This window comes from Bos mutus, chromosome 25 (genome assembly GCF_027580195.1).
Source record: "Bos mutus isolate GX-2022 chromosome 25, NWIPB_WYAK_1.1, whole genome shotgun sequence".
In the NCBI taxonomy this organism is placed as follows: Eukaryota; Metazoa; Chordata; class Mammalia; order Artiodactyla; family Bovidae; genus Bos; species Bos mutus.
Window position 1 is genome coordinate 4,798,705 of NC_091641.1, and position 67,511 is coordinate 4,866,215.

At 59.1% G+C, this 67,511-nt stretch overlaps 3 protein-coding genes across 16 annotated transcripts in view; 2 read left to right on the forward strand and 1 right to left on the reverse strand.

The window, feature by feature from the left end:
• Positions 1–221: 221 nt before the first annotated feature.
• On the reverse strand, positions 222–10,886 carry BRAT1 (BRCA1 associated ATM activator 1). 4 transcript variants are annotated; one of them, XM_070362428.1, is made up of 15 exons: positions 10,644–10,886; positions 9,863–10,045; positions 9,635–9,777; positions 8,201–8,355; positions 6,248–6,395; positions 5,420–5,792; positions 5,018–5,134; positions 4,719–4,810; positions 3,873–3,991; positions 3,611–3,797; positions 3,330–3,403; positions 2,692–2,794; positions 2,474–2,572; positions 2,150–2,325; positions 225–1,843 (listed from the first exon to the last, which is right to left on the reverse strand). In XM_070362428.1, exons 3-15 carry the CDS (start codon positions 9,759–9,761, stop codon positions 1,172–1,174), a joined length of 2,442 nt encoding a protein of 813 aa, XP_070218529.1. In that variant the 5' UTR covers positions 9,762–9,777; positions 9,863–10,045; positions 10,644–10,886; the 3' UTR covers positions 225–1,171. The 4 variants fall into 4 exon arrangements, with proteins under 4 accessions (XP_070218530.1, XP_070218529.1, XP_070218527.1 ...); XM_070362426.1 differs by having other exon boundaries at positions 229–1,846; XM_070362427.1 differs by lacking the exon at positions 10,644–10,886 and adding an exon at positions 10,298–10,633 and having other exon boundaries at positions 229–1,846.
• A 1,518-nt stretch (positions 10,887–12,404) lies between these two features.
• On the forward strand, positions 12,405–52,739 carry IQCE (IQ motif containing E). 10 transcript variants are annotated; one of them, XR_011462668.1, is made up of 24 exons: positions 12,407–12,633; positions 19,841–19,888; positions 20,747–20,792; positions 24,641–24,769; positions 25,296–25,430; positions 26,542–26,612; positions 28,755–28,868; positions 28,967–29,017; positions 31,488–31,558; positions 32,787–32,859; positions 33,100–33,149; positions 35,024–35,187; positions 36,789–36,844; positions 37,966–38,144; positions 39,770–39,874; positions 40,969–41,059; positions 41,876–42,049; positions 43,298–43,321; positions 44,374–44,484; positions 45,107–45,228; positions 45,816–45,916; positions 46,743–46,829; positions 48,073–49,183; positions 49,953–50,071. XR_011462668.1 is itself a non-coding variant. In XM_070362857.1 (23 exons), the coding sequence occupies exons 1-23, from the start codon at positions 12,598–12,600 to the stop codon at positions 50,078–50,080; spliced, it is 2,166 nt and encodes a 721-aa protein (XP_070218958.1). In that variant the 5' UTR covers positions 12,407–12,597; the 3' UTR covers positions 50,081–52,739. The 10 variants fall into 10 exon arrangements, 9 of the variants coding, with proteins under 9 accessions (XP_070218964.1, XP_070218960.1, XP_070218961.1 ...); XM_070362857.1 differs by lacking the exon at positions 48,073–49,183 and having other exon boundaries at positions 49,953–52,739; XM_070362859.1 differs by lacking the exons at positions 25,296–25,430; positions 48,073–49,183 and having other exon boundaries at positions 12,406–12,633; positions 49,953–52,739.
• A 13,035-nt stretch (positions 52,740–65,774) lies between these two features.
• The window catches only part of TTYH3 (tweety family member 3), a 25,501-nt gene continuing 23,764 nt past the window's right edge, over positions 65,775–67,511 (forward strand). Inside the window, exon 1 of one of the 2 annotated variants that reach the window (XM_070363090.1) lies at positions 65,775–66,118. In XM_070363090.1, the coding sequence (XP_070219191.1) occupies positions 65,996–66,118 (123 nt within the window). In that variant the 5' untranslated portion in view covers positions 65,775–65,995. The remainder of the gene's footprint in view (positions 66,119–67,511) is intronic. The other variant, XM_070363089.1, reaches the window with a different exon arrangement.

Genomic DNA, 67,511 nt, shown 5'->3' on the forward strand with positions numbered 1-67,511 from the left:
GAGATTTCTTGACTGTGCAGTGTGCTTTAGAACACTGAGGCTCACCTCCGGGAGGCAGACAGTAAAATCCCCATTTCACAGATGAGGAAGCAGGTTCACCCAGGCCCACACGGCCGAGAGGTGGCAGAGCTGGACTGGAGTACCTTCTGCCCAGTCCCGAGGACCAGCCTGGAGCTAGACTCGGCTGATGTCACAAGCAACTCCGTCGCCTGTGAGTGCTGAACTGCTACAAGGTTGGGGGGTTTGGAGACTGAAAATCTGGCTTGGTTGGGCCTGGGGTCACTTAGCCTCAGGGCCCAGAGGCCAAGGCCACACTCTCCAGCCTGAGCTGTTGGCTCTCTGACCCTGGGTGTCCCTGGGGCATGGCGGGATCTAAGCAGAGGAACCCCCACCCTAGGCCAAGGAAGCACGTGCCCCCGTGCAGAGGGCCCTCCCCAGCTGTGTCTCTGAGCCCCAGGGGCCTGGACTACCCCTGGGCCGGCTCAGAGTCGTGTGACCCACCGGCACGGTCACAAGACATTTATTTTGAGTAGAAAATGAGCCATTTCTTCAACAATACATCAAAATGGGGACTCCTTGACCTTGCTGGGCTCGCCTGGTCCTGGATCCCCTGGAGGGTCCCCTGGGCACCCATCCAGACCAGAGCCGCTGGGAGGGTAGAGCCCAAGGAAGGGCCGTGGGGCCGCAGCAAGGTCCCGGGGTGGGCAGGGCCCGAGGGAGGGCCGTGGGGCCACAGCAGGGTCCTGGGGAGGGCAGGGCCCGAGGGAGGGCCGTGGGGCCGCAGTAGGGTCCCGGGGAGGGCCGTGGGGCCGCAGCAAGGTCCCAGGGCGGGCAGGGCCCGAGGGAGGGCCGTGGGGCCACAGTAGGGTCCCGGGGAGGGCCGTGGGGCCGCAGCAGGGTTCCGGGGCGGGCAGGGCCCGAGGGAGGGCCGTGGGGCCGCAGTAGGGTCCCGGGGAGGGCCGTGGGGCCGCAGCAAGGTCCCAGGGCGGGCAGGGCCCGAGGGAGGGCCGTGGGGCCACAGTAGGGTCCCGGGGAGGGCCGTGGGGCCGCAGCAGGGTTCCGGGGCGGGCAGGGCCTAAGGGAGGGCCGTGGGGCCACAGCAGGGGCCCGGGGAGGGCAGGGCCCGAGGGAGGGCCGTGGGGAGGGTCCTGGGGAGGCGCTGCTCGGCTGGTCAGTAGCAGTCGGCCTCGTTATCTCCCAGGACGCCCACAGTGGCCAGCATGTCCTGCAGGAGGGACTGGGGGCTCCTCTCCACGTGGTCACTGCTCTCAGCCAGGGTGTCCTGTAGGGCCTCCAGGTCCATGGACCTCAGTACGGCCAGGACGGCCTCGGGCGCCAGCTCCCCCAGGGGCTGACCCTGTTCACCGGCCTGCCACCTCCGTAGGGCGGCCTCCACGGACGTCACGTCGGGACCATCCCCCACCTCCTGCGAGTTGCTGGGGGGAGTGGCCTTGGCCCTCAGGAAGAGGAGGAGGTCACAGGACTTCTGGGCCACGGGGCGGTCACAGTCAAACAAGGACCGGAAGGCGAACTCGAAGAGCTGGACCCGGCAGAGCGCCTGCAGGGCCTGGGCCAGTGCGCCGGGTGGGGCTGCCGCGGAGGGGCCGCAGGGGCCCAGCAGCTGCTCCAGGAACGCCAGTGCCAGCTCCAGGCCCTGGACGCGCACCTCCCAGTCCAGGTCCCCGCTCGCCGCCTGCAGCACTCGGGCCACAAACCGCTCCGGGTCCTCGGCCACGTCTGCGTAGCCGTCCCGCAGCCACTCTGTGAAGACCCGCATGACGGCCCGCCGGGGGAACCCCTCCGAGTCCGTGGTCAGGACAAGCAGAAGCTCCTCGAGTGGGGTCTTCTGGAAGACAGAGTGCGAGGAGGGTGGGGGGGCCGGGCACGGGGGCGGCAAGGCGGACCCCCGAGGGACCCCGGGTGAGCGATGCGGCTCGGCCTGCTCTGCCTCCTTCAGGCCACGTGCCCCTGGGCCCCCCACTTGCTCATCTGTCAAATGGGGGTGACCATGTCCAAGTGACAGGGGTGTAGGAGGCCGAGCGGGAGACTCGCAGGCCCTACCCACACCCGTGGCAGACCCGCTTCACCCTGGCTATCAGGATGCTGGCCAGGGTGGGGCCATGGGGCCGCGGGGCCCACCGTGTCCTACCTGCGGGGTGGCTGCGTGCTCAGGGCTGGAGGGGGCGGCGAGCAGCCCCCAGCTGGACAGCTGCCCCACGGCGGCCACTGCGCTTGCACGGACGTAACTCTCGGGGTCTTGCAGGAGCTGCCTGGTGAGCTCGGGCACCTCCGAGGCCAGCAGCGCCTGTCTGAAGCCGGCCTGCCCTGAGGGTCCAAGAGCCACAAGCAGTGGTGACCAAGCGCTGAGTCCACGGCCCCGCCTCACTCCCCCAAAGGCAGCCAAGGGGGCCCCAAGTTCCCACGACCGGGGGGCAGTGCCAAGGCCAGGCCAGCCCCTGAAGCCTGTGCTCACCTCCCCGGTGTCTGGTCATCTGGGTCAGGAACTCGAGGCCCGAGTCCCTCACCTCCCAGCAGGGGCTGCACAGGCGCTTCCGCAGCACGGAGAGCAGCTCTAGGATGGAGGGACGGCTCGGGGGGCGCCGACGGGCCCTGCCCGCAGCCTCCCCCACCCGCCCCGGCCCACCACCCCGCCCTGCACATCCCTCGGCTCCCCGGGGCGGCGAGGGTCACCTCCGAGGACCAGCTGGGCGTAGGGCTCCAGGTCACAGCAGCCGGGAGGTGCGGCTGAGCTCAGGAGCCAGCGGAGTGTGGCCTGGAAGGCCTTCTTCAGAACCTGGTGCAGCAGGGCAGGCAGGGGTGAGCCGGCCCCCGCCCCACCCAGCGCCCTCCGCGCCCGCCCGGCCCTGGGCTGTGCGATGGGGATGGCGTGCAGGGTGAGAGGGGACCTGGGCCCAGCTTCTGTGAGGCAGGAGCCTCTGAAGGAGGCAGACGGGCATCAACATGAGATGGAGAAGAGGAGGGCGGCTCTCCTCGGGACCCCTGGTTCCGGGGTCAGGCGGGCCCACCAGGGCCTTTTCCTGAAGGCCTGCCATCTAACCACCCCCACGTCGCCGCCTGCTCAGCGCATGAACCTCTGACCCTCCACCTCACAGCATAACAGCTCTGGGGCTGTGGGAACAGGGAGGCTCGCAGGGAACCTCAGGGAGCTTGGTCCCCGCGCGTTAGGCCCACCTGTCTCTCAAAGAGAACTCCTGGGAAGACTGGGCCCTCTCCCTGCTTCCCGTGGCCCCTCCCTCAATCTCCACCAGCCCCAGGCCCGGCCGAGCCCCAAGCAGCTGCCTGCCCACCCACGCCCGCCCCGCCCGTACCGTGGGGCTGGAGTCGGGGCTCACGAGGTACTCCAGCAGGATGGCAAACACCTGTGTCACCAACTCCTGGGGGCCTGAGACGAACGTGGATGGATGAAGTGCCCAGCCTGCCGCCCTGGGGCCTCCCCCGCCCAGAGGTGTCAGCCCAAGGAGAACAGGGGCACAGACCCCCTCAGGCAGCTGAATCCCGGCCCCTCCTGGGAGGAGACAGGAGAGGACAGCGGTCCCGGGACGCCACTGAGCAATGCCTGAGCTGTGCAAGAGAACGCATTCTCACTTACCCAATCCCTGAGACAGGACCCCCAGGAAATCCAGGGCAGCTCGCTGGACGCGGACGCAGCCCCCCAGCATCGCGCACAGGCGGCCACCCGCCTCGGAGCTGGGGGCTGCTGAGCCATTGCAGAGTCGGAGTATCGCCACCACAGCTGCAAGCAGGGGCGCCTGGGGCCAGGGCGAGGGGCGCTGGGGCTGGGGTGGGGCGGGAGCGTCAGTGCCAGCCACAAGTCCCGCTGCCAGGGCAGACGCGGGCCGGGCCACACCTACCAGGGGCTGCAGCAGCTCCAGGTGGGCCAGGGCGCTGCACAGGAGACCCACGCACGCCGACTTGGAGGGCGGGAGCGTGTCCATGGCCATCAGGTCGCCTGCGGCCCCCTCCAGCAAGCCTGGGGACAACCGGACATGGCTCCCAATGAGTGGGCGCCTCCCGTGAGGCTGCCGGTCACTGAGTCCCACCACAGACTGGGCGGGCGGCTCCGAGCAGTGGCCATGCCGGGTGACATGTGGTCTGAACCTGTCTGCAGGGCTCTAGAGTGGAGTCCCACTCTCCCGGCAGCCTGTGCAGGGGCTGGCTTCTGCTGGTCAGAAGGCCCCTCTCTCCCTCGACGTGGGGCTACTGGGCACAGTGGGCTCCCTGTGTCTAACCCCCAAACCACCATGCAACTGAAGCAAGACAAGCTGCGGCAGAGGAGACCCACTTTCCCATCACAGAACAGACAGTCTGGGAGGACGAGTGCCAGGCCCAGGCACCCGATGTGGGTCAGGAACGCTCCACGCGGCCAAGGCCCCAGGAACCACCACCGACTGCAGGGTTGGCGGCTCCGGGGCCACCCTCGATGGTGCCACAGGGTGGGGAGGGGGACGCTGCCCTACCAACTCCTAATGACACACAAGCCAGGCACCGCCGAAACGGCAGCCCACAGCCCTGCCAGCTTCACTCCTGGGTGGGGAGGCACTGCCGAAATGGCAGCCCACAGCCCTGCCAGCTTCACTCCTGGGTGGGGAGGCAAGCCAGGTACCTGATGCCCACCGGCCTGCCCCAGCCCCAAGGACACGCTCAGGACCCCAGGGTTCTGCCTTCCTGCACCCGCCCACCCTTCCCCGACAGCCTACCTGGCATTCCGGGGGCCTGAGCAGTGGCTTCCAGGACAAAGGCCAAGGGCTGGAGGAGGACGCCGAAGGCCTGGATCCTCAGCGCCTGGGGACTGAAGACAGGACAGGGTGAGGCCGTCTGACCCGGGCACCCTGGCTGCCCCTCTAACACCCCCAGTGAGTCTGGGGCAAGGGGTCAGAGCCGGGGACCGGGAGACAGCGACCCCGTAGCCTCCTGACTGCACTCAACCAGGGGCAGGGGTCCTGGGAGGTCCCTGACCTCACTGCCTGCCCCGCAAAACGTGAACCCTGGCCCTTACCAGTCCTGCAGTTTCAGGATCCCCGCAGCCAGAGGCCCCGCCTGCGTGGGGCTCAGGTGGCTTAGGGTCTGTGCTGCCGTCTCCCACAGGCCAGGGTCAGAGCTCAGCATGGAAGAGCTGCAGGGGAGGCCCCAGAAGCCAGCGTCACTCCTCTGTCCAGCCCACACCACGCCCAGTGGGCAGCTGTGCCCCGTGGTGCTGGGCGTGCCCGGCCCAAGACCGGAAGTCGTTCCCAGTGTGCGGGCTTTCAGACCCCCTGAGGGGTTCCCCTGACTCGGGGCAGCCTTCTTGAGGAGCCAATGAGCTGCGGCCCTGGGTGTGATGGCCACCTTGAGACCTCAAAGGAAACGAGCAGCACCACCCCCCCTACCCCCTGCCAGCAGCTGCGCCCGGGGGCCTGACCGGGCCACGCTGAGGAGGAGATCCACGAGCGCGTGCGGGGCCGGCACGGGGTCCTTCTCGAGCAGGCGGGCCACGAGGGGGCTCAGCTGCACCCAAAGGCCCTGCGTCCAGAGGCCATGGCAGTGCCCGAACGCAGTGGTCAGGACGTGCAGGGCCTGCATGACCCGCGGGGTGGCCTTGGAGCGCAGGCAGTCTTCGAGGTGACACACGATCTTCCGGGCACAGGCCGGCCAGTCCCAGGCCTGCAGGGAGATGCGCCCCTCAGCGGGTCCGCACAGGGCCAAGTCCAGGACACGCACCAGGAGCTGCCCGGCGGCGGAGGCCACAAACAGGCTGGGATCTCCCTGCAGGGAGAAGATGGTGTCAACAGCACCTGGGGGCGGACAACGGGGCGAGGGGGGAGAGACAGGGTTCAGCTGGGACAGTGCCATGGGGCAGCAGGGACTCTGGAGACACTGAGGGGCTTCAGAGCCTGAATCCCGCCCATTGGGGAGGCAGGGTGGGAGGCCCAGCCTCCCCCGGCTCGAAGGCTGGAACCAGCTGGGGGTTCCCGGGGCAGGGGCTTGAGAACCCTCGCCACTTTGGAGCCTTCTAACCAGTCTCAAAGCCACCCCAGCTGCTGAGTCTGACCTACAAACCAGAGCACACCACACAGCCTAGAGGGGCCCCTACACTTGGTCACCCCGAGTCACATCCTCTCAACAGCCCTGTGACACCATGGCCACTCTCCCATTCAGAAGAACCCAGCGTGGCCCAGCGTGGCCCTGGGGCTCACACAGTGCGGGGACGGGGAGGGCAGAGGCGCGGGGGGGTGGGCGGGGCACTCACCCGAGTCGGCAAGGAAGCGCAAGGCACTGGGGTGCTGCGCCAGGGAGTGCAGGCCCTGGATCCAGCCGCTGCGCACGGAGGGGGCCGCCCAGGCCGCTGCCCCGAGGGGGCCCGGCTCCCCGAAGAGCCCAGGCAGCAGCTCCCCCTGCTGGAAGTGGAGGACGAAGGAGCCGAGTGAGTCCGGCTCGGCCTTCCAGGGAGAGAACTTGGGAGGGAGGGCTGGGCGTCACACTCAGGCCCTGAACTGGTCACAGTCTGCTCCGGAAGCCCCTCCCACAACAAACACCGGCCAAAACGCCAAATGACCCCTCTGACCATGACATTCTGTGCCCGAAGACCCCCGCAGGTCTCCACAGCCCACTGGGCTCTGCACTTGGCACACGGGGCACGTGCCCTCCTCCGGATGTCCCCCACCCCAGACTCCCCAGCACACCCTGTGTGCCAGGCCTGCCCTGCACATACACCTGCTCAAAGCCCTTCCGACCCAGCTGCGAGCCCGCTGCCCTGAAGCTGCCCCCTGCCCCCCGCCCGCAGCAGGCAGTGCCCGACTCCCCACTCAGTGCCCATCCACGCACAGGTGTCCACCTGCAGCACAAAAGCATGCCTCCCTGACCCCCTGCCACGTGCCCGAGGTTCCTGTTCCCCACAGGGCCCAGTACAGTAAGTGGGAAACAGGGCCTGCCTCTTTCCCCCAGAGCCCCTCCCTGGGGCCACGACTTGCTCAGAGCCTTGTCTATCTTGACAATAAAATGCTGGCCCCCAGCCTCAAGGGACAGGGTGCCTCTAGTCATCTCAGACTCTGGGTGAGAGATTCCCGGGCCGAGGAGACGCTCTTTCAGTCACTGGAGGATGAGTCTGACCCCACAATGGCCTTACGGGCCGCCGCTGCTGGTTGTAGCCCACAGGGAGGCCCTCTGTGGGACCACCTGTCATCTAAATGGCCCCTCCAAAGTTACAGCCCTCCTGGGGGCAGTCTGTAGCCAGTGGGAGGGCACCAAGCCTCAGCTCCCAGCCTCGTGTCGTCTGTCTGCATGCCCCCTTCCCAGATGGGGCTCGTGCTGAGCATCTCACTAACAAGCAGCCCTGGGGTTCTGTGAAAGGGAAGCTGAAAAGGGAACTGGAGCCCAAGCCAATGCCAGGGGCCCAGGGCACAGGGCAGGCTCCCTCTGCAAAGCAGGGCACAAACCTGCCGTGTCCCTTGTCCCCGTGTGCAGGGGCCAGCCACCAGACAGAAGGGCAGCCTGTGGCCTGCTAAGCCTCCACAGCCACGGTTGGCTGTAGGAAGGAAAAAGAGGAGATGGAGAAGAAGAGACGGGAACCGGGGAGCACCCAGGAAGTCAGAGAAGCTGGGAAAACCCACGTGATTGGGACTGAGGATCTGTTTCCAGAGAAGCAGATGGTGTGACAGACCACGCCAGCAGCCCGACTTTTCAGGGTCCGCTGTGAACCCTGCCGGTCCTGTGGGGTTCCTCTACTGAGCCTTCGTTGTCTCCTCACCCGGAGACAGAGGCAATAGCTCCTGACCTGTGAACTGGCCAGGGCTCTCAGGATAACCCGAAGATGATTCTGGAAACGCTGAGGTATGTACGGAAGGATGATCAGATGTGAAGTCATTTCCTATAACAGGCTTCAGTGTAGAACACCCTGGAAAGTCTGCCCCACAGTTAGCTGGGGTGGGCAGGGCCTCGGGAGCTTGCACTGCTGATCTGAGGGGCACCCACGAAGGGTGCAGAGGCCCAAGCCCAGCTCTGTCTGATTCCAAAAAGTTCACCCTTCACTCCAATCCATTCCTCCATTTTTCAAAGGAGGACTATACCCAGGAATAAAAACCCTGTGGAACACATCAAGGCACGGGGGCGAAGCGAGTTTCAGAGACTCGGGGGTCACGACAGCCCCCACTGCTGTGCACCTGCACGGGAAGGCGGGTCATGCAAGTGGGAGGCCCAGGCTCACCTGGAGGTACTGGAAGCAGTTCTCCTGGGCTGCAAATATCCCTGCGAGGCGAAGCGCAAAGGACAGGATTCTGGAACTCAGGTCCTGGGGTTTCAGCACATGGAACAGCAGCTCTACCAGGCAGGGGTGATCCTGCAGTAACAGGAGACTGGAGCCTGGGGACAGGCCCAGCCGGGACGCACGTTACCAGGGCACCATGCATGCCTCCAAAAGGGATCGTTCTTCTGGCAACTCCCAGACCTCCTCTCTCAGGCTGTTAGACTCAGCAGTCCAACCGGGAGGAAGTATTTGCAACAACTGCTTCAAAGGACTCATTACTCTAATTCAGCAACACCTCGACAACAGGCAAGGGACTTGGACAGGAAATACAAATGGCCAGCAAACCTGAAAAGAAGTTCTGGCCTGCTGATTATAAAAAAAGACACAAACAAGAGCAGCAGACAGTCTTCGCCTCTCTAGTGGGTAATCCTCTCTTAAACGGAGAGTGCTACAGCAAGACACACAGGCAACGGGCATTCTTCTCCAGACACGGCGCCTGAAACGCCTACACCCCACAGCAGCACTGCTCACAACAGCCGAGACGTGGAAGCAACCTGAATGTCCGTCAACAGGGGAAGGGATAAAGAAGGTGTGGTTCCATCGCATACATACAATGGAATGCTGCTCAGTCATATAAAGAGTGAAACAATGCCATTGCAGCAACATGGATGGACCTAGAGACTGCTGTCCGCAACATGGATGGACCTAGAGACTGCTGTCCTAAGTGAAGTCAGTCAGACAAGTATCGCTGATATCACTTACATGTGGCATCTAAAAAAATGACACAAATTAACTTGTCTGCAAAAGAGAAACAGATTCATAGACAAAGAAAACAAGCTTATGGTTCCCAAAGGGGAAGGTGGGGGGATAAATTAGGAGTTTGAGACTGGCAGATACAAACGACTACATTTAAAATAAACAACAGGGCCTACTGTATAGCACTGGGAATTATATTCAACATCTTGTAATAAACTATAATGGAAAACACTCTCAAAAAGAGTGTGCATGTGTGTGTGCACGCACCCATTGCTGTTATTTAGTCACTAAGTTGTTTCTGACTTTGTGACCCCATGGACTGTAGCCCACCAGGCTCCTCTGTCCACGGGCTTCTCCAGGCAAGAATACTGGAGTGGGTTGTCATTTCCTTCTCCAAGGGATCTTTCTGACCCAGGGTTGAACCCGAGTCTCCTGCATTGGCAGGTGGGCCTTACTGAGCCACCAGGAAAGCCTATATACCCTAACCCTAACCCTAATTTGTGGGTAAGGAAATATGAAAAGCCAGGGAGACTCTCTAAGATGTACAGGAACGACCCCAGACAGACGGCCTCTTCCTACCACAGGGGAGCCCTGCACCCTCCAGCCTTCGGGGAGAGTCGGCAGACGCCTTCACCCTACCTGCTTCAGTGACTGCTTTAAACCAGTCCAGCAGCTTCTCCAAACAAGCGTCATCTGCCACCGGCTGCCTGGGGTCTGCCAGGACATCACAGAGAGCCGGGAGGAGCCGGGCACACTCTGGGTCCATGATGGGGCTGGGGTTCCTGCAGAGGAGATGTCAGGCAGGGCCAGACCCCACCCGCCTAGTCACAGGGAGCCCCCAGCCCCACCAGGCCCCAGGACTTTCACCTCAGGCCAGGTGATGACTCTTCAGAGGAAAACTCCTAGCTGCCAGGACTGCAGTGAAGCCTCGGCTGGGGTAGGATTGGAGGTTGTCAAGAGCAAACTGGAGCCCTCGAGTCTGGCAGTGGAGACGGGAGTCTGGGGTAAACCATGCGGCCTCAGGAGCTCAAAGGCAGCCAACTCTGGACTCTGGTGGGAGGAAACGAGCTTGAAATTGATCTAGGCTGCAGGCCTGTCAGAGCCAGGGGCGCATGCGCGTTCTGGGGCCAGCCACGTGTAGGAGGCTGGTCAGTCAGAGCTGTAAGGGTCTCAGTCCAGCTGGGAGGTGTGTGTTTTTCTGTCTGTCCCTCCCAGGGTCAGTGTGAAAGCCCCGCAGCCAGCAGCGTGTGGAGGGGAAGGCGCTCTGCCCACTGCCGGTTCCTCCGGGGACTGCAAGAGCACCTGCGAGTCTGGCCTGGGAGGGGGCCCGGGAACCCGTCGGTCCTGTGGTTAGGGAGGGTTCTCGCCGGAGGATGGCGTGGCCAGTGACTCTGTCTGCCGGGGTCAAGAGCAAGCCTGGGACGTCCATCTGTCCATCCCTGGCCAGGCTAAGTTCTTGAGGAAGGCGCCATCCCCGTGGACCCCACGGAGGACGCCAGGCCGGCGGCTGCGGTGGTGCTGGGGCCCAGTCCAGGGGCGCGCACGTGGGCCCCAGGCGGTTCTACGGCCCGAGAGGCCCTGGCCCCTAACCTCGACCCCGCCGGGCCCTCCACAGCGACCGCGACCCCTCCCCGGGTGCGCGCCTCACCCGCTTCGCTTCCCTCAGCCGCCGCAGGCCCCGCCTCGGGCCGCGCGACCCGCCGGGACTGGCGGAGGCGAGGACGGGGAGGACGCCCCTGGAGGCCACTCTGAGAGCCCCGAAGGCCCAGGCTCAGGGAACGGGCTAAGGAGGAGCGGGACAAGCCTCCGCCAAGCCCGTTGCCTGGATCCGTCACCCGACCAGGGCGCCCAGAGGTGTGTGCACCGGAACCCAGCAGGCTTTGCGCCTGGAAGGCGTGGCCTTCGGCGGAAGGGGCGCGGCCTCACCGGCCAAAGGCCCGCCTGTCTGAGCGGGCCAGCAAAGCAAAATGCTAGCCGCACGGCAGGCACACCTTCCTCCACTTACAGAAGGGTTTCATCCTAAGTTCAGAATGCATTTACTGTCCCTGCCCACACCACCTGCACGGTGTGCGGACTCCATCCGTGTCACACTGTGCGCACTTTGGAACCCGCAGCTGCTCTAAGCACTTTTGGTTCAGTTCAGTTCAGTTCCGTCGCTCAGTCGTGTCCGACTCTTTGCGACCCCATGGACTGCCCCACGCCAGGCCTCCCTGTCCATCACCAACTCCCGGAGCTTACTCAAACTCATGTCCATGGAGTCGGTGATGCCATCCAACCAACTCCTCCTCTGTCGTCCCCTTCTCCTCCCGCCTTCAATCTTTCCCAGCATCAGGGTCTTTTCCAATGAGTCAGTTCTTTGCATCAGGTGGCCAAAGTATTGGAGTTTCAGTATCAGTCCCCCCAATGAACACCTAGAACTGATTTCCTTTAGGATGGACTGATTGGATCTCCTTGCAGTCCAAGGGATTCTCAAGAGTCTTCTCCAGCACCACAGTTTAAAAGCATCAATTCTTTGGCGCTATGGTCTTCACAGCAGCTCTTTCTTTCCCAGAGGACACAAGCACAGAGAAGTCACCCGCCAGGCACCAAATACCTACTGATTAATCAGTTGTTGTGTGCCAGACACTGTTCCAAGGGACAGCAGTACAGTCGGAAGCAAAACAAAGCCCTGCCCCGGAGAGCTTACATTCTAGACAAGGGGAGTTCTTGTAGATAATAAAGATTGGGCTGGAAAAATACAGCAGGGCAGAGGAACGGAGTAAATGCCCTTGGAAGCCTGTAGGAAGAGAAAGGGCAGATTATGCTTGCTAATAGTTTAAATGAACCTTGCAGTCCAACAGGCCCAAAGATCATGATACACACTGAATACAATGAGTGTAAACTCTATTTTTTTTTCTTGTCTTGTGACTGCATTATAACCGTTGAGCGTAAGATCTTTTTTTTTTTTTTTATTACATCAGAGAATAGGCTACCCACTCCAATATTCTTGGGCTTCCCTTGTGGCTTAGCTGGTAATGAATCCTCCTGCAATGCCGGAGACCTGGGTTCGATCCCTGGGTTGGGAAGATCCCCTGGAGAAGGGAAAGGCTACCGATTCCATTATTCTGGCCTGGAGAACTCCCTGGACTATAGTCCATGGGGTTGCAAAAAGTCAGACAGGACTGAGCGACTTTCTTTTTTTTTTTTTTTTTTTTTACATCATAACCCTTGAGCCTAAGATCCGAGATTAGGAAGATGGTTTTCTCAATGCCAGGCGTTCAGAGCTAGCAGGCTGTGGACACGGCCCAGGCTTCCTGTCCCTTTCAGCGTTAACCTACTAAGTATTTGTTAATGACAGCTCTGGGGACTAGCGCGCTGTTTCAGCTCCGCCCCACACTCTGGGCGCGCAGCCGGTCGGCCCGAGGGTGTCCCCGGGCACACCTATAGTTGGCCGGGCTCGCCACATCCGGGGCTCGGCGGGCTGGCGCGGTTGCCATGGAAGCGGGGTCGCGGCGGGCGCGCGGGCCCGCGGAGAGGCTGCGGGCGGCCCGGTGGCCTGCGGAGCCCCAGAACCCGACGGCCGCGCCCGCCGCGCCCGGGGGCAATCGGGCAGTGCCGCCGCCATGTCGCAGGGCACCGCTGAGCCGGCCTCCGAGACGGTAAGCGCGGAGGGCGGGGGCGGGGGCGGGGGGCGCCCTCAATGCCTCCCACGCCGGGGCGCGGGCCCGAGGGAAGGGGCGCAGGCCGGCGACCGCCGGTGACCGTAGCCATTATTGTTACCGCATAAGAGCGGACCTGCGGCCGCCGCCCCTCGCCCAGCCTCCAGCCGCCTCTAGTTCCCCACTCGTCCTTGCCCTGGCCGCCGCTTCCAGGAAGCCTTCCCGGACCCTGCGCCCTCGCCGCTTGGCGCCTGCGAAGCCGGGCCTGAGCGGAGCCTGCGATCGCGGCCCGCCGGGGTGACGGAGCTCACTGCGTAAGTGCCCGCCCACCGGTGATTCCAGGGCTGGGGGCCTCGGACGGGGCGACGGACACGAGCCGTGCCGGGTGTGAGGGAGGAACCCCAGGCGCCGATCAGGGCATGTTTTCCGGAGGAGGTGCCGCCCGCCCAGTGTCGCTCCCCCGGGTCAGAGCGGGCGTGTTCTCAACTCTTCCTTCACCCAGTGTTTCTGGGGCGTCAGCCATCAGCTGTAGATACCACTGTGGGTGAATAAACTGCATTCCGGTGGCGGGGTGACGGGACTTGGGGTGGGGGTGAGGGAAAACAAGGCAAAAAAAAAAAAAAAACCCAAAGCGGATCGTGTCCATCAAGTCAGAAAGTGCCCTGCAGAAAATAAAACAGCCCATGTAAGAGAGGCGGGGTGGTGGGCTGCTTTAGATTGGGTGCCAGGAGCAGCCCCTGAGAAGCTGGAGTGTCCTGATGTCCCCGATGAAAAGGAGGCAGCGGGGTGAAGATCTGAGACACCGGAGCCAGCAGGTGCAGAGGTCCTGAGGTGGGAAAGTGCAGGGTTCCAGGGCGCGGAAGAGAGCTTGCTGGGATCTCATTGGGCGACCTGTGTGGATGGAAGGGAGCCGTGGGCCTTGCAGGCAGTTCCGGGTCTGAATTCACTCCTGCCACAATGGGAAGGCTTTGGAGGGCTCCAGACAGAGGGAGCTTGACTCACGGTTGCTTCCTTCACTGGGAGGAGATGGCAGAACCCGCAGGGCTGCCCGGCGCTTTCCCCAAGTGGGGGCTCAGGGCTCCTGCCCCTTGTTCCCCAAGGCACCAAGTCCTGCCTCACCTGGAAGGCCGGCCGCCCGCGCTGGTCTCAGTTACTGCTACTTCACCTTTAAAAGTAGCTCCTCACACTGTGACTGTAAAGGTCATTCACACCCAGAAAAGAAAGTCAATGACCTGTAATCTAACTGCCTGCAGAAAACCAGTTAGTGTTTAGTATATTTCTTTCTGATATTTTTTTCAACATTTTTTCTTCCCATATGGCTTTTAAAACTTGGGATCCTGTTTATATTGTTTTGTAATTCTTGCCGTTTAATTTACTGCTAGCATCTTCCCATACCTACGTTTTCAAAAACATGTTTTAAAAGCTAAGTTTGTGTATACGTATAACTGAATCACTCTGTTGCACCCCTGTAACTGACGCAGCGTTGTAAATCAGCTGTACTTCAGTTTAAGAGAGAGAGAAATGCATCAAACAGATAAAGACAAATGCTGTATGATCTCACTTCCATATGGAATCTCAAAAAGCTGAATTCTAAACAGCAAGGACTGACTGTGTAGCACAGGCTACATTTAATATCTTATAACCTATAATGGAAAAGAATCTGGAAAAAAGTATGTATATAACTAAATCACTTTACTGTACACCTGAAGCTAATATAGTAAATCAACTGTACTTCACTTTAAAAAATTTTTAAACTCTTAATTTGGGGGACTTCCATGGTGGGTCCAGTGGCTAAGGCTCTTCGCTCCCAATGCAGGGGGTCTGGGTTCGACCCCTGGTCAGGAAACTAGGGTCCAAGTGCCAGGACTAAGAGTTCACATGCCACAGCTAAAGATCCCACATGTCACCACTAAAAAGATTCCGCATGCCCTGCGTGCTGCAACTAAGACCCAACATAGCCAAAGAACAAAAGAAAAGTTTTTTAAATAAATAAAATGAAAAAATAAAACTCTAACTTGTGAATTCCCCGGAGGTCCAGCGACTAGGACCCTTGAGCCTCCACTGCAGGGGACATGGGTTTGATCCCTGGTCAGGAAGCTAGGGTCCCATGTGACCTGCAGCACAGCCAAAATAAATAAATACATGTGTAAAGTCTTCACAAGTATAATTCATGCAAAAATGGAAAGATAATATTTTTTAAAATAACCTAATCAGTTCAGTCACTCAGTCGTGTCCGACTCTTTGCGACCCATGGACTGCAGCGTGCCAGGCCTCCCTGTCCATCACCAACTCCCGGAGCTACTCAAACTCATGTCCGTTAAGTCGGTGATGCCATCCAGCCATCTCATCCTCTGACATTCCCTTCTCCTCCCGGCTTCAATCTTTCCCAGCATCAGGGTCTTTTCAGATGAGTCAGTTCTTCGAATCAGGTGGCCAAAGGATTGCAGTTTCAGCTTTAGCATCAGTCCTTCCAATGAATATTTAGGACTGATTTCCTTTAGGATGGACTGGTTGGATCTCCTTGCAGGCCAAGGGACTCTCAAGAGTCTTCTCCAACACCACAGTTCAAAAGAGTCAATTCTTTGGCAGTCAGCCTTCTTTATAGTCCAACTCTCACATCCATACACGAAGACTGGAAAAACCGTAGCTTTGACTAGATGGACCCTTGTCAGCCAAGTAATGTCTCCGCTTTTTAATATGCTGTCTAGGTTGGTCAAAACTTTTCTTCCAAAGAGCAAGCATCTTTTAATTTCATGGCGATGGTCACCATCTGCAGTGCTTTGGGAGCCCCCCAAAAATAAAGTCTCTCACTGTTTACATTGTTTCCCCATCTATTTGCCATGAATTGATGGGACCAGATGCCATGGTCTTAGTTTTCCGAATGTTGAGTTTTAAGCCAACTTTTTCACTCTCCTCTTTCATTTTCATCAAGAGGTTCTAACCTGATAGGACACTCTTGTTTTAACTCTCCATTCCCTTACTTTTGGACTTCCCTGTTGGCTCAGACAGTTAAAAATCTGCCTATAATACAGGAGACCTGGGTTCCATCCCTTGGTTGGGAAGATCCCCAGAAGGGAATAGCAACCCACTCCAGTTTTCTTGCCTGAAGACTCTCCTGGACAGAGGAGCCTGGTGGGCTACAGTCCATGGGGTCGCAAAGAGTCAGGCACGACTGAGTAACTAACACTTCTTGCTTTTCCTCCATTGTTTTCACCTTGTGCTATTGGTAACCACGCTGCTCTAACGGTTCTTACGCACAGAAGCGTTTGTCAAGCCCCTGACACACGCTGGCTCTGAGACCACCCGGGTGCCCGCGTGCCGTGGTCCACAGGAGCGCAGTCCCGTGGGAGGGGCCAGCGCCAGCGCCCTGCGAGGAGGCTGGCAGCCGTTGGCCCTGGCTGACTGGCGGTTTCCCTGCTGAGCCGACATCTGTTCTCAACCAGACGAGACCCTCGAGGGCAGGCACTGGGAGCAGAGCCGCCTCTGGACTTGCTCGTGCACCTCACGGGGCACGTACGGTGCTGGGGTCCCCGGTGAAGGGCTTCCAGGTTCCAGAACAGGGTAGGAGCATCTGTAGAGCATTTCCTGCTCCCGAGGTTCTCCGTCACCTGCTCCAAGGCCCCCCGCTCCCGCCCCATGCCAGACCTCTTGCTTGCATCCACTGGGCTGTCCCGCCTCACCGTCCTCCCCAGCCCCACCACAGCCCTCCTCTGAACTTACAGAGGTGGCTGCCCTGAAGCCTGCGCACGCCGAGCCTGCAGCGGGGCCCTTCAGACGGAGCTTCCATCGCCTGCTGTCTCCCTGTACGACTGTAATGTCGGTCGCACTTTTCCTGTTCCTCTGTTATCTCAGTCTTTTTGTTGAAAACTTGACCTTTAGTTAATATATTACCGCAGCTCACCCCCCGCCCCCCCCCCGCAACATTTAGATAATACATTACAGCTTATCCCACGCCTCCTCCCCCCAGTTTGTTTATTTGGGGAGGGACTTGGCTGATATTTCTCTGAAGTTGTCGTCCCCACACTGTGCAGCCTGTTTCCCTGCTCAGACTTTTAAAAAATCCTTTAGCCCAACTACCTTGGGGTTACCCTTGGGGCAGCAGAGGCCACTTGTTGGTCAGAGGTTGTTTCACCCCCTGGGTCAGTCAGATTTCTGCCGTTACTCATTGCGTGTGCGTGCCCCTGCGTGTGCGTGTGTGTGCAGGCGGCTGTCGCCATTCAGGGGTTTACAGCTTTGCCCACGCGCAGCCAGGAACCCGTGCGTGGTTCTCCCCTCCATCTCTCCTGAGGGCAGCCTTGGACGTGCCGTGGTCCTCCAGCCCTCCTGGGATATCTGTCTTCATACTCCTTTTTTATTATTTTGGCCGCGCTTCGGGCACGCAGCACATGGGATCTTAGTTCCCCGACCAGGGGTCGAACCCGTGTCCCCTGCGGTGAAAGCGCCCCGTCTTCAGCCCTGGACTGCCAGGGAAGCTCCCGTCAGTGGTTTTTAAGCCTGGCTCCCTGAGGTCTGCTCTCGGGCCAGGGGGGTCCCCCATTCTGCCAGGGTTTGGTTACCACCGGGGCTCACACCCTCTGGTTGGCCTGGGTGCCGGGCGGGGGCGGTTTCCATGTCTGCCCAGAGGCTGCACTCCACTCCTTGCCCCCAGCCTCCCTGACCCTCAGGCTTGACTGCCGCCCCAGGAGGGCGCTTCTGGGCTCTTCGACTAGCAGCTGCTCTTCAGTGAGCTTTCTGCAGCCGTGACCCCGGAGCTGGGGGCCCCAGCTCGCTCCCCACTTTGTCTTCATTGGCAAAGGAGCCAGGCAGGTGGAACTGTGCCATCAGTCCCCCGGGCACAGCTGCCGTCCTGCCTCTTCTGGAGAAGGGCCCCTGGTCCCCGGCACAGCAGGGCAGGGGTGTCTCCCCTGAGCGGTGCTCCTTCTGGATCGGCCCCTCCCTGCATGGAGCTCCCACCCCAAAGACGTGGGGGTCTTAGCCTGCAGTGTCTGGGGAGGAGCTCACACCCTAAGCACCCAGCCCTGGGGTCTCGACTACACCCGCCCGCCTGCAGGACTGCACTCGGGTCACTTCAGTCCTTGGGGAGCCAAGGGGCCCCTGACTTAGTAGATTTTCTGGAATGAAAGATGCATTGATTATCTTCACTAACCGATGAAGATTGATTGCTTTGTGGGCTCTTCTGTTAGATGGTTGTTGGTTGAGGGGCGGGCCTTCCGGGCTCCTCACCCGACCGTCCTGGGAGATGACCCCTCTGTGAAGGCATCCCTGCCTCCCCCCCATTCACTGAGAATCAAAACCCTGTATGTTCCAGCATCTCATTCTGGACAGTATGTCTCTTCCCCCAGTGTCTTAGTTAATGTCGATTTAATGCTTAAAATCCCGACGGGAGAACGTGTCCTTGTCACCGAGGAAGCTGAGACGCGGAGGGGTCCGTGGCGCGACCAGCCTCGCACAGCTGACGCGGGGCCACGTTGCTGCCCCAGGCCTTTTGGGAACCCCCACACTGCCCGCCAGCCACCGCCCCAGAGTCCCCCGCACGAGGTTTGCGTGCACGCGCCTGTAGGAATCCGCGCAGGCTCCGGTCCTGCTTGCAGAGGAAGAACTGACCTTGACCCTTACGTGCTCTTTTGTTTCTCGGATACTGTGCGTGGCCTGTGCTGAAGGGATGGGTCTAGGGCTGCTCGGTGAGCTCAGGTGCTGACAGTGTTCCACTTGTTTAGTTCCTTCGGCGGGACGGGGAGGAGCAGACTCGGGGGCTGACTGGGGGGACGCGATGGAGTGCGTGAGCCCACCTGGTTTTGTTCACCCCCCAGGCCACCTCCTTCCTTTGTTGAAATTTCAGGTCCTTGAAAAGTCATCACGGTTTTATTCAGAACAGAGTTGTGACAAGTGTTGACACGAGAAAGTGTTGCCGCTTTCCCGTGGGACTGTCCACAGCTCCCCTTGCTGGCTGGCGGGCCTGTGCTGTGACGCTGGGGCTGAGACGGCCTTCACCTCGCCGCCCTGGTCCCCCCGCTTGAGCTTTCCACGTCATTCTCGTGCAGTTTGTTAAATGAAGACTTTCCTCTGTAACTGTCACTTGCTACTTTAAAAAATTTTTGTATTGGAGTATGGTTCCCATACCTCGTTGTGTTACTTTCTTCTGTGCAGTAAAGTGAGTCAGCCACACCTGTTCACACGTCCCCTCTTCTTTGGATTTCCTTCCCATTAGGTCACCACGGTACCCCGAGTAGAATTCCCTGTGCTCTGCAGTATACTTGTCGTTTGCCGTTTGTACCTCAGAATCCACCTGCCAGTGCAGGAGACACGGGTTCGATCCCTGGGTCGGGAAGCTCCCCTGGAGAAGGAAATGGCAACCCACTCCAGTATCCTTGCCTGGAGAATCTCATGGACAGGGGAGCCTGGCGGGCTACAGTCCTTGGGGTTGCAAGGAGTTGGACACGACTGAGAGACTAAACAACAATATAGTCTCTTAACGATAATAGTCTAGGGAAAGGATTTGAAAAGTCGTTCTGCTTTCTCTCTTTTTAGGATGTAAGCCTAAGTACATTAACACAGACACGTCACCCACTTGAGCAAGCTCCCTTATCTCCTGGACATGCTAGCACTGAGGATAGTACAGATTTTACTGTGCTCCGTGCGCCAGATCGCTGGAACCAGAGGCAGGAACCTCTGTACACGAAGATAAGGCGTGCGCTGGTGGTGCGGGGTGGCCCTGATCACTCTCACCGGGGTGCAGTCGTGAGTTCCTTGTGCTCTGATGCAACGATGGAATGCTTTTATCAAGAACCGTTCACTGGGGGAGGGATAAACTGGGAGTGCAAGATTAGCAGACCCTACTATAAGACAGAGAAAAAATGGAGGCTTCCCATATGGCGCGGGGATCTCTATTCAGTGTCTTGCAATAACCTATACTGGAAAAGGATCTTTTAAAGCAACTGTACTTCAAGTCGTCTGTCGATTCTGTGGAGACACTCTTGCTGGACTGACAGGGCTGGAGCCGCCCCACCAGCAGAGTTTGGCTTCGTGTCTGCACCGTCCCTTCGGATGCGGTGGACCGAACCAGCCGCCACCAACTCCGAGTGTTCTGTCCCCTCCTGCTGGATGCGGGGCTCTCCCCCGCAGCTCAGCCCAGCTGTTTCCACCTTGTGAGTGTGGCCGTGGCACCGAGTGGTGCCCGACGGTTTCACTGTTGCGTCTCTTCCTCCAGGGGGATGACAGTCTGTCTGCGATCACCTTTGACTCTGACTCTGACACGGTGAGTGCAGTCGGAGGGCTGGTGTTCCGTTTACCCGCCGACTCCCGCGGGTCTCCCCACAGACGCTGCATTCAGGGCCAGATCACAGGTTCCAGATGCCCTCGGCCAGATCTGTACAGCTGAGACGATAACTTTAGGACTTCGACAGAAGTCAGTGTGAGCAGAGCGCATTTGAGGCTGACCACAAGCTCCTTGCCAGCAGTCTGGCTTTGGCCTGCACGCCCCCAGCCCCTGAGCCCTGTGTGGAGGGGAGAGAGCAGAGCAGGGAGGTGTGAGAAAGAGCCCAGCGCGTTCCTGCCCCCGCAGCTCTGAGGACTCCAGGGTCCGTGGTCTGAGGAGCAGGGCCTCTGCAGAGTTTCCTCCTCAACACTCAGGACACGGCCAAGATGCTCCCGGGAATGAGAGGGATCCATGGATCTGAACCAGTCTCCCGGGATCTCAGTGTCCTGAGCGAGATTTCCCGTTTGGAGTGAAGCGGAGGGTGGAGGCGTGGAAGGGGCCCCGGGGGCGAGCCTGGGTGGTGCCCAGCTCCGCGTGTGGCCCAGGCTGTCGGGGGTGTCCTCCAGATGGGCCAGCGCTGCCCCGCGCCCCCATCTCACGTCTCACCTGTGGGCGTCCCCCCACCTCCATCTCTGGGGCCTGCTGGCCACACTCTGTGTCGGGGGCGCCTCCCCTGGGCTGCCCACTCCTGTGTCAGGGGTGCCTCCCTGCCCTCCGCTCGCACTCTGCTTGGTCTCTTGGTGTTGGCCGCTTAATCCACCACCCACCCGCCTCCCCCCATTCTGAGCACTCCTATGCTGCGTGGCTGGGGCCGTACTGGCTGCCTGAGAAGGCTCAACCATCTCTTCTTTCTTTCAGAAAGCAAAAAAGAAAAGTTTCCACAAACCTCCACCCACATCCCTGAGTAAGTATGACCAGCTTGGCTCGGAAGAGGTTCTCAGAAGGCCTCCTGCCCGGGTGTCCTGGTAGGAGGCTCAGCTGCGTCTGTCTTCTCTGAATATGCAGGACCACTGATGCACGTCCTTCTGCCCCTTGGCTCCGTCTCGTGCTGGGGCTCACTCCCAGGTCTTCGCCCTCTGCAGGCGTCCCTGTGGGCGGAGGCCCCGTGGGGCAGAGGTCCTGAGCCCTCCCTGCACCAGTGAGCCCCCAGCCCCAGGGCACAGCAATGGCCTCTTGTGTTCTCCTTCTTGAGCTGCCAGAGTGAGGGAAACACAGGATTTGTTCTTGAGACACAAAGAGTTCATCTGGGCGATATACTGAATTTTATGCTTCCCAAGCTCTTTGTGACCAATCAGATCCTATGTCAGCTTTCTTTTGCTGCCGAAAAGCCTGTGGCTTTGCCTGGCTTTATTACATACTCACGTGTGTGTATTTACATTTCTTATATACATATATACAGTCAAACATACTGTCTTATGTATGACACAGTCAGAGAATACAGATGAACTTTCATATGAGCCCAAGAAAAACATACATAGAAAGATAAATTCCTGCAAAGAAAAGAAAGCACGTTTTGTAGTACAAATAAGTATAAGCGTTAGAAAGGAACCACCTAGCGAACTTAACTGCAACGCAGAGGCAGACACGGACGTCGAGAACAGACATGGAAACCACGGAGGGTAACGGGGGTGGGATGAGCCGGCAGGTGGGCCCGACGTATACGCACCAGCAAGAACCGACCGCACAGCACAGGCAGCTCCGCTCAGCGCTCTGTGGTGGCCTATTTGGGAAGGAAATCCAAAAAAGAGTAGATATACGTGCATGTGGGCTTCCCGGGTGGCGCTAGTGGTAAAGAACCTGCCTGCCAACGCAGGAGACGCAAGAGACGGCGGGTTCTACCCCTGGGTCGGGAAGACCCCCTGGAGGAGAGCGTGGAAACCCACTGCAGTGTTCTCGCCTGGAGAATCCCACGGACAGAGGAGCCTGGCGGGCTGCAGCCCCGAGTCGCAGGGAGCCGGGCACGGCCGAGTGACCTGGCGCTAGTGCAGCGGCTGCGCTTTGCTGCGCGGCAGAGACGCCGCGGCACGGTGAAGCGGCTCTACTCCAGCAGAAGTTAATTTAAAAACATCTAGCCGTGTGGACTTTGAATATTCTGGCCTCCTCCTGTGGAGCAAATCGGGAATTGATGCAAAGTGAGCGTGTGGGCTTTGGTGTGTTAGGCTTCTCTTGCAGACTGTTCTGTTTGGACCCTTTTGTCCAGAAGGCGTCACCAAGGTGAGTGTGAGGCCTCTTCCGCTACCCTTACTTACTGGGAGCCAAGCACTTCACGTGCTGAAAGTACTAGTAATCTAATTGTTTTATCTTGGCTTCTGTAAATGTCAGAGGTGTGTTTTGCGTAATTTAGGGTGGCCAGAGCCCCCAAAGCATCAAAACCACCAAGTAGGTGCTTTCCCCCAGCCCCCGGGCCCTCCCCGAGCCACACCGGACGCCTGTCCAGGCACCAGGGCTGATCCCAGGCCCCCTGCTCACTGCAGGATGCACTGTGTCCCCTCCCCCACACCCCCCCCATCCCAAGCTCCTCAGTTCAGTTCAGTTCAGTCGCTCAGTCGTGTCCGACTCTTTGCGACCCTGTGAACTGCAGCACATCAGGCCTCCCTGTCCATCACCAACTTCCAGAGTCCACCCAAACCCATGTCCATTGAGTCGGTGATACCATCCAACTATCTCATCCTCTGTCGTCCCCTTCTCCTCCGGCCCCCAATCCCTCCCAGCATCAGGGTCTTTTCCAATGAGGCAGCTCTTCGCCTCAGGTGGCCAAAGTATTGGAGTTTCAGCTTCAACATCAGTCCTTCCAGTGAACACCCACAACTGATCTCCTTTAGGATGGACTGGCTGGATCTCCTTGCAGTCCAAGGGACTCTAGAGTCTTCTCCAAAACCACAGTTGAAAAGCATCAATTCTTCAGCGCTCAGCTTTCTTTATAATCCAACTCTCACATCCATACATAACTACTGGAAAAAGCATAGCCTTGACTAGACGGACCTTTGTTGACAAAGTAATGTCTCTGCTTTTTAATATGCTGTCTAAATTGGTCATAACTTTCCTTCCAAGGAGCAAGTGTCTTTTAATTTCATGGCTGCAATCAACATCTTCAGTGATTTTGGAGCCCAGAAAAATAAAGTCTGACACTGTTTCCACTGTTTCCCCATCTATTTACCATGAAGTGATGGGACCAGATGCCATGATCTTAGTTTTCTGAATGTTGAACTTCAGGGCAACTTTTTCACTCTCCTCTTTCACTTTCATCAAGAGGCTTTTTTGTTCCTCTTCACTTTCTGCCATAAGGGTGGTGTCATCTGCATGTCTGAGGTTATTGATATTTCTCCCGGCAATCTTGATTCCAGCTTGTGCTTCCTCCAGCCCAGCGTTTCTCATGATGTACTCTGTATATAAGTTAAATAAGCAGGGTGACAATATGTAGCCTTGATGGACTCCTTTTCCTATTTGGAACCAGTCTGTTATTCCATGTCCAGTTCTAACTCCTAACATTCCCTTAATAGGTGTACCCCTGTCTGATTTCCGAGCCACAACAGCAGGAACCCAGGCTGTCCCGTTCACTTCATAAATGTGTCTCTACTGCCCAGTACTGGCCATCTGACACAAAGAGCCGACTCATGGGCAAAGACCAGATGCTGGGAAAGGTTGAGGGCAGGAGGAGAAGGGGGCGGCGGAAGATGAGATGGTTAGATGGCATCACTGACTCAGTGCCCGTGAATTTGAGCAAACTCCAGGAGAGAGTGGAAGACAGGGAAGCCTGGCGGGCTACAGTCCATGGGGTCTCAAAGAGTCGGACACGACTTAGCGACTGAACAACTGCCCACTCTGGGTCTCCAGGGTTTGTAGTCCCCGTGTGCTGAGGCTTCCGGTCCTCCCCGTGCTCCGAGGTGGCGAGGCTTCTGGCCCCTCCGTGTTCATTGTTCCGCAGCGTCAGCCACCAGCAGGAACCACCAGCTGAGTCCCTCTGCTTTGCAGCTTTATCCATGGGCGTGCATATTGTGGAATTCTCACTATTTATTGATAAACCCTGTACATTTAGGAGGGAAATGTCGTTTGTGGGTTTTTTTTCCTGATCACTAATATACCTTCATAAATATGCACTTAAATGCATGTTTAAAGTTTGGAAGACCTTCCAAATACCCTGGGAGTGAGCACAGTGGTCCTGGGTGAGTGGAAACGCCTCAGGGCCCAATGTGTCTTTACTCCCACATCCTAAATGATAAAGGGGAATTTTCCATAAATTCCATAAGCCATGGAAAAATCTTAGAAATTTTAATAACTAAATGCATTAGATTTAGAATCTCAGGACCTTCTACAGATATAAATTGCTTTGGTATTTAAGAAATATAAGCATGTTTTATGAACAACTTGGTTTTGCATAAATTTGCACAATTTCTATATTTTATGTGAAGCAGCAAAATTCCAGATTAAAATATAATTTTAAAACCCTTCCTTTGTTTTGGTGACAAAATAAAAAAATGCCCTGGGGGAGAAAATGGGAAATTAACTACTGTAATATTGGTACAACTTCAGGCTCATATTTTAAAATCAATTCCAGTTACTTCTTTATAATAAAATTTAAAAAGCAAATGTGAGTATATAAACATAACCGTATTTTTCCGTATTTTTTTATTTTTGCCGGAATGTGCTCATCTGGGGCGGTTGTGTTTCCCTGTACCGTCTTTGTCTTTCTGAAGCACAGATGTTGGGGGGCACAGTGTTCTGCACCTCTAAAACCATGTGTTGCCTTTCTAGAGTCACCTTATCACTCTAAACCGAGGAAGGTGGCCTCCTGGAGATCTCTGAGGACCGCGGCGAGCATGCCTCTCGGGGGCCGGATGTCCTTAACGCCCCAGAAGCTGTGTCTGGGAAGCTCCAAGCAAGGTACCCACGCGCCCCTCGGAAGTAGAGCCCTCCTTAAAAAGAAGGAAAGAAATAGACCCTCCTGCTCACGAGCAGCGCCCGGTCCCAGGTGCTGACGACACAGAGCTTTGAATGCGCCTTGTCTGAAAGACTCCATTTCTGACCTTGTCAAGGACGTGGCGCCTTGAGGCGCACACTCCGAGTGTGTGCGACCTCTGACGTTTGCTCTTGTGGGTCTCGGCCTGTCTGAGTGGGGCTGGCTGTGGTGGGTCACAGACGCTCCTCCCAACAGCTTTGGGAGTCTTGTGAGCCGGTTGAGGTCATGCCGGCAACTTGGAAGGGGATGTGCTAGGCACATGCGCAGCCTGGAAGTGGGCAGGCACCACAGGGAGGGCTTTGCTGATCTTGGGGCCGGTGGCTGAACATTGCTCATACACCACGGGTCCCGTGAGCTTCCTTCAACCCCCCGAGCCCGGTTACGAGAGGCAGCGCCGTCCGTTGTGTCTGCTCGTACCTGTCGCGTTAAAACCGTGCACGTTCAAACCAGGCAGTCTGACCCCAGCCCTGACTTCAGACCTCACCTTGGACTGTGCCTGGACCCACTCCCCCAGCAGCGCCCCCGACTTTGTGACCGAAGCCTTGAGAATGAAGAGGTCAAACCTCAGGCGTTCTGCCAGCCATGGTGAGCTCGCCGCGGTGACACGGCCACGAGGCCGGGCGGGGGACTTGGGGGTGCTCTGCAGAGTGAGGGGCGGGCCCCCCACAGGCGGCCGCCGAGTGTCCTGAAGGTCCCTGCTGCCTCCTGGAGGGTGGCTTTCCTGCTGTGGAGGGAGACGTCATCCCTGGCTTCAGTGGTGTCTGCCTCCCTGGAGTCGTCATGAAACGGGTTGTGCAAACGATCTTAGAAATGAAAGCTGCGAGGATGATAGACAGCCCAAATCTCACAAAGCAGGGCCGGCTGGTGTCGTGCTGCTGTCTTCCTGTCCGGCCCGAGTCCGCACGCCTGCTCCCCAGCGTCCACTGCCCTTTCGTCGGCGCCGTGGGAAGCCCCGAGAAGCCTTGTCCCGGTGGCCGGGCTGGTCGCCTTGCGGCGCTGCTGGCCGGCATTGCTGTTTCAGGCTTACGTGCTTTAGAGTCCTGTCCCCATTAGGTACCGCGCTGAAGCAGAGTGCCCCGGGCACTGTGCCGACGGTGGGCGCAGGGCCGGCTGCTGGCACCTGCATGATGATGCCATTGCGTTTGTTTTTGACTGTTTGTTTGCGGCTTCAAGTCTAAAGACACGGCTTTTCTTTGTGACTCCCTCCTTTAATCCTTTTGTAGATGAACACATGGGCTTCCCTGGTGGCTCAGTGGTAGAGAATCTGCCTGCCAGTGCGGGAGACCCAGGTTCAATCAGGAAGATCCCTTGGAGAAGGGAATGACTACCCACTCCAGTATTCTTACTTGGAGAATCCCATGGACAGAGGATCCTGGTGGGCTACAGTCCTCGGGATTGCAAAAGAGTTGGACACGACTTAGTGACTTAACAACAACAGCTCCCCTTTAATCCTCTGAGTGTAATTAAGTCCTGTGTTCACATCTTTTAGTTTTCTTTTGCTTCTTCTTTCCAAATCAATACCTGTTTGGGTTTTCTTACTTCTGGGGAAAGACCATAATCAGGTTAAAAATGTTGAAATGCATTTGTTCTTTTTTTATTGTTTTTTTTAAAGATAATTTTATTAACCTCCAGGTTTCCCTTAAGGTATAGTCCAGCGTTCCTTCTTCTTTTCAGAGGGCTGTGTGTCTCCCCGCAGGTTACGTTCCGGGGAACCCCGTCTACAGAGAGAAGGAGGACATGTATGACGAGATCATTGAGCTGAAGAAGGTAGAGTTCCCGCCCGTCCTCTGCGACTGTTAAGCGGGGAGGGCCCCGGTCACGTGGATGGGGGGCCACACCTGTGCCGGGGTGTGTCCCGTGGGAAGAGCAGGGGTTGCAGGGTGACACCGAGTTTAAGCCCTGGCCGGGCGCCTGAGCAGCTGGGAGACGCTGGCTCCTGGGGGGCCACCCGCCAGCAGCGAGGGAGCCTGGACTGCGGTCAGCCAGCAAGCTCTGGGTCTCCCTGGGGGGACAGCCCCAGGGGGACAAGGTTATTTCCCTTTGCGCCCCGAGCCCTGGCGTTAGGATGAGTCTTTCTTTGGCTGTTACTGTGATCAGTAACTTCCCGTTTGCATTATTCTTCGGCACTCATGGCATTTCACAGCTCTCAGTGGCTCTGTCTCGATGCTCCCGTGAGAGAGGTGATGGCCTTGAGGCTCGTAGTGTATCCAGGGTTTACCTCTAAAAGACCCAGGATGTGCAAGGTCGCCTACCTCCTGGGGCCGCGGCTCCATTTGCATAACCCGTGCTGCCGCCCCCAGAGCGCAAACCGCCCCAAGGTGAGCGGCCTCACCCTTGTCCCCGTCTCGCCCCCCTACGCCGCGCCCGGCTCTTGGTGCCGCCCGGAGACTCGGGGGGCCCTGCCCGTCCGTGACACGGGTCTGTTCATAGGCTGCGCTCCGCCCCCCGCCAGTAGAGCTGGGACCCGTCTGGCATGAGGTCAAGCAGGGTGCTGGCAGCCGGCGTGCCCAGAGCACACGAGAGCCCGGAAGCCACCTTGGGCGAGGGTCCCCGTACACGACAGCCCTCCTGTGGGAGCTGCAGGGTCCTCACCCGGGGAGGTGACTAAGAGCCCTGCGTCCTCGGGGTGGCGACACTCAGGGGGAGCCTTCTTGGGGCTGGAAGCGGGTCTCTGAGTGGGATCACTGCCTTATTCCAAGTACACGGGCCTCCTCCTCCCTTCCGAGGGGAGGGTTTATCTTCAGCACTCTGCTGCCCCGGGGGCAGGGGCACAGGGTGGTTTTTCTCTGGCAAGTGACGTCTCAGTGTGCTGTTGAAAATGGGGAGGGTCATAAGTGCAGCTTCATGGGGTTTTGTGAGGGTTCAACGCAGTAATCCATGAGAGGGCTTTAGTGCAGTGTTCTTAGCTATGCTGAGCAGGGTAGGTATTCCTGGGAGCAGAATTCCCGTTATCGGATTTCTTGTCTTTCCCAGTGAATGGGCGTTAACTGATTAATTCACGAAACGGGCCCTGAGGGCCAAGCATCTCTCCCGCCGGCTGCAGCCGCTGGCCGGCTTTCCCGACTGCCCGCAGTGGGTGGACGCCCGACTGTCTCTCCAGTGGCCAGGCCAGGTCTGTTCTGATGCTCAGACTCTGCTGAGCACTGTGAGTCCCTTGACAGGACGTCTCCAAGATGATTGGCTAATTCGGGTCCAGGCTGTGCTGGAAGCCGGTCAGCTCCAGTGCTGGCTGACCCCGTGGGCATTTCTGGACGAGGCTCACACGCGCTGACTTAACCTGACACTTTCCCAGCCGTGGGGTTCCCCGGACCAGGAGAAAGTTTCCTTAAGTGAGGCTGTTAGAAGTCCCCTCCCGTGAGCATTTCCTCAAAGGACCACACGTGTCTGGTGTAATAGGAAGGACATCATTTCAAAATACAGGATAGTTGTAAACAGTGAATAAACTTAGTTTTATGAAAAATCGACAGTCTTCCTTCTAAATTCACCGCAGATGGGTGGGAAATTCACCCACAGATAAACGTGTGGGGACCGGCGCTCTGACCCGCTGAGCCTTAGTTGAGGATGAGTCTTGAGCAGACGTTAGCCCGTGACCGTTTGTGACGTGAGGAACTCTCCCACGGCCCCCAGGACTGCCACTGGCCGTGCCGTTTGTGAGCGGCGCTCGTCTGCGGCGGGGGCGCTGCTCGCATTTTAGGGGGCAGGGTTCCTGGTTGCCTGGGTCGCCCTGCACCTGACGGGGTGTCTGCCCCCCAGCCCCAACCTCCACGGTAACGTCCAGACCTGCCTCGCCCTCTGCGCACGCAGCGCCCGCTCGGGAACCAGGCGCTTTGAACGCCCCCCTCCGTCTCCGTGTCTCACCCGATGCTGTGTGTGCGCGGTGTGTGTGTGTGTGGCCCTTCTTTCCTTCAGTCACTAAACATGCAAAAGAGTGATGTGGATCTGATGAGAACGAAGCTTCGGCGCCTTGAAGAGGAAAACAGCAGAAAGGACCGGCAGATCGAGCAGCTTCTGGACGCGTCCCGAGTAAGTGCGGGACCCGGGACGCGGTGCCGGATGCAGGCGGCCCCCGGCGGGGGAGGCCCAGCGCACCTCGTCTTCATCTCTCGATCTGCTTACCACAGGGCCCGGATTTTGTTCGGACTCTGGCAGAGAAAAGGCCTGATGCTGGCTGGGTGAGTATAATCTCCGGCAGCTCAGCTCATCTGTCCGCTGAGATCTGATCTTCAAACGGCCTTTAGAGACAGAGCTTCTCTCTGAAGCACTCAGAGCAGAGGAGTAACAGGCAAGCGGAAGGCCTTCCTGAAACCCTCCTCCACCGAGCGGTGGGGCTTACACGACGACACCGCGGGGGCTCTTAGTGGGAGCAGGAGGCGGGCTGAGCAGGCTGACTGCAGGGGCGAAAAGGCGCGGCAGGAGAAGGCCGTGACGGCGCGGACACCTCGGGCGCAGCACACGACGCCGCCGACTCAAGAAGGAGTCAAAGCAGGAGTAGCGTCAGGGCCTTAAGGCGCGTGCAGACCCTTCTTGTGCGCCGTGTGACAGCACTTAGCACATGAGCAAAACAGAATTACGGAGAATGGAGCCCTTGCGTGATTGCTGCTGTGGAATAAGCTGCCGCAGTCGGAGGGAAATGAGTCACAGCAAATGTCACCTGAGTCAAGGAAGAACGTTTAGAAACCTGAGATGCGATTCACTTCTGAGGGTCTTGAACACAAAATCACATTAATGATGCGATTAATGGATTTGATAACATAAACTTAGAATTTATAGTGAAAACCCATACAACTACAATTGAAAATGGATCCGTATAATGGGTGGGGGGAGATGACTGATCAGTAAAACAGATTTTATCCAGAAGATGCGAAGAATCTACCCCCGTGTATAAAGAAGGGAAGCAGCGTGCCATGAACGGACGACTCGCCCGGCTCTGTGCCTGGGCAGCTCAGAGGAAGCGCACACAGGCATGAGGAAACCCCGTGTTGCCTGACGGCGGCTCAGCAAACGCCATGCGGTTTGCAGGGGTACAGAGTCTCGGTGACCATTTTGCAGTGGGGACTTCAGCCCCCATGTTTAAAATCAGGAAACTGAGGTTAAGAGGTGTGTCCCAAATTGGGTGCACGGTGAGTGACCGTAGGCTCTGAAGGCTGGGCCGTGTGGCTGTGCGAGCCGCCGTTTGTAACACTGCGCTCACCACTTATCCCGTGATGCTCATTTCTTTTTTTTCTATTTTCTGGCCGCGCCAGGCAACATGTGGGATCTTAGTTCCCCGACCAGGGATCGAACCCATGGCCCCTGCGTTGGGACCACAGAGGCTTAACCACCAGACCGCCAGGAAAGTCCTAATGATGCTCTTTAGGATTATGTCTTGAGAAAAACAAATCCAGCACAAAAGGCCGTTTGCACAAGGATATTTCTAGCTGCCCAGTTTGGGAGGGCAGATGGAGGAGGAGCCATTCAAATTAGCATACCGCTCTTTCGATCCTCAGCATTTTTTTTTTTTTACTGCACCTTGAGGCTTGTGGGATGTTAGTTCCCCGACCAGGGGTTGAACCCATGGCCCCTGCATTGGGAGCACAGAGTCCTAACCACTGGACCGCCAGATAATTCCGGGTTTTTTTCTTTCTTTTTTTAATTAAAGTTTATTAAAAGTGGAAATCCTAGATCATAGATACGTGCCAGTTTCGCTCTGCTGCCCTTTACCAAATCACCCATCAAAGTGGCTGTGACTGAACATTTCTGCTTGAATCATCTGCCTTCCAGAAACACCTGCCCGTGTGCACGAGGAGGGCTGGCTGGGGTTTCTGTGAGAGCTTGAACTCTCTGTGAGGGTCACGAGCTCAGTGTCCGTCAGTAGCAGGACAGGTAACCATGCTGTGCGTTCACACCTGGGAGGAATAATGCAGATCTGTAGGAACGACTCGGGTTAGGGCTCCACGGCGGTTTGTGAAGTGAGAACAGTGTGCAGGATGGTATGCGTGGGGTTGCCATTTATGTAAACAACAGCAAAACACCACCACTCAGCAGGTGTGCATACGCGTGCGCGTGTGCATAATGAGGTCTGGAGAGTGAACACATGCTATGCTGGTAACATCAGTTAGTTGACAGGGGTAAGCGCAAAGGTTAAATGTGCCCAGGTGTTGCTAGTATAACTAAAAATCACCTTAAAATCCAGTTGAAAAGTGTTTGACTCTTCAAAAAGAAAGGGAAGTCCTGTTGGGAATGCAGGGTATCATCTCCCAAAGCGCTGTGTGAGCAGAGAGCAGGAAGCACTGAGGCAGAGGGGCCTCCCCAGGACCCCAGTCCAGCTGCCCGGGGGAGGGTGCTGGGGATGGGGCTGCCCTGGGCCGCTGGGCTTGGGGTGTCCGTGCCTGGTGACTGAGGTGGTGCATGTCCCGTCCCTCCTCCCGAGGGTGGCGCCCTTTGAGGAGGGGAGCACCCTGTTCCCAGCCCCACTGCCCCCTGCTCCAAGTCTAGAAGAGACGCCAGCCATCGAATGGGGGGGACACTCCTAGGGAGTGGGCAGCGGACCCGCCCCAGGTAGGGCACAGGTCCGACTGCGTCTCCGTGCAGCAGGGGAGGCCGTGGCCGTTGAGGCTGGGGTGTGTTCCCCCGGTCAGCTTGATGGGTGTGGTCCCCCGGCAGGTGATCAACGGGCTGAAGCAGAGGGTCCTCAAGCTGGAGCAGCAGTGCAAGGAGAAGGACAACATTATCAAGTACGGGGCCCGGGGCGCCGGGGGGCCCTGCCTGGGTGCCAGCTGGGCGCGCGCACCCGTCCTGCTCCCAGCCCAGCGTCGGCACCCGCTGTCCCACCCCTCCCCCGCCCACGTCCCAGCCTCGCTTGTCACCAAAGCTTGAGCAGTGGCCTCCTCCAGACACCACCAAGGAGCCATGTTCTCCCCTCTCTCTCCTCGCTCCCGTTTCTTTGAAGACACGCCTTCTCTCCTTCACCTCCTGTGATCATGTCTTGTCTCCAGTGTTGACTTCATGGACTAGACGCGCAGGCTCTTGCTGCCTGGACACCTCCCTAGGCTGCCTCTCACCGTCCCGCACGGTCCTGTGCTGTTTTTAGAGCAGCTATACAGATTTCTTGCCTACTCTTTTATCCCAGAGGGGAGCCTTTCCTGGTGTGTTGGAGTTTATTTAAGGAAATCCGAGTTTGCACTCTCCGTTGCCCCGTGTGTCCTCTTTATACAATAGACCCCGTCTTCCTTTGTTTCTGGCTGGAGTTACCAGCTGTCTCATTATCATTCTGTCTCAGAATCCTAAACTGTATTAGTAACTTTACCTTCATTTCTCTGTAGAGCCTTTTCTCTGGAGTCTGTTAAGTGTTGAGAATGAGGAGAATTATATGGACAGTACAAGGAGAAAAAAAAATGGTTCTCTTTCCTTTAAAAAATAATCATTCCCCTACCTTCCCCAAAGACGGCTTGTCCTTTCTAACCCTGAGGTCTTTCTTCACAATTACTCCGGTTTTTAGACACCGTCTTATTAGCAAAGAATATCCCCCAGAAGGAGGCCTTTTACCTCACCCTGGAGGGTGCCTGGTCCTACCGGGAAGGGCCCCGTAGGTGTGAGAATTCTCTGGTGGGTTTTGTGCAAGCCACCCGCCAGCTGAAGGCCCCTCAGGCTTCCCTGGAAGCTCAGTTGGTAAAGAATCCGCCTGCAGTGCAGGAGACCCCGGTCCGATCCCTGGGTCGGGAAGACCCACTGGAGAAGGGATCGGCTACCCACTCCAGTATTCTTGGGCTTCCCTGGTGGCTCAGCTGGTAGAGTCTACAAGGCGGGAGACCTGGGCTGGGAAGATAGGCCCACTCCAGTATTCTGGCCTGGAGAATTCCATGGACTGTGTAGTCTGTGGGGTCGCAGAGTCGGACTCGACTGAGCGACTTCCCCTTTCACTCGCCTGGCACTGCCACATTAACTTCGACCTTGGGTTCTTAGCAAACTGCAGACCGATGTGAAGACCACGAACCTGGAGGAGATGCGGATCGCCATGGAGACGTACTACGAGGAGGTGCGTGTCCCCTGCCCGGGGCAGGCGGTGGGCTCGGGTCGGAGCACGGTCAGTTGCCGAGCTGGGTGGTGGCCCTGCTGCTGTGTGGGACCCTCCCCTTCTAGTTTATCTTGACTGGAACACAAATCAGCAACTTAGTGCTAACTTCCTGCCACTGGGCCGACAGAGACTCAGTTTTTCAGAGGACAGTCTCCTTGGTGCTCGCTTTGTGTTAGCCGCCTTTTAACTTGGTGTTTGCAGATTCACCGTCTCCATGGTCTTCTCGCAAGCTCCGAGATGACAGGAAAGAGGTACGACCCTCTGTCTGTCTGTCTGTCTGGGAGCCCTGCTCTGCATGCTGTCTGTGTGTTCAGCGGCTGGCAGAGTAGGGGCGCTCCTTCCGTGGAGCGTGGACCCCGCCCTGGGTCTGGGGCTTCTAGCTGCCGCTCGAGCTTCAGGCTCTCGTGTGCCCTCCCTGGGGGGTCACGGATGCCCCCTCCCAGCTGCCGTCTCTGACCCCTGGCAGCGTGGTTGGTGCTCTGGGCTCCCGCTGGTGCTCCTACCTCACAGCTTCCAGCTTAGAAGCAGGAAACACTCTTTCTCAAAGCAGATCTTCCTTTTAGGAAGACATTTAGGACCGAGTACAGGATCGTCTTGCCAAGTACCTTTACTGGGAGAGACGGGGCGTTTCCTCAGCACGTACATCTTCCCCTGTCCTGTCCCCAGATGATGTCAGGCTCTCAGCAGGTCAGGGAAGGAGGGGTCCCTTGTCACAAATTCAGTCATGTCACCAGCCTCCGCCGTGAATTACTGACAGTTACTCATCATCTGGGCTTCCCAGGCGGCTCAGCGGTAAGGAACCCGCCTGCCAATGCAGGAGATGTGAGTTCGATCCCTGGGTCGGGAGGACCCCTGGAGAAGGGAATGGCCGCCCACTCCAGTGTTCTTGCCTGGAGAACCCCATGGACAGAGAAGCCTGGTGGGCTACAGTCCACGGGGTCGCAGAGTCAGAAGCGACTGAGCGACTAACGACAGCAACAACAGTTAAGCCTTCACCGTTGCCAGCACGCTCTTCCCTTTTTCCTCCCCCAGTAGCTTAAAGTGGGGGCGGGAGAGGGGCCAGAGGACTCGCAGGTGGCATCCATGGTGGGCAGCGTTGTGTTCTGTAACGGGCCCTCGGTGTGAACGGGCCCTCGGTGTGAACGGGCCCTCGGTGTGAACGGGCCCTCGGTGTGAACGGGCCCTCGGTGTGAACGGGCCCTCGGTGTGAACGGGCCCTCCGTGTGAACGGGCCCTCCGTGTGAACGGGCGAGTGATGGCCCGCCACCCCCGGGGAAGCACGGGCTCCATCCTGACACCCTCTGGTCAGCTTTCCCATCACCCGGCCAGCGCACAGCCCGCCTCCCCGTGTTTCTGTCTAAAGGCGCCTCACTTGGTGCCCATTGTTAGCTCATGAGCCCTGAGCCCTCCACCCACCTTGGCTTGAGCCTGAGCAAAGCCCCAACACACGCAGTCCCCCCGGAGCCACGTCTCAGCTCCTCCCGATGACGAACTCCGCTGCAGGGGGCTGGGGAAAGTGGTGAAGTCAGCCCAGAAACGGGAAAGACCACGTGGTCCACCCTGCTGAGAGCAGATATGAGAGCAGACGCGGGCAGTGCCTGTCCCGCCGCCGGGAGCGGGCTCCCCGAGACTCAGAGCCTCCTCCCCTCTGCCCTGGGTGGCCACGGGGATACCACAAGGCACCGCAGGCGTCCATCCGGCGCTCACAGAGAAGATTTAGCGAGCAGACAACTTGGCAGATGAGGAGTCTGTAACCAACCAGCGTTGACCGCACTTTAGACTTTGCAGAGAAGGAGGCGCGATCAGAACAGCCGTCCAAGGACAGGACTGATGGAGCAGGAGGGGCGGGACCCCTCCACGGCTCTTCTGGTGATGTTGCTCCGTCTGTCGCTGACGACTGGACGCAGTCCCGTGTAGGCAGGCGTGCCCATGAGAAGAGTGAACCCCTGTCCAGGGTGACAGTCCGCTGGTCTGGGAATCGCAGTCAGCCTTCCCCGTGAACCGCACACCTTCATGCTCAGGACACCCTGAGCGCCCAGGCCGCCGTGTGCCTGCCCCTCCCCTGGGATGTGTGTGAGGCCAGCTCAGGACCTGAACCTTACCCGCTGGGTCTTGTTGCTCCTAGGCCTCCAGTGGAGAAGAAAATAGGCCTTAAAAGGCAGAAGAAAATGAGCAGTGCCCTGCTGAGCTTGTCCCGGAGCGTCCAGGAGCTCACGGAGGAGAACCAGAGCCTGAAGGAGGACCTGGACCGCATGCTCAGCAACTCCCCCACCGCCTCCAAGATCAAGGGTACCTGCCCAGGCCCCCGGGGGCAGAGGACATGCGAGGGGACCTGTTCTTCCTCGGCCACCCCGCTGGGCAGCGCTGCCCCGCGCAACCAGCCTGCCGTGGGCCGAGCACGGTCCTGGACCCCGGATAGAGCCGTGGAGGCCTGTGCGGGAGGGGGAGGCTGTCCCGTGTCACCAGCCCGCCGTGGGCAGGGCATGGTCCTGGACCCCGGGCAGAGCCGTGGAGGCCCGTGCAGTGGGGGGAGGCTGCCCCGTGTCACCAGCCTGCCCTGGGCTGAGCACAGTCCTGGGCCCCCCGTGCCGGGTAGGGGAGTCTGCCCCACGTCACCAGCCCGCCGTGGGCCGAGCACGGTCCTGGGCCCCGGGCAGAGCCGTGGAGGCCTGTGCAGCGGGGGGAGGCTGCCCTGTGTCACCAGCCTGCCGTGGGCAGGGCATGGTCCTGGGCCCCGGGCAGAGCCGTGGAGGCCCGTGCAGTGGGGGGAGGCTGCTCCGTGTCACCAGCCTGCCCTGGGCTGAGCATGGTCCTGGGCCCCCCGTGCCGGGTGGGGGAGGCTGCCCCGTGTCACCAGCCTGCTGTGGGCCGAGCACGGTCCTGGGCCCCAGGCAGAGCCGTGGAGGCCCGTGCAGTGGGGGGAGGCTGCCCCGTGTCACCAGCCTGCCATGGGTCAAGCACGGTCCTGGGCCCTGGGCAGAGCTGTGGGGGTGCGTGCAGGTGGGAGAGGCTGACCTGCTGAAATAGCACTGGGAAGGGGCAGATAGGGGGTCAGCCGTGCCCACAGCCGGGAGGGGCACTCCGGGCAGCGGGCACAGAGCCCCGAGTGGGCCTGGCACTGTGAGGCAGCCAGCGCGCCCAGCCCCTGGAAGCGGGGGCCGGTGGAGGACGGGGCCTTGAAGGCCACTCAGAGGGCAGCGGGTTTGTGCGGAGGGGAGAGGAGCCCCGCTCCTGTGCTGCATGGAGGCCACGCAGGAAAGGGGTCCGCGAGGACAGCACCCTGCAGGGTCCTCTGGGGCTGCTGGTGGCCTGGCCCAGGGCTCCGCAGTGGCGGGAAGCGGCGTGAGGTCTGGCTACAGTCGGTGCGGGCAGAGGGGGGCCACAGGGGGAGGCTGCGGCTGTGCTCGAGGGCCCAACGAGGGTCAGGCACACGGGTGACGTCAGGGCAGGGCCCCGGAGGGAGACTTGGACCTGGGACTTACCAGGTCAGGGGACAGATGCCCAGCCCGTGAGCAGGGGTGGGGGGTGACCGCGAGCCTCTGGGCGGGTAGTGGACACCAAGCACCCACAGATCCGGGTGGAGTGGGCGCTGGAGGAGTCCCGCTGGGTCTGGGAGGACGAGGGCCGGGGTGGGCTTGGGATCAGCCGCAGAGCTCGCTGGTGAGCCGGAGCAGGGCTGTCCTGGCAGGCGGGGCAGCCAGGAGAGGTCTCACGGAGGAGCTGAAAGGAGCAGTGGTCACCGCAGAGCCGTGCGGGCACCACAGGGTCCTGGGCTGGGGGCCGTCCCTGGAGGGGAGCCGTCTGGCTGTGCCCCAGACAGGAGGTCCCGGCCGAAGGGATCCGTCCGATGGCTGTGGAGGTGTGTCCCTCACACCCCGTTGTCCCAGCAGGCTACACAGACTGGAGCAAGCCCCGGCTGGTTCGGCGGATCGCAGAGCTGGAAAAGGTGAGTGGTGGGCCCCTACGTGCCCTTCCCTCCCCAACCCTGCCGATGCAAGAGGGGCAGGTCCCAGGAAGTGGGCAGAAGGAGCCTTGCTCCCGGGACATAAGGGGGGCCGTCTGTGCCCAGGGACAGCTACGCATGGGATGAGTTGGCCAGAGGAGACTCTTGGGGTCTGGGTGGGACGCCTGGCCGTGTCAAGTCTGCCCTTGTGTCGCAGACGGCAAGGCGTGGTCACACAGCACGCCACAGCACTTCCAGCTTCGGAGGTAGCCGTCGGGGATGCGTAGGACCCGACCTTCAGAGAGCCAGCCTGCCGGGCCCGGGCTCTGTGCCGCCATCACTCACCAGGCGGGTTTCTCACCGCTTGTGTAGCGTCTGAGTTCACAGAAAACCGCGCATCCGCACTTTACCAACCAGGCAGTTAACAGGTCCTCGCGTCCCCCACGTGGATTTGCGAATCTGATTCTGTTGAGGTTGGTCAGACGTGTCTACACTGTTCCAGCATTGGTAAAACACAGAGTCAGAGCTCTCAGTTGTTGGAGCAGAGTCAACCTAGAGGGGAACAGTAAAAATAAAAATCGAACCTGTTTACAACGGCAGGAGACAGTGTTTCTGTAAACTGCGGGTAATTTAAGAACGAAGCCCGTCAGGAACGCAAGGCGCCTGAAGGCAGTCCAGGAGCCAGTGGGCAGCGTTTTTCCACGTGGGGTGATGCTGACATCGGTGGGAGAGGGTGCTGGGAACCTTCAGGCTCGGAGCGGGCCTGTCCGTCCGGTTGACAGCCTGGGACAGAACATTGCAGACATCCTGGGGCCAGCAGGCCAGCGAGCACAGGGAGGGGCAGACTGGGCTCACGTTCTCCAGCTGCTGCAGCGCCCGCCCCAAGCCGGCTGGGCCTCCCTACCCTGGAGGGGGAGAGTGACGGGGTTGGGGCCCACTCCCTGCCATCGCCCCCAGGACTCTGCGGAGCTACCCTCTCCCCAGGCAGGGTCCCAGGCTTCTCGCGTCACACACAGAGGTTTCCCCACCCCCCTCGCTGGGTGGAGGTTCCCTCTGGCTGCTGTCCCTTTTCTAGGAAAGTAAAATCAGAAATAACATCTAACAGATGCCTGTGTCGCCTCCAGAAACTCAGTTCGATGGAAAGCCCCAAGCCCCAGGCTTCAGAGGCGGCGAGGTCGACCTCCCTGACCCCCTCGGCGTCCAGCCCCACGTTGCACCTGCAGGAGAACGAGCGTCTGCACGGAGCGGTGAAGAGCCTGAAGGGCGAGCGCAGCGCCCTGCACACCCAGCTGCAGGAGAGAGAGTAGGTGGCCCGCTCCAGGGCGAGGGGGGCGGGGAGGGCACGCCCGCTGATGCGTGCCGTCGCTGCAGCGGAGCTGCCCGTGGGTCTGGGGAGGCACAGGGCACAGCGGCTGTCACACAAGCCTCTGTACATGGTTATTAATCTTCTGAGGGTTTACCCGTGAGGCGAGGGCAGCTTCGGTGATACAAGGAGGCACTCACTGGCCTATTTCGTTATCAAATGCATGGGGAGTGCCATGGAAATCTTACACGAAATTCCAGAGGGCTTTCCAAATTCTTTCTTAGAGAAGAACTTACTTTCATTGGTCTGTGTAAAATGTCGGCCCTCCATTAGAGCTCACACACAGGGGTTTAAAGATTCCGTGCTCTGCTCACGATCTCTAATCTGTGCATCAGAAAAGGCCCTGGTGCTGAAGAGCACAGAGTCGTCAGGGCGACTGTGAGCATGTGGACAGCAGAGCCTTGAGGTCTGGTTTATTTCCTCTCTGCTCTCTCGCCTCTGGCTCTGTAGCCCACAGAAGACACGCCTGTCTCCTGTTCACCTGTGGCTTCTCCAGCTGCACTTCGGAAATGCTGTTTCTCAGGCCTTGCTGCTCAGAGCGTGGCCTGGGGGCCAGCAGCCTCAGCGTCACACAGGACCTCTTAGAGGTAGAGACCCTCGGGCCCCGCCCAGCCGGGCCCTGCCCACGTCTCCTGAACCCGGCTTTGTCTTCTGAGAGCCCCCTCCCCGATTCTGTGCACGTTTAGGTCTGTGGTTCACAGCAGAAGGCAAATGATTTCACCTGCAGTGGAAGTCTGACAGTGCACCCGTGTGCTGGGTTTATAAACATTAGGAGCCATTGTGCTTGTGGCTCAGCTGGTAAAGAATCTGCCTGCAATGCGGGAGACCTGGGTTCGATCCCTGGGTTGGGAAGATCCCCTGGAGAAGGGAACAGCTACCCACTCCAGTACTCTGGCCTGGAGAATTCTATGGACCTTGTAATCCACGGGGTCGCAAAGAGTCCGACACGACTGAGCGACTTTCACTTCCACTTTCTTTGGCACACTGAAGAGCATCTCTGATGATCTAAGCCACCGCGTGACGTGATAACAGTTTCTACTCATTGAGCCTTTACGACGTGACTCATGCATGTATCTCATTCGTGTGAGGTCACCACCTCAGTGAGCAGTGGAACATTTTAAAGCCACGTTCTTGGCCACGTGTCACCTGTGGGGCACGGGAGAGCTTGGGGGGAGATGCCGGGGGACCCCCGTCCCCGGCTCAGGCTGCACCCCCCACTGCCAGCCCCAGGAGCTCTTATCTGAGTGCAGGTCGATCACCGAACAGTGTGACCCTGGCTAATGCCTGTGCCTGGGCTGGTGACGCCCGCGACAGCGGGGCCTGCGCCTCATGCGGCCGCCCTGCTCCTGGCCGCCACTGGCACAGGCAGGTGCTCGGTAAACGGCTGAGCGGACGAGGCGGCCCCGGGCTCCCAGCGTCACCCAGAAGGGCCTGTCGGCGCCCTCGTCTGCGCAGAAGCGAGGAGGCCGGACCCGCTGGTTTTTCCGAGAGCTCCCCCTGCTCCGATGACCCCGGCACTGTGAGCCTGTTTCAGTGACGCTGAAACGTCTCTGGTTCTTGTTCAGTTTGGAGGTGAAGCAGCTGCTGCAGACGAAGGCCGAGCTGGAGAAGGAGCTGGAAAGCATGAAGGAGGGAGAGAGGGAGAGAAGAGAGAGAGAGAAGGCGTTGAGGTGAGCGGGCGAGGATCAGGAAGCCACATGGTGCCAGGCTGTCCCCACCTCCCTGCCTGCCCCCCCCCCCGAGGCCCACCCCCGCCCTGGGCCCAGAGCGGCTCTCGTAAAGCTCCAGCCTGATCACACGGCGGCTCTCCTGACGTCTTTCATGGCGTTGCTGCTGCCTTCAGGGTGAACACCCGGCCTCCGGGGAGAGGCCCCTCACGGTCAGGCCGGTGTTGGCTCTTGGGCTTCACGGCCCCCCTCCTCCAGCATGTCTTCCTGGGCAGCCTCAGAACACGCCCGGATTCCACACCCTGGTCAGGATAAGACCCAGGAGACAAAACGTAGAAACGAGGCAAATGTCCATCAGATTTAAAACCTGAAGTACATCCTTAGAGAGGAGTGAGGCCAGCCCCTGCTGCAACATGGGCCAGCCTCAGAAACGTGATGCCGTGACAGAGGCAGGCGGAGACGCTCTCAGACCGTCTGATTCGGAAGTACCCGGAGCAGGCAGATTCCTCGAGAAGACAGCGGATGGTGGTTGCTGTGGGGTGGGGGAGGGAGTGAGTGTCAGGTTAAAGGGCTCCTTTCTAGGGGACGGAAGCGCCCTGGAATTGGGCAGTGATGACGCCTGCACAGCGCTGTGAGTGAGAACCCACTTAACTGCACACTTCAAAAACGTGGGCTTGGGGTTCTGTGAATTTATCTCAATAACAAAGGCCCCAAAAGTAGATTAGAAATCCAAGCAGAAATATTTGGTGCTCAGAATAATTAGTAAGATACACATTACTGAAAGGAACAAAAAAATACTATTTTCAGAATAAACGTGACTAGACGTTGTCAGAAGCCTAGAATTAAAGTAAATCAGAATGGGCGGGTATGTGGTGAAGAACTGTTTTTACTTTACCTTTGAGATCTGTGGCCAGGACATGCGTTGTATCTCCCATTCCCGCTGTTTATTACCTAGTCATTGGTCACCTCAGTTCCTCCCGTGAGCGGCCGTGGGGTCCCCCGGGCCTACGGGGCTCGGTAGGCAGCCCCCTGCTGTCACTTCCAGACGCTGACACAGCGTCATGGCAGGTGAGGTGTCCTCCCCCTTCTCACCTTAGAGAGGAGGTTCAGACGCTGACCAGGAAGTTTCAGGAGCTGGAAGGAAGTAAGAAGGACGAGGAAGATGAGCCCGTGGCGGCGGCTCCCGAGGTAGGGCTGTCTGTTTTCACCTCCTGCCGGTGCGGGGAGGTGGGGGAGCCCTAAGCTGACGCTCCGAGGTCCCACTTGTTCCCACACCCGCGGTTTCTCCGGAAGCCCTCGGTGACAGTCTCGTTTTACCATCACTGTCGGTTTCTATGAGTGGTGCCATTGAGTCCTGGGCTTCTGGACTAACCGACGACGGTCAGTTCATCATACCACTTGTATCAGCTCGCCCCACGGACTTCTCCACTGAGAAGCACGTGTCTGCACAGAGCCTGCGGTCTTCCCGTGAGAAAGTCCAAATGTTTTTCTGTTTACAGAGAAGTTTCCCTGTAGATAATAAATGTGGACCCTAAAATAGTAGAAATAAGTGCGATTTTTATGGTCGTGATAGCAATTCTTGATTCTTTCCCCCTTAAAAACCAAGCTAGGGATCTCTTGCCTTTTATCTCAGAAGTCCCACCTACGTAATCCCGTACTGCACTGGAGGGAAGACCGTGACAGGACCCCCGCGAGGCGGACACTCGCGCACAGATGCCCAGGTGCACGAGCCCAGACAGGGCGTCGCGGTCACCCGGGTGGCACCACGGGGCCTGCCGCCTCACGGGAGAGCGTTCCCCAGTCACAGGGCTCACGAAAGCCGGGCTTTACCGTGTACACCCGTGGGCCTCTGAGCACTGTGGACACAGTTTCCTCTAAATTAGAGAGTCTGGTCTGATAAGCGTCTCCGGTGTTCTCATATCCTGCCACCGCCTGCCCGAAGGCCATCTTCTCTGCCCCCCCGACCCCCTGGAGCTCATCCTTCTCACCTTGAATTCCCTGCAGACCCATGAAGAACCCAGCCAGCCTCCCAGCCCCACCGCCAGCCCCTCCCAGCCTGATGCTGAGCCAGACTGGAGCCAGGGGGGCTCCTCCTGGCCCCCCTCCACCTGCTCAGAGGGGAGGAGAGACGAGGCCGCCAGAGTCCTGCAGCGCAGGTGGAAGGGGTACCAGCGGCAGGTGAGCGCCCCGCGGCCCTGCTCCACCCGCTGGCGGGAGGCAGGGTGTGAGCGTGGAGGGGCGGGAGGGAGGCGCGCTTGGAGGCGTGTGGGAGTTGGGGGTGCAGCGGCAGGTCTGGAGGCTCTGTCACCCTCCTGGTGGGCTCACGCAGTGGCGGGCCGGGTCCCCGGCTCCCTGGAACGCTGGCTCCGGGCACATCCTCTCCCCCAAGTGTGTTCCTGCCCTTCCGCAGGGCTCCTGGGACCGCGTTTTGTTAGGGGCAGGGAGAGGCTGTTGGGGGTTGGGGGGAGGAGGCGGGCCGGGCCAGGGGGCCGTGGGCCCGCACTGGTGCCTGTGAGCTGGGGCAGCGAGGACTGCGGACCCGAGCCCTGGGGGGACCCCCGCGTGGCCTGCAGAGAGGGCAGGGGCTCTCTGATGGTGGAGGGCCCTACGGGAGCCCTCCGGTTTATGAAACGCAGCTCAGTCCTCGTTCCCCCAGCCGGACAAGCACAACCAGAGTTCTCTGCTTACCTGAACGTTGTAAAATCTTAGCTCCAGAAAGTAGGCAGTGGAGGTTTGTTATTGTAATTTCTTCCCGACTTATTACAGAAGTGTGCAAAACACAGCAAGTTGAAAGGATTCAGTGCATTCAGTGAGGTTCTGATTCTTGCCCACCACCTCGATTCAACAAGAGTTAACATTTAGTCATGATTATTTTCCACACGTGCTGTTTTTTTCTGGAATTGTTTGCAAGTAAGTTTTAGATGTTATGAGGCCTCCGTGTGTATCTTCTCTGAATAAGGACATGCTGCAAACCGCAGGACTGTGGCCACACTCGAGACGCTTGCCCCCGAGATTCTGATGCGTGTTCAGGCTCGGGAGCCAGGGACCCAGAGCCTGCACGGGTTAGGGTTAGGGTGAGCGTGTCCTCCACAGAGGGCACCCTGTGCTCGGACGGCTCCAGCTGGGGGCCTCCCTCGTCCAGAGCCTCAGACAGCCCCGTCACAGCACATCCCCACGAGTCACTTCACGGCAGACACCCCCACCAGGCCGCGTTTTCCGCAGTGATTTGCCGTCCTGACCGTGGCCGCCCGCTTCGCCCTCGCTGCTGCAGGCGTGTCCGGCTCCCCCAGCTCCACCTGCTGCTCCCAGGGAGTCAGGGAGGCCGGCACCGTGGTGTGGGTGGGGGGAGGGTGGGCTCGAGAAACAGACACAGCACTGCAAAAAGCTCACCCTCGTGTTAACTCGCCACTTTTCTCTCTCTTTCAGAAAGAAAGGGCTCTTCTGGATGAAGTAAGCAAGTTTTATTTCACCAATTTCCAAAACACATGTTTGCACTTTGGTTCCACTGCCTGTGGGGGAGGGGGTCCCTGTCTTCACGAAATCAGGCTAGACCCCAACACCGAGTCGAAACACTTGAGTGCTGCTAGTGTGCAGTTGGTGCGTGGATGATTTCACACTTCCGTCTCACTCACAGCATCCCCTCAGCACACTCGTGCGGACCTCAGTTCTGCATCCGCGAGCTGAGGGCCCTCGGAGCACGGACCGTAAGGCAGGCCAGTCCAGGCTGGAAGGTGGGTTCAGGGCACGCCCCCGGCGCCGTGGGGCCACCGGTCCCGCCTGCCCGGCCGGGGCGTCCCTGCACGGGGCCTTGAGGAGGAGAGGCCTCGCCGGACCGGGAGGAGAGGAAGGGCACCCGGGCAGAGTTGTCACGAGCGGAGCCCACTGGGAAGGGGAGAGCCAGGGTGTGCCCAGGACGCGGGCACCTAGGCTGCCGCTCTCCCGAGCCTCACAAGGGCTGCAGGCCCGTCCTCGGGCTCTGCTGTTGCTGACCGGGGCTAGAAGCGGGATCATGGAAATGACAGCACCGCTCCTAAAACCCGGCCTATTGATCCCAGAGCTTACAAAGCGTTCACGCAAGTTTCTAGAGAAAAGCGCTCAAGAGCAAGGTTAAAGGATAAATCACTCCTCTGCGATAGTGTGAGGTCACGCTCTACCCTGCTCGACCACAAAGACACACACAGAATGAAGTGTGGGAAATGGAGTAACTACCTCGGTAGCAAACGCACCTGGTAACGGACTCACACTAGTGGTGAGACGGGAGAGCCTCTACCCGACGATTCGTTTGTATTCCAGGATTTGCTTTACCGTGGGGTCCAGCGTCTGGGCCGGTTCTCTGTGGAGGCCAGGCATGTTTCTGGCTGGGAGAGGTCCGGGGCGAGTGAGGAGCAGGAGCCTCAAGGGCAGGAAGAAGCGGGGTGCCTTCTCTGCTGACAGGACCCCTGCTGCGGGAGCCTCGCCTCTTCCAGGGAAACTGACCTCTGTCTGTCTGTCTCTCTTGCCAGGCGGCTACCGTGCTGCAGGCAGCTTTCCGGGGGCATCTAGCTCGGGCGAGGCTGTTGTCCAGGGCAGCTTGTGTCTCAGAACCCCCCAGGATGCCGAGCCCTCCCACCCAGGTACCATCGGGGCTGCCCTCGGACCCGAGCCCTCTCTCTCTCTCTCCATCTCTTCTCACACTCCATCCACCGACAAGCTCTGGGACCTCCCTGGCGGTCCTGTGGTTAAGACACCACCTTCCAAAGCCGGGGGTGTGGGTTTAGTCCCTGGTCGGGGGGATAAGATCCCCCATGCCTATGGCCAAAACACGGAAAACAGAAGCAATATTGTAAGGGATTCAATAAAGACTTTAAGATTGGTCCACATCCAAAAATCAAAACAGGGCAAGTGCAGGCGTCTCCAGGCCCTGGCATCCTGCCCTGCCCTGGGTGTGCCCCTGGCCCCTGCCCCTGGGCACCTGGCAGGGTTGAGCTCAGGAGCTGAGTGGCGTGGAGGCGCTGGGACATGGAGTACCGTCTCCACTGCAGGGTCAAGACAGGCCTAAAGTGGGATAGGAGCACCCCCAACCCTGTGAACCACAAGACATAAATTTTAAGGATCTCTAGAGTCTTAAGAATTAACCTAAGTAACGAGAGGAACCACCTGAATCAGATTGCGCTGAGGGTCGAGGGTGACGGGCCTTACCGTGCGGGAGGGGGCAGGAGTCTCAGACGGTTCCCTCCCCCGCTCCCTGCGCCCCAGGACTCGCCCGAGCCCCGCATCCCGAGCCCTGCTGCCCAGGCCGAGGGAGACCCGTGGCAAGAGGAGGCCGTCACCATCATCCAGTCTGCCTTCCGGGCACACCTGGCACGGGCCAGGCACAGGTCGGTCCACCTGCAGGCCCCTGTGTCCAGACACCACCGGGTGGGAGCAGGCTGCCATCCAGGGAGGCACAGGGTGAGGGACCGGAGCGTGTTCCACCCGCCTCTCGCTGCTGGGGGCCCCAGGCTCCCGTCCTCAGAGGAGCCCTTCGTGGAACTGTTTCCTCTCGCTGGAAGCGTTAGAGTCCATGCGGCTCTGGGAGCCACTGGTTTGCAGACTGGCTGTGGCCTGTCCTGAGACCCTGTTTCTTCCTGGAGGAGATCGTGGCCTGAGCCGTGTTCAGGAAGACGGGGGTGTCGTCAGAGCTCCCCTCATCCACCCTCACTCTTGTCCACAGCTCCCTTCCCTCTGGACAGAGCCCCACAGCCCTCGACTCGGCCAAGTGGCGTTGACTGCGGGCCAGGGGCGGAGCTCGGGTCGGGGCCCAGGCCGGGAGGTGGGGGGCACGTCTGAGGTCCCTCACAGCCCCCATCTCAGGACCTGGGCCTGTCGGGTGCCGGCTGGCCGTGCTGGCCGCGCCTGGGGCCCCAGCTGCCGGCCTGGGGCTGGCCTGCGTGAGGTCTGAGCCGGCAGGTGTCTCTCTCCCCAGCGACCCCGGTCCCGGGGCCAGTACTGCTGCGGTTCCCGACAGGCCGGCCCAGCCACCCCCCAGGGCCCCCTGCTCTCCACCCTGCCCTGCGGCCGGTCCCGGTAAGTGCATTTCGTTTGGGTTTCACACGGGGGTGGCTGGCCTTCTGAGGTGGACACTGAAAGAGCTGCCAGCCTCCCGGGAGCCAGCCCGTGTAGTCGCGTCAGGGGGCTGGGCCCGGAGCTGGGTCCAGGGTCGGTGACCACCAGCCGCACGGTCCGAGCTTTGTGGCTTTGATTTTTATTCTCAGCTCTAACCACAGTGAGGTGGTTTCCCTCCTTTGGGCCAGTGTTTTTCCTGTTTGTTGCTTTTAAGCAAAACTGTATTTCCTTTTCTGCCTGCTTAAGACCTGCCAGCCGTCAGCGCAGAAACCCCTGGAGCGGTGGGGTGGCCGCCCGAGGAGAGGCCTGCCCCCGCTCTGCCCCGCTCTGCACTCAGGCCCTCGCGGCCGGGCCCTCCTGTGTGAGACAGAGCACGGGGCGAGACCACTTGCCCGTCGATTTTGGCCCGAAAGCTGATCCCGACTGTCCTCCAAGCCCTTCCCTCCTGTAACTGGGAAGGCTCCATCTGTACTTGCTTGGACCGTGAGGCCAGAGATGGGCAGAGGCAGTGTTTGGGGTCAGAGCGGTCACCAGACCAAAAGCACGGTCCTCAGCCTGGCTCGGGAGCAAGGCCTGCAGGCGGGAACCTCCCGAGATGGGCTTTCAGGGCTGAGCCCTGAGGTCGTGAAGATGGACTCGCGGAAAGGGGGTCGCGGGGAGGGAAGGGCGCTTCCCATCAAGGAAAAGCTACAAAAGGAGCGGCATTTCTGACCAAGACGGGTGGGAAGACGTGTGGTGTGACCACGAGTCTGTGCAGATGACAGCCTCTGTCTGCGTGCCACCGCAGGGCAGGGAGACAGCGAGGGCAGCGGCAGGGAGACCGCCAAGGGGCCGGCTCCAGAGGACGGGGCGCCGAGGCCGCCACCCTGCTCCGGTGAGTGTGGGATCCCGTGGCCAAGGCCCCTGCCCTCCAGGCTCATCTGACCTGGAAGTCAGTTCAGTTCAGTTCAGTCGCTCAGTCGTGTCCAACTCTTTGCGACCCCATGGACTGCAGCACGCCAGGCCTCCCTGTCCATCACCAACTCCGGAATTTACTCAAACTCAGGTCCATCAGGTTGGTGATGCCATCCAGCCATCTCATCCTCTGTCCTCCCCTTCTCCTCCCGCCCTCAATCTTTCCCAGCATCAGTCTTTTCCAGTGAGTCAGTTCTTCAAATCAGGTGGCCAAAGGATTGGAGTTTCAGCTTCAGCATTAATCCTTCCAATGAACACCCAGGACTGATCTCCTTTAGGATGGACTGGTTGGATCTCCTTGCAGTCCAAGGGACTCTCAAGGGTCTTCTCCAACACCACAGTTCAAAAGCATCAATTCTTCAGCACTCAGCTTTCTTTATGGTCCAACTCTCACATCCATACGTGACTACTGGAAAACCATAGCTTTGACTAGATGGACCTTTGTTGGCCAAGTAATGTCTCTGCTTTTTAATATGCTGTGTAGGTCGGTCATAGCTTTTCTTTCAAGAAACAAGCATCTTTTAATTTCATGGCTGCAGTCACCATCTGCAGTGATTTTGGAGCCCAAAACAATTAAGTCTCTCACTGTTTCTATTGTTTCCCCATCTATTTGCCATGAAGTGATGGGACCAGATGCCATGATCTTAGTTTTCTGAATGTTGAGTTTTAAGCCAGCTTTTTCACTCTCCTCTTTCACTTTCATCAAGAGGCTCTTTAGCTCTTCTTCGCTTTCTGTCTTAAGGGTGATGTCATCTGCATATCTGAGGTTATTGATATTTCTCCCAGCAGTCTTGATTCTAGCTTGTGCTTTATCCAGCCTGGCATTTCACATGATGTCCTCTGAATATAAGTTAAATAAGCAGGGTGACAATATACAGCCTTGACGCACTCCTTTCCCGATTTAGAACCAGTCTGTTGTTCCATGTCTAGTTCTAACTGTTGCTTCTTGACCTGCATACAGATTCCTCAGGAGGCAGGTCAGGTGGTCTGGTATTCCCATCTCTTGAAGAATTTTCCACAGTTTGTTGTGATCCACACAGTCAAAGGCTTTGATGTAGTCAATGAAGCAGAAGTAGATGTTTCCTGGAACTCTCTTGCTTTTTTGATGATCCAACAGATGTTGGGAATTTGATCTCTGGTTCCTCTGCCTTTTCTAAATCCAGCTTGAACATCTGGAAGTTCACCGTTCACGTACTGTTGAAGCCTGGCTTGGAGAATCTACAGCCTTCTAGAGCTAACACCCAAAAAAGATGTCCTTTTCATTATAGGGGACTGGAATGCAAAAGTAGGAAGTCAAGAGGTACTGGAGTAACAGGCAAATTTGGCCTTGGAGTACAGAATGAAGCAGGGCAAAGACTAATAGAGTTTTGCCAAGAGAACGCACTGGTCATAGCAAACACCCTCTTCCAACAACACAAGAGAAGACTCTACACATGGACATCACCAGATGGGCAACACCGAAATCAGACTGATTATATTCTTTGCAGCCAAAGATGGAGAAGCTCTACACAGTCAGCAAAAACAAGACCGGGAGCTGACTGTGACTCAGATCATGAACTCCTTATTGCCAAATTCAGACTTAAATTGAAGAAAGTAGGGAAAACCACCAGACCATTCAGGTATGACCTAAATCAAATCCCTAAGTGACAAATAGATTCAAGGGATTACATCTGATAGACAGAGTGCCTGAAAAACTATAGACAGAGGTTCGAAGTTCGTGACATTGTACAGGAGGCAGTGATCAAGACCATCCCCGTGAAAAAGAAATGCAGAAAGGCAAAATGGTTGTCTGAGGAGGCCTTACGAATAGCTGAGAGAAGAACAGAAGCTAAAGGCAAAGGAGAGAAGGCACGATATACCCATTTGAAGGCAGAGTTCCGAAGGATGGCAGGGAGAGGCAAGAAAGCCGTCCTCACTGACCTGGAAGCCCCACGTTTGACGTCGCCCTCTGTCCGGCTCAGTACCCCCCGGCTCTGTTAGAGCCGGGACAGCCACCTTGGACATTCCCTCCCAGACCTCACTCATCAAGCTCCCCACGCCGGCACGTTTTCCTCCAGAACCCAGTTTCACTCTGATGTCAGCAGACCCCACGCTGGGTGACCTTTAGAGGCTTCGATCAGGGCTGAAGTGTCTGTTTGTGCCGCCTTTTTCTCCTCTCCTTAAACGTGTGTCATTTTGAAGCGGCCGCTGTCCCTCCTGCCTGATGGGCACCTTCGCAGGTCTCTGTCAGGCCTCCTATTCACACGAGGAAGCAGTCTCCATGAAAACTGGACAGTGAGTGCCTCTCTGATCTGATTGTGAGAGTATTTTTAAAGGAAAATAACTGAAGATAACCTCGAAAACTGATGTTTTTAATTTCAGAAGCTTCCACTTTAATCATTTTCTTGGAAGTTACAGAGAAAAAGCTGGCCCGTCACAGCATGTGCAGAGCGGCTGGGCCGTAATTTCCTCCCTTCTTTTATCTCAGATCGGGGATCGGCGCCTCTTTTATTCCACTCTGCGGAGCAGTGAGAGCAAGGCGCCCCGGCCCCTCCCTCGCTCCCTATCCAGGGGCCATGGAGGCTGGAGGTGGTCTGCAGGGTGGCCCGCAGGCAGTGCCCCAGCCTCGCCTCAGCTGGGGGATGGAGAGCGTAGTCGTGTGTGGGAAAAGGAGTGGATAGTCACAGTGGTCCCCAGATCTCCCGTCCAGTCCCACCCCCTCCTCCTCAGGGCTCATGTCCTCCTGCGGACGCTGGGGCCACCGGCCACCAGACCCCTGGACTCTGCCAGAAGGGCGACTCGTGGAGAATTCCCGCCACAGCCCCGTGTCCCCTCCCTTTCGTGGGTGCCTTGCCAACCTGCTGGTGCTGAGCGTGGGGGCGGGGCTGTGCAGCGGGCAGCGGGCCGGTCGTCTACCCAGGGGCCCCGAGCGTGGTCGTGATGCCCCCTGTCTCTGTTTCAGTGGAGTCCCCTGTCTCGGGGGGTGGCTGTGCAGTGGGGAGCGGGCCGGTCGTCCACCCCGGGGCCCCGAGCGTGGCCCTGACACCCCCCGTCTGTGTTTCAGCGGAGCCCCCCGTCTCGGGACTGCAGCCCATGGCACCCACACCCGCGGAGGATGTGAACTCCGACGACTCCGACGAGATCGTCCTAGCACCGTCTCTGCCCACGAGGAAGAGCGCCTGCCTGCCCTAGGCCCCGGGCTGGCCTGCATGCCGTGACGCCCGTCAGGGACGCCGGGCTCAGAGGACAGGCTAAAGATTGGAGAGTAATGTATCTTGTTAGGAAAAGAACGCTACCTGCTGGACACCTCGGCCTTCCCTGCCTCTTCTCTCTGTTTGCCCCTTTGCTTGTTTGTTGAAGGGACCCAAGGCCTTTCCTTTACCTTTGGGAAGGGGTCGCCCTGTTCTGACCCCTGGCTGCCCCTCCCGCGGTGGTCTTCAGAGCCCACAGACTTTCTCCCCGTACTAGAGGGCTGCAGGGAGCCCACAGAGACGGTCTGCATGGCCCCTTCGGGCCCCTGTGGCCGAGACATGGACAGCACCGTCGACAGCGCTCCATCACCCTCCGGACGGCTCTGCCAGCGGGTCAAGCTGGACGCACCTGCTGTGCCTTTTGGAAGAGCGAGTGAGCAGGAGACAGGCCTACAGTCAGGGAAGTCTCTCCATTCCTGAGACAGAACGCAGTTCCGGAGACGTCGGCAACATCAGGGCCCCCAGATGGCCCATGTGCCTCACCCCCCCACACACAGGCTCTTCTGCCACTTTCCCTTGGGGCACTGATCCCAGTCAGGGGTTGGGGGTAGGTTGGTCACTGAGTGGAATAAGCCTTAAAAAAATACCAAATTACAGTCACAGAAGCAGCATCAAGGCCGCTTCTACAGCACACAGCTGGTGCAGGGGGGTTGCTGTCCCCCAAGCCCAGCGGCAGGTGCTACAGACTCCGTGGGGCTGCCCCGCGCGCCCACCGCATGCAGACCCCAGCTCTGAGGGGCCGCAGCCTGGGGCGGGAGTGGACATGAGGGCCTTTTAGGAGCTCGGGTCTGCTTCCTGTCTGGGAGATCAGCCCTGGCTGACGGGGGGAGCCTAAGGGCGTCCAGGCCCCCAACACCCAGGGCTGCTGCCCAGCCTCTCCCGGGGCGGGCCGTGCAGCTCAGGGAGGGCTGACGGCACAAAGCCGGCTCTCAGCTGAGCCCAGGGGCCTGCCCACACCCTGGGTCTCGTCCCCGCCGACCCCCAGCCCCCCCACCTACAGCTCCTGGTGTTGAACCTCAGGGGCTCCGGCTCAGACGTGTCCTCCTCTCAGGAATCTCTTGGCCCTCCTCTTGGTGGTCAGAAGCTTCTGGCTCCAGCACCGACGAGGTGTGTGGCCCAAGGAGCCTGTGTGGTTCTGGCTCATGCGTGCGGCAACCTCCCAACCCAGCCCCGTCCACCCCGGGTCACTCGGGGGACCCCGGCCCCCTTTACCGCTTAGGTATTATTCATACCGTAGCTTGAGAAAACGCCGGCTGGGGACCGGGCTTGAGTTATTTTTTTCTTTATTTGGCCCTGAGCCGCCAAATCCACTGTTTTCCGTCTGTTTCCCCATTGGACTGATGGCTCACGCGGCTGGATTCCGGCTGACCTCTGCCCTGTTTCGTCCACTGGGTCCGCTGCTCCTCTTGGTGCTGGCTCAGCTGAGGCCCGTAGGAGGCACCCAGAGGTGGTGGGGGCAGTGCCCGTGGGCCTGCTCGTCCCCAGGGGTCCTGCTCCCCAGAACCCACTCAAAACCGGGTGTTTCAGCTTCAGTCCTACTTAGGAGCCCAAGGCTCTGGGCCCTGCAGCAGAGATCACCTTCAGGACACCACCACCACCGCCCCAGGGCCTGGAGACCAGGCCGTGTGCAGCAGGCTAGCCATCAGCAGAGCTGGGCGAAGTCAGCCCCCGAACCCGAGTTTTACAAGAAAATGGCCCTGAGGATTGTAAACGCGTAGATGCCTATGCTCCTTGCGTCCGGCAATGTTGATGTAGGAAAAGTGGAGTCTTGCAGCCAGCTCAGTGAACGGCTGACCGCAAGGCTGTGACCCTCTGACACTGTGCGGCTCCGTCCCCTGGGGAATGCCAGGTGCCCGCGGGCTTGCAGGGCCCAGGGCTCAGGCTGGGGTTCTAGGGCCTGAGCGGCACAGGAGCAGGGCCTGGGCTAGAGGGCCGCCTCCCGCGGTGCCCGCCTCCCGCGGTGCCTGCCTGCCTGGCGTTGCCCCATCAGGTCGCCCCGTAGAGGGACCAGAGCGCTGGTCCCAGCAGCAGGACCAAGTGCATTAGGAAAGGGACAGCCACCAGCTCAGGTTGACTGGGGCCAGTGCTGCAGAGCTCTGCTTCATTCTTGAGCAGTAAATACACTCTGGGAAAGCCACATTCACCCTCAAGGTCTGAATATTTAAAATCCGCCAGAACCCACCTAAGCCAGTTCAATCCCTGCTGTGGTTTGGGAAGCAGTGTTCGGTCTCAGAAGTTCTGAGGACCGGAGGGTGGGCGTACACAGCTTCTCCGGGTCAGCCGGCTGCTGCCCCAGGACTCGGGGGTGGGGGGAGTGGGGGCTCCCCGAGCTCCCCGGGGTCTGTCAGCAGCTAATAGAGCCAGGCGAGCCTCCTTCAGGGCCAGAGGTCTCACTCGTCAGGGAGTCGCAGGGTGACGCCAGCACGCAGCCTCCATGGGAGGGGCGCCATCACTTGTCCCCAGTGACGGCCGTGTAGTTTCCCGACCTTACGCGTAACTTATCCGTGAACCTTTGGAAGGGATCAGGTTTCCCTCTGCGCGGTATCGGCTTTTGTAAATAAACGTTGTTTGGCGGGTCTTTGTCTGGACTGCCCCGCAGACCTGTGGCTTTTCATGCACGACCCTCGGGGGTGCAGTCACCAAGGCTCCTGGGCTTCCGTGCACGGCACAGGCTTGGGGGTGGGGGCCCCCGCAGTCAGCTTCCTGCCGTGCAGCCTCTGCTGTCTCTTCGGATTTCTCCTCCTCGCTTGTGAGCGAGGGCATGAGCATCACAACGTGAAAATGAGGGGGGTTTCTCCCCCTCAGTCTTTAATTTTTGTTTTAGGAGCAGAGGAGGAATAACTTACTTAGGAATCACACAGATGCCAAGGACCCCTCAAAAAGCTGACTTCTAGAAAAATAACTGTTTTCCAACATTTTGTGGGAAAATCTCAGCACGAGGTGCACCTGTGTCTTGGCTTGCTCGCGGTGGCTTGCCGGGCCCTTGAACTTGTCTGAAGCCCTTCCAGGGCTGGCTGGTTGGCTCCAGCGCCAGCCCGAGCCAGTCACCCTGTGCCCTGTGGGCAAGCCGTTCATTTGGGAGACTTGGTGCTGTCAGAGGAGCGGGCTGGGCTTCAGGAGGCTCCAGCAGAGGAGAGCAGGGCTTGTCAGACCTCAGCCTGGCCACGAGCCTGCTGCACCCACTCTTGCGTGAGGCTGGGGTCCGGCAGCAGAGAGGCAGCCTCGAGGGGAGGTGGTGGGAGGAGAATGGAGTATGCCCCGCCCCAACAAGAAGAGAGGCGGCACGCGGGTGTGAACCTGTGGACACACACGTATGCACACACACGGGACCCTCTCCTGACGCCTTCCAGCTCTTCACTTTCGAGGTGGCCCCAGTCTGGTCTGCCAAGGAGCACCTGAGCCTCGCTGGAGGCTGCGGGCCCCTGCCAGGATGATTTTAAATACAAGGTTCCTCAAAGTCACAGAGGAACAGAGAGAGGAAATGTCGGAACGCAAACCCCTGGTTTCTTTCAGCTGTCGTTGGGTCAGAGTGTGAATGTGGGGTGAGGAACCGGTCGCCAGCTCGTGGCCTCTGGCCAGTGCTGCCTGTCCTGCCTGGAGCCGCATTAGACGGTCCTGCCTGGGGCCCTGGGGGAACGTTTCCATGGTGCCGTGTCCTTTCTGAATAGGGAGACGGGGAGCCCCTGAGCTATTCGCTAATGAAGCCCAGAACAGCCCGGATTCAAAGCAGCGGGTCCAGTGTGTGCCAGGGCTCCCGGCTGCATCCAGGCGGCCTCCCGGCCCCTCCCTTCCAGCCGGGCTTGCAGGGGTGAGAGCTGGCAGCCTGGGGGTAGGGGGCTGTGGGCGCAGCGCGTGGAAACGGCAGAAGGCTGCTGTCCCTGCTCACAGCAGCCTCGTCCACTGGCGTCCGTCTCAGAGGGTCTCCTGCTCAGCGTAGGGACGGCCCCTCTCTCTGCAGCTGGGGACCCAGGGGCCCCTCCCCGAGCACCCTGGCCCGTACCGACCCTTCCTCCGCTTGTCGGTCAGACATGGGTGTCCCCAGGACTCTGACCCCAACACCCAGAACCCTCAGTGTGGACGTGGGCGATTGCACACACGCCTCTCCAGTGCCTCAAACCTGGCTTAGCCCAGCGCTGACTTACCTTTGCCCCTAACCTGCCCCCTGCCAGAGGCCCCACCTCAGAGAATCACAGGCGTCCCCGCCATGTCCCCCAGCCTCCTCACCCTCCGCAGTCTCCAGACCCCAGCGGCTGCTCTTCTGAGGCCCCAGCATCTGCTCTGCAGCCTGGTGAGCCCCCAGGCGCCCCTCGGACCCCAGGCACCGCCCAGCTCCTGATGATGCCGTGCCCCCCGCACACCGCCGCAACAGGCAGAGCAAACACACACACTCTGACTGAAGCCTCGGGGAGCGATGCGTGTGAAGCTCCACCATTTCTCCTGAGGTGCCCACAAAAACCAACCTGAAAGTTGCGATACTTTCTATAGAGGTGAATTACACTGGAAAAAGCCAACTTGCTCATGATGCATTAATTTGGCGACACATATTTGAAATCATATAAAACAACGCAAACTTTGGTTTCGTGAACACAGGGTGACATCACCCCCGGCTTCGGTTCTTCCTTCCACGCGGACGGCCACAGGTGTCTCCCCCGGCCGAGTCTTCCTCACCCACGCCTGGCTCTCCAGCCGCCTCCTCACCGTCTCTCTTCAGATGTCTTGACATCTTCTCCAAAATGACACAGGCCTCACACCCGTTAGCATGGCTACTATAAAAACAAAAATAAAACTCACAGGTGTTGGTGAGCAGATGGGGAGGCAGGAATCTTGTGCCCTGACGGTGAGAATTTAAGATGACAACTGTCGTGGACAGTTGAATGGTGATTCCTTAAAAAGTCAAATATAGACTCCATGTACGCATGCTCAGGGGCTTCAGTCGTGTCCGAGTCTTTGTGACCCCATGGACTGTAACGCACCAGGCTCCTCTGTCCATGGGATTCTCCAGGCAGGAATACTGGAGTGGGCTGCCATGCCCTCCTCCAGGGGATCTACCTGACCCAGGGATCAAGCCTGCACTGGCTGAGTTTCCTGCATTGGCAGGCGGATTCTTCACAGGGACAGTCCATAGACGCGCCGTAAAGTTAAAAGTTAGTTGCTCAGTCGTGTCTGACCCTTTGCAAACCCACAGACTAGCCCGCCAGGCTCCTCTGTCCATGGGATTCTCCAGGCAGGAATACTGGAGTGGGTTGCCATGCCCTCCTCCAGGGGGTCTTCTCGTCCCAGGGACAGAACCTGTTTCATATCTCCTGCATTGGCAGGCGGGTTCTCCCAGGGGAGGTCCGTAGACTCACCACATGATCCAGCAATTCCACTTCTCCACCTACACCCCAAAGAGTTGACAGCATGGACTCAAACAGGTATTTGCACACCCGTGTTTACAACATTATTCACAAAAGCCCAAAGGTGGAAGCTAGCCAGGTCTATCGAGTGAACAGACAATCTTAACAGGGTTCATCCATTCAGTGGAATATGTTTCAGCTTTAAAATGAAGGAAGGGCCTTCCCTGGTGGCCCAGTGGCTAAGACTCCGTGCTCCCAATGCAGCGGGCCCAGGTTCGATCCCTGTCAGGAAACTAGATCGCACGTGCTTCAACTAAGGGGTCACAGGCCGGAACTAAGACCCAGCACAGCCAAATAAATAAATATAAATCGGTTATACCCCAAAACAGAAAGTTTAAAGTTTGGGGAAAATATAAAGTAAAAATGCTTTGCCAAAGTCCTTTGAGGAGCTGGAGGCTTCCCAGGGTATGAGCTATCTTGTCTGCTTGCATGGCCTTGCAGTAAAACTTTCTCTGCTCCAATAAATAAATATAAATAAATATTTTTATTTTCTTAGCATTTGTTTATTTGACTTCACTGTGTCTTACTTTTGGCACATGGGATCTTTAGTTGAGTCATGAAAACTTTTAATTGTAGCAAGTGGGATCTTGTTCCCTGTCCAGGGATCAAACCCAGCCTCCCTGCATTGAGAGCACAGTCTCAGCCACTGGACCACCAGGCAAGTCCCTAAATAAGGATTTTTTTTTTAAAGGAAAGAAATTCTGATACTTGGTACAATATTGGATGGACCTTAAGGACACGATGCTCAGTGGGATACGCCGGACATGATGCTCAGTGGGATAAGCCGGACATGATGCTCAGTGGGATAAGCTGGACATGATGCTCAGTGGGATAAGCCGGACAGAAAAGGACAAATACTGTGGGATTCCACTTCTTTTATTGTTGCCTCCCGCTTCTGAATACAAGGCTTCGTGGTCCACAGTGGCTGCTTGAGCTCCAGCCACAACAGATGCATTTCAGCCAGCAGGAAGGTAAAAGGGGCGTCCTCTCACTTGAGAACACCTCCACTTACATCCCGTTGGTCAGAACAGTTGCACATCCAGCTACAAGGGAGCCTGGAAATAGTGTCTTTGATTCTGGGTGGCAATGCACTCAACACAAACGAGAGTGTTACTAAGGAGGAAGAGAAGGATGGACGCGGGGGGTGGCCGCCCTCCCCTCCCTGTTCCTCCAGCGTCAGGCCCTGTGATCCTCCTCCCCACACTGCCTCTGTGGTCCTCAGTGTAAAACCCAGTGTAAACACACGCCTTTCCCCTCCCAACAGACTCGCGTGCATTCCACGTTCCACGTGGCGCCCCGGATCCCCTCTACGCCCCAACTCGGCCCACCACTCCCCGCCCTTTCCAGAAACACGAGGCCCGTCCCCGCCTCCAGCCGGCCCCTCATTTGGGCTGTTTCCCAGCCAGGAATGTCCTCTCCACCAAGCCAAGCCCGCACTGCTGAGAAGCTCTCAGGGATCAGCCCCTCCCTCCTTTGTGCTCTCACAAAACGAGTTCATTCCCCGCGAGTTAAGATTTCCTGCACGCTTGCAGCGTGCTGGGCGCTGGGGGGGGAAAGACACCTTGTGCTCGGCATCAAGGTGGATTTCATCTGCAGGCGAAGTCTGCCTCTCACCCGGGCTGGGCTCTGGGGCGGCTGGAGTACCCCCCTTCCCCACCCAATGCCTACCTGCCCAGGTGCCAGGTTCCAGGTCGGCAGGACTTCGGCTCAGCACTCCTCAGCAGGGCGGCGGGGGCCCTGGCAGGAGAGACCTGGGGGCACAGCGTGGAGGGGGCAGTGGCCAGGGGGTCAGTAACATGCTGTACCCCCCCAACACACACCCAGAAGAGGAAGCGAGGGGCTGAGGCTGAGCAGGTGGGGAGGGCGTCTTCCTGCTGAGGGAACCATCAGCCCGCACCCCCCTCAACCCCAGAGACAGAACTGGCAGGGGGCAGCTGGAGCAGCGGGGGCCACGCAGAGGCTGAGACGGTGGGGTGGAGGGGGGCGGCTGGCACACTTGCTGAAGAGTTCAGCCTTCTCCCTGGGAGCTGGGAGCCGTGGGAATGGGGAAGGGCTGTTGGCAGAACAACGGGGCTGGATTTGCATTTCAGAAGGTGGAAGGAAGGCTGGCTGCCGGGAGGGCACACAATGGCCCCAAGGGCTGGTGAGGAGCCTGTGAATGCTGCCCACCCCCGGCCGAGGCCACCGGTGCCCAGTGAAGCTGCCTCCTCGGCAGGGAGCAGGAGGGTGGGGGCGTCTGCGAGCGGAGTGAGCCCAGAGGGCAGGGGGAGGCCCTGGGCAGCAGGCGGGCCGGCCTGATGGGACCCCCAGCTCTCCCCCGCCCCCCGCCCACGCCGCAGAACCAGCTGGGGTGTCTGGGGAGGAAGGGGCCGCTGAGCCCACAGGCAGAAGGCCCTCAGCCGAGGGTCCCGGCCGTCCTGCCCAGTGACCTGGGGGCGCTCAGCTCCCCCATCTGTAAGAAGGGGTTCTCCTGGGTTCTCAAGGCAAGAATGCCCGAGTGCTTTGCCATCCCTGCTCCAGTGGGCCACGTTTTGTCAGGCCCCGACTAGCAGGGACGTGTCCTCCGGCCGCTCCACGTAGCCAGACGGCATGCCTGGCGCCCTGGGTGTCCCGGCGCTGGTCCTCGTTGAGTCGGGAAAACTTCACCAGCTGCCCCGGAGGTCGGGCACAGGCGCTGCTGGAGCCGCTGTGTCTCTGGGTGGCCGTCAGCCTGGCCTGTACGGGCCTGCGCCGCCAGGGCTGCTCTCTGAGGCCTTGATGGTGTCGATTCTGGACACACACACGGAGCACCTATCCCAGAACATGTCATCCCACGACATGTGGTCATCCTGTGATAGGTCATCATCGTGGAAGCCGTGGCCTTGCTCCTTGCCTGACCCCGCCCACCAGGCCCTCTGGGAGGGATGAGGCAGGAGAGGCAGGTGTGGGCGACTTTGGTTCTGAGGCTCAGGAGCCAGGGAGGGCCCATGAGAGAAGGGCATGGCTCCACCCTCCGCAGAGACCCAGTGGTGGGAGACGCTCCCGGCACATGGATGAGCACCCCTCCTGTCCGAGCTCTTGGTGGCTGGAATGGTGGGGGAGCCCTCCTCTCCTGAACCCAGGCTGGGGTCACATGTCCCTGAGGAGCGGGCGGCCTCCAGGGCTCCCCAGGAGAGGCACCCGTCCTGGGGACGTGGGGGGAGCCTGGCTCACCGTTGAGTCCCCAGGCCCTGCCCTGGCAGAGAAACAGGCCTCCCCATGTGAGAGGGAAAAAGCTCTGTCTGGCCCAGCTTTGGATCTGGGGACCCAGGTCCCCCCCAGCATGGAAGCCAGTGGCCTGCGTCTACCAGGCAAGGCAGAGACCTCCTGGCCGTGGGGCAGCCCTCCCCCAACCAGTGACTTGAGATGGTCCCTGGGGTGGGGGGGGACCCAGTTTACAGGGAGGGGAGGAGACTGGGCCAAGCTCTGAACAGTCCCTTCCAGCAGGCCCCTGGGACCCCTGGAGAGCTATGGACTTCTGCAGACGCAGAGGCCGAGGCTTGGAGAGCTGCCGGTGGAAGGGTCTCTGCTCTCAGAGTTGGGAGAGTCACCAAGCTGGGAGCAGCTGGCGGCTCCTGACGGGGAAGTGTGGTCGCCGGCCCACGGCCCCAGGAAGGGGTTGGGGCCTGGGATGGGGGCGGTGAACTCCGGTTCTGCCCGCCCACCCTGCTGGGCCGTTCCCAAAGTTCAGGGCCGCGGGAGGCACAGTCCCTGTTTCCCTGCTGGATCCCAGCCCATGAGGTGGGGGTGGGATGGCAGAGAGCCCCCCTGCTCCTGGAGACGGAGGGAAGTGTGGGAGGCTGCCAAGAGGAGCCCGCGTGCACCTCAGCCTCCAGACCCCCCTCTCCCAGCTGCTCCCAGAGGCTCCCAGGGTGGAGTGGAACAGACCAGCGACCGAAGACCATCCCGCAGAGCGGCAGGACTTGGCAAAGTCCTTCCCCATTTTGGAGAGCCCCGAATCAAGGCCGTCCTAGCCGTGGCCCTGCACCCACACCCGGATCTGTCCTGCTCGTCCTGTCCTGACAGCCCCTCGGCACTGCGACTGGCTTTGGCCAACGGAGCATCACAAAAGCGGACACGAGCAGACCAGACCTTGGGCCTCTGGCTTGCACCTTCTGGCCTCCCTGAGACTCCAGGTGAGGGTGCCCGAGGTCGCCAGCTGGAGCCGTGGGAACCGCTGAGTCAGCACCACCTCCCGCTGAGGCCGGCTGAGCGCAGCCCAGGGCACCTGGGGCTCTGGGGGACGCAGCCACCCAGCAGGCCCAAGCTGCCAGCCCCCGGAGCTGAGAACAGATACGGTGCTGGTTGTCTGAGCAGTAGGTAACCCATGTGTGTGCACGCTCAGTTGCTCAGTCGCGTCCGACTCTGAGACACTACGGACTGCAGCCCGCCAGGCTCCTCTGTCCATGGGATTCTCCAGGCAAGAGTACTGGAGTGGGGTGCCATTTCCTCCTCCAGGGGATCTTCCTGACCCAGGGATCGAACCCACGTCTCTTGCATTGGCAGGCGGATTCTTCCCCACTGAGCCACCTGGGAAGCCCCCCTAAGGTAACCAGTACCTCTGCCTTTTAGAGATACGTCTCTCAGTGGGTTGCACTGGAGAGAATTAAACCAGAAATAAAAAAGGACGGAGGGTTCCATCTTGTCTCTGCACCCAATTCTCTGAAGTCTCTGTTTCCTTCTCTTTAAACAGAGATGGTGGCCATCTGCCTCCTGCAAGAATTCAGTGAGACTCTGGGCACGAAAGGTGTTTGTACAAATGCGTGTGTGCGTGCACAGTCACCCTCTCCTTCGAGTAAGGAGACCTCCTGAATACAGCTCCTGCATTCTCCTGGGTCAAGGTTGTGGCCTGGAGCCTGAGCCTCCCAGCGGCAAGATGGGGAAGCTGGGTTTGCTGAACTCTGAGCCCCTGAAGGCGACAGGGCTTCCCCAAGGGCTCAAAGTGGGTGGGCAGAGCCTGGACCGAGCCCAGACCCGTGACTCCTCACTGCGGCCTCATCGCTCTTCGCACCTCCTAGGCTGCCGCGGGGCGGGAGGGCGGGAATGAGAGGCCTACCCTGGGGAGGGGCCTCTGCAAGTCCTTTTCACCCAGTGCCAGTCTCTTCAAGTCACTCCGGGGCTACCTCCCCGCAGGAGCTGCTTCTGGTCTGCCTTGGGCTTGGGCCACAGAGACCAGCCTTGTGAGTACTGTGTGTGAAGTAAGAGTAAGTAGGCGCCGAGCGAGAGACCGTGATGCGGTCGTGCTGGGCTTTGCACAGCATCCCTGGCCACTCCGAGGGCACCCCTGCTGATTTCCTGGCTCCCAGAGGCCCTCTGGATGAGCAAGGCGGCTGGCTGGGGGGTGCTGGGCAAATCTGAGGTGTGCACCTGTCGTTCTGGCCAGGTCTGGCTGGCGGGCTGGCTCTGTGGCATCTCTCCCAGCCTCCAGAGCCACAGGGCACCTCCGCCGCAGCCAGCTTGACAACAGCGCTCCTGAGGCTCTGCTGTGGCCAGCGGACTGTGGGGACCAGGCGCTGGGCTGGCCGAGCGTCCGGGCGGGGGCTGGGGAAACCCAGCCTCGCACTCTCTCCTCTCTCCCTGCCTGCTCTCATGGAAAATATGAACCGTGCTGGACGGGCTCCAAACACAGGGGATTCCATTGTTCTGGCTTCCGCCCGGGCGTCTGGGGACCCAGCCCCTGCCTGGCCTTTCTCCCGGCGCCTCCAGGTCTTGGGACAAACCGTTCAAGAGCCTCAACCCTGCCACCTTCCTGGCCTGGGAGACAGACCCTGGGGAGCTTCTGGCCGGGCCGGCCTCCTCCTCAGCTCCGGATGCTCCTACCGGACGCTTCTGAGCAGCTCAGCCCTCAGAGTGCTCTCTGAAGACTTTCTCATCACCAGCCTTCCCTCACAAGCTCTATTTCCCAGGGAGGGGGAGGGGAGGGGGAGGGGGGGGAGGAGAAGGAGGAGGGGGGAGAGAAGGGGAAGGGGGAGGGGAAGGGGGAGGGGAGGGGAAGGGGAGGGGAGGGGAAGGGGGAGGAGGAAGGGGGAGAGGGAGGGAGGGGAGGGAGAGAGACGTGGTCCGGGGCCGTTGAGCGAGGCCCCGTCACATGCAGCCGTTTGTGCCTGCGACAGAGCATGCAGAACCCTTTCAACCGTATTTTAGTGTCAATTCAGTATCACTGAGTTTGTGCCGTGTTATGCAACCATCACTATGTATTTCCAAAACTTTTTGTCGCCCCGAAAAGAAACCCCTGGCCTTCCCCCCCAGCCCTTGGCAACAGCTCCTCCTCCTCCTGTGTCTATGACCTGCCTATCCCGGATCACTCAGATCGAGTGGAATCCTGCAGCTCCAGGATTCCAAAGTTTTGGTCTGGCTTCTTTCACTGACCACGCTGTTTGCAATGTTGTACCAGCTACCAGTGCTTCGAGCCTGCTTCTGGTGAGTCACAGTCCACCCCATGGCGGTGCTTTCTGCTGATCCCTTCACCAGCTGACAGGCGTCTGGGTTGTCCTCAGCTTTCTGCTGTGGCGAATAGGGCTGGGCTGCGGTGTCATGCTAATGCTTTACATATGCCTCACGTCCCCGTGAGCTAAGCAGGACTTTAGCCATGAAAAGGCTGTGGCTCAGAGGACCTCGGGGCTTCCCTCGTAGCTCAGTTGGTAAAGAATCTGCCTACAACGCAGGAGACTCTGGATCCAGAAGATCCACTGGAGAAGGGTTAGGCTACCCGCTCTAGTATTCTTGGGCTTCCCTTGCGGCTCAGCTGGTAAAGAATCCGCCTGCAATGCAGGAGACCTGGGTTCAATCCCTAGATTGCGAAGATCCCCTGGAGAAGGGAACAGCTACCCACTCCAGTATTCTGGCCTGGAGAATTCAGTCCATGGAGTCATAAAGAGTTGGACAAGACTGAGTGGCTTTCACTTTCAGAGGACCTGTGACTTAGAATAGGAAGTAGTTAATTTTAAAAGAAAAGAAAGGAGATGACCTGGACTTTGGAGCCGAGAAGATCTGACTGAGAGCAAGAAAAGAACAGCGTCCCAAGATGGAACCTCCCGGGAGCTGGCGCACACAGCCTGGAATGCACGACCTCCGCAGGAGGCAGGACTATTTTTAGTCTTATTTCAAATAAAGGAAACTGAGGCCCATCTGCCTGCCACTTAATGTGTCCACTGGGGGCAAATGTCTTCGTTTCTGAACCTTGAAAACCCCTCACCACCCGCTCTGTGATGTGAGAACCTGGCTGGGGGCCAGAGGAGGTCATGGGTGCAGGTGCTCAGCATGGCTCAGCTGGTCCTTCCTGCCGGCGCAGGCCTGGCCCTGCTGAGTTCTTCCGGGCTCCCCAGCTCCGGGTCCCCATGGTGGAGTGGCTTGGAGGCCGTGGCTCCTTATTGCGGCCTGGACTGCTTCTGTAGCCAGGGGAAGACCAGCGATTTCCCCATCAGCCGCCTCCTCCTGAGTCACACTGCAAGGTCATTGAAGGCTTGTCCCTTGGCATCCTGGCCAGTGGCCAGCACTGCACACCAAGTCCTCTCTGACTTCTCAGGCCACTGGAGCCCTATTTCAGGTCATCTAGTCTGTGGCCGACAGCATGAGGCTGAACCTGGTTCCTTGAGTGGGTGGTGATTCTTGTACTCCTTCCCAAGCAATGGTGGGGCCTGGGTCTCAGTTGCCCCATCTGTAGAGTGGGGTTAAAGTCAGTCTCCCGTCGCAGGGGTCCCAGGACAGGCAGAAAAACCACAGCAGCTCCAGCCAGTGAGCACCAGGCAAAAGGAGGGTGGGGAGTCTCCCTTGTGCTCTCCCCTGCCACCTGGCATTCTCTAACCCTCGCCCGGCTGGGTGCCTCTTTTGCAGATCAAAGAGGAGTAAAGAGGCTGGGATCCCGTAGCTGCAAGCGCCAGACCCCAGAGCCCCCGGAGCCTACTTAGCCCTAGGAAAGCACAGTTTCTCAGGAGCTTTTCAGTTCCACGGGGACTTTCTCAGCAACACCGGACCTCCTATGTTGAGGAGGTCTGAACCTGAGTCCCAGGCTCAGGCTCCACTAGGAGAGGCCTTGGCAGCGCTTTCCCAGAACTGCGTGTTGAGGGTTCCTCCTTCTCTCTACCCTGGACCTCCTTTATCATTCCTCCTCCATGGATCCCCTTGGGAAAAGTGTTCATGTACCAAGTCTATTGCAAGTATTAATCAGTGACAAGCCCCTCTGCCATTCTGTGCAACCAGAGACCTGGAGTGCCTGCCCACCGGAAGCTCTGAAGAGCCCGGCGTATGCGTTTGCTGTGGCTGCTGTAACAAGACCACACGTCGGGCAGCTGCATCCACAGAAAGGGCTTGTCTCTCAGTTCTGGAGGCTGAAGTCTGAGCTCACGTGTCACCAGGCGTGGTTCCTTCAGAGGCTGTGAGAGAGGATCTGCCTCACCCTCTCTCCCAGCTTCCGGTGGCACCAGCAGCCCTTGGCATCCCTTGGCTTGTGAACGCATCACCCCGTCTCTGCCTCCGTCTTCATTCTCTCCGCATCACTGTGTCTCTGAAGTGTGTTCAGTTTCCCTCTAATAAGGACACTGTCATTGGAGGAGGGCCCTCCATAATCTCATCCAACTTCATCTTACCTCGATCACATTTGCAATGACCCCACTTCCAGATAAGATTTCAGTCACAGACACCGAGGGTTGGGATTTAGATGTATCTTTTGTGGGGACAGGATTCAACCCCACACACCCAAGTTATCATTTATACAACGTTTGGGTCTGGTTTTCTGACACTACCAGAGAAAAATGCATAATTTTGTGATGTTTCTTAGAAGGTAGAAAAGAACTCAGTGTGTGTGTGAGAGGGTACTTCCTCATGGTCCAGTGGCTAAGACTCCATGCTCCCAATGAAGGGGCCTGGGTTCCACTCCTGGTCAGAGAACTAGATCCCACGTGCTCCACCTAAGAGTCCGCATGCAACTAAAACCCAGTGCAACCAAATAAATAAATATATGTTTAAAAAAAGAAAGGAACTCAGGGACCTATGCCTCCACATGGGGACCCTGGTAGGCCTGCTAGGATGGTCTGGGGGCTTGGGAATCACAGTGGAGCCAGGGTTCTGTGAACATGTGACCCGCTGCTTATAACAGGAACTAGAATCAGACTCTTTAATAATGGAGAATGTGACCTTCTTTCTGACCAGCTGTTATTCCCCAGTTGGGTGGCGTCCGTGAATTACCGGAGAGCAGAAGCCATAGCGTTGCAGGAGTCCCACTGGGGCTCCCCAGACTTATCACAGGAAAGCGGGCAAGTCAGGGCGGTCAGGTGAACAGACAGACAGGCCCCTTGGGAAGCCACCGCCCAGAACTGTCCTTGCCTGCAACAACCCAGCCCAGCTGCAGAGTCGGCTGAGCCCAAGCATAACAGACAGCAGAGTCCTGGGTGTGGAAACCTGTTTCTCAGAACACAGCAGGTCCAGAAGTGGTGCCCCAAGGTGGTGACAAGCCAGAGCCAAGAGGAAGCACCTGTTGCCCCCGGGGTACACAGAGAGGGGTGTGCAGGGCCTGGCACTGCCGCGCTTCCAGCCTCCCTGTCTCAGTAACAGACATGACGACGTCCTCTGGGAAGTGTGGCCGTGTGTGTGGCTTCAAAGTCCATGCTCAGCCCTTTCTGGCAGCTGCCTGAATCTCCAGGCTCAAGAATACCAGGATAGGGCACGGTCTTTCTTCTAGGTCTTGACAAAAGACCCAACTGTCCCCAAAGGCAGGCCCAGTAGGGACTGAATTTAGCCGCTCCCCTCACGCGGCCACTTACTCCCACTGGATCGCACTCTGATGCTCTGAGCCTTTTACAGTTATCGTATTCCCTATTTACAGACACTGATGGACAAAGAGGTTAAGTGACTTGCCCAAGATCACTCGGCTGCAGGTCACCAAACCACGAAGACAGGCCCCTGGGCCCCCTGCCTGGCGTTGCAGCCGGCGTGTGAACGTGCACTGGTCCCACCAACGGGCGCGCGCCCGGGAGAGGCGCCGCTCCACGTGCAACAGACGGAGGACCCGCGGCGCGGGTTGGCGTGTCCAGACCGCCTTCCCCGTCCGGGGCCCTGCGGCCGGTCGGAAGGGAGGCCCTAGTGGGCGGGGCCTCGCCCAGACCGCCAATGGCAGCCCGGGGGCGGGGCGCGCAGCGGGGCTAGCGGGAGGCGTGGCCGGCGGGCGACGGGCCAATGGCGGTGCGGGGGCGGGCCCGGGCGGGCGGTGGGCGGGGGCGCGCGGAGGCGGCGGCGGCGGCGGCCGCGGCGGCGAACAAAGAGGCGGCGGGCGCGGGCGGCCGAGCGGAGCCGAGCGCAGCCGAGCCGGGCCGAGCCGGGCCGGGCCGGGCCCAGGAGCGCGCGGGCGATGCGGGCGGCCAGGCCGGGGTCGGCGGGCCCCTGATCGCCGTTCCCCAGGCCAGCCAGGGAGCCCCGCGACGGCCGCGCGCCCCCGCGGCCGGCCCGCCATGGCCGGGGTCAGCTACGCGGCGCCCTGGTGGGTGAGCCTTCTGCACCGGCTGCCCCACTTCGACCTGCACTGGGAGGCCACCAGCAGCCAGTTCCGGCCCGAGGACAGCGACTACCAGCAGGTGACGCGGGCTCCCTGGGTCGCGGGTCCGGTCCCGGGTCACCGCCCCTCCATTCCTAGGGTCCCGGCCCCCCTCCCCGCGGGTCACGATCCCCCTTCCCAGGGTCACGGCCCTCGCTTTCTGCAAGGTCTAAAGTCTTCCTGTCACCTACCGGCGGTCACGGCCCCCTCCTCCTCCGCGGACCCTGGGCCCTCTTCCCCCCGAGTGTCATGGTCCCCTCCTCCTTTAGGGTCTAAAGGCTCCCCCCGACCCCGCATCCAGGATTATGGCCCACACCTCCTTGTGGGGCACAGCACCCGGTTCTTCTGGAGAGTCTCCTCCTGGTCACGGGGTTCCCCTGCTGTAGAATCTAAGGGGACCCCCCCCAGCCCGCATGGAGGGTCCACAGCCCTCCTCCCGATTCTAGCCTTCTCCTCTGGAGTCGCTAAGACCCTCCTTCCTTGCTGGGGTAGGAGGAGCCGCCTCCCTCCCCTCCATGGAGACCCCTCTGCCTGCTGTCAGTGTGTCTGCCCAGGCCCCTGAGCAGGGGCAGTCGGTGGGTGTTGCCCGCAGAGCCCCCGACCCAGAGGACCCAGGGCTCTGAAACCACGTCCATGCTTGAGAGCAGTGGTGCAGCCAGGAGGGGAGTCCTGGCCCCCTCAGCCCCAGCCGGGAAATGCCACTCACTGCCAAGATTTCAGTGGGTGAGTGGTCTGCGTGGATGCCAGTCCTCCCTGGCTGGTAATGACCCCCTGCCTGGACCAAGCTATGGAGTGTACACACAGTGCCTGCCCGGAGATCCAACTGCCTGTAGCCCTGAGGGAGGGACGGAGGGAGGCCTGGCCACAGGGACAAAAGATGGGCCTCAGGCTGGGAGGCTGGAAAGGGGCTGAGTCTGGGCAGAGCTTGTGGGGTGGGGGTGGGCACAGACCCTTTGCAGCCCTCTCCCTGAGGAACCAGGCTCTACCAGTGGAGCCCTAGGTCTGGGGTCGTGCCAAGCCCCACTGCCACCCCCACCACTATGCCAGTGCCATTGAGTGCGGGCCAGGGCACCAGGCTGTGGACACTTCCTTCCTGCCTGGGGATCCGGATTCCACAGGCCCAGTGACTGGGGTGCCTGGTCACCCAGAGCATGTCTGAGTTCCTCTTTGGTGATGAATGCAGAGCCCTAGGGTGAGTAGGGGGAGCGGCTTTGCTCGCAAGACGGCCCAGGCGTCCAGCATCCGAGGCTCGAGTCACCCCCGTTCAGAGCTCTGTCTTCACAGCCTCCCTTGCCCAGAGGAGGAGAACCGGAAACACCCCAGCTCTGCAGGGAGCCTGCCGCCCCACACACAGCGCTTACCTGGTGCTTGGTTCCCCAGCCCTGCTGATCTGTTTCTAAGCAGATTAGAAAGGGGGCGAGGGATTGGCCTAG

Bases quoted from the DNA above. Each gene is read 5' to 3' on its own strand.
- BRAT1 (XM_070362426.1), bottom strand. From the start codon at position 9,761: ATGGACCCAGAGTGTGCCCGGCTCCTCCCGGCTCTCTGTGATGTCCTG. The intron at 4,811-5,017 runs GTAAGGGCCAGG...TCCTGTCTTCAG, and splicing joins ATCCTGAAACTGCAGGACTG to TCCCCAGGCGCTGAGGATCC. The intron at 2,573-2,691 runs GTGACCCTCGCC...CCTCCATCCTAG, and splicing joins CGCCCAGCTGGTCCTCGGAG to AGCTGCTCTCCGTGCTGCGG.
- IQCE (XM_070362857.1), top strand. From the start codon at position 12,598: ATGTCGCAGGGCACCGCTGAGCCGGCCTCCGAGACG. The intron at 31,559-32,786 runs GTACGGGGCCCG...TTGGGTTCTTAG, and splicing joins GAGAAGGACAACATTATCAA to CAAACTGCAGACCGATGTGA. The intron at 36,845-37,965 runs GTGAGTGGTGGG...TGTCGCCTCCAG, and splicing joins GGATCGCAGAGCTGGAAAAG to AAACTCAGTTCGATGGAAAG.